Source organism: Eulemur rufifrons, chromosome 8 (genome assembly GCF_041146395.1).
Source record: "Eulemur rufifrons isolate Redbay chromosome 8, OSU_ERuf_1, whole genome shotgun sequence".
Lineage (NCBI taxonomy): Eukaryota > Metazoa > Chordata > Mammalia > Primates > Lemuridae > Eulemur > Eulemur rufifrons.
The window spans coordinates 13,082,157-13,144,537 of record NC_090990.1 but is presented as its reverse complement, the minus strand read 5'-3'; the positions used below and the strand labels follow the sequence as shown (position 1 = coordinate 13,144,537).

Below are 62,381 nucleotides of genomic sequence, written 5' to 3'. Positions count from 1 at the left end.
GGTGAAGGCCCCCAGAGCCACTTCTTTTTTTTTTTTTTTTGAGACAGAGTCTCGCTCTGTTGCCCGGGCTAGAGTGCGGTGGCGTCAGCCTAGCTCACTGCAACCTCAAACTCCTGGACTCAAGCAATCCTCCTGCCTCAGCCTCCCGAGTAGCTGGGACTACAGGCATGTGCCACCATGCCTGGCTAATTTTTTTTTCTATGTATATTTTTAGCTGTCCAAATAATTTCTTTCTATTTTTAGTAGAGACAGGGTCTCGCTCTTGCTCAGGCTAGTCTCAAACTCCTGACCTTGAGCAACCCTCCTGCCTCGGCCTCCCGGAGTGCTAGGATTATAGGCGTGAGCCACCACGCCCGGCCTAGAGCCACTTCTGAAGAAAGGCAGAGTGGAGTTTCGGGCCACACAGCCACGCTGGGACAACTTCATTGTCTCCCAAGATGGCATCAGGGACGTCTGAGTGTGTTGTGGAAAAGCCAGGCTGATTGGGCAGCAGCACCTGCAAATGCCCCGATGTGGGTGGAGATGTGGGTGGAAAGGACCCTGGGGAAGGAGCGATTTACCTGCCCACTTCCTGTGCCCCCAGGTGCTCGCTCGCCTTGGGAAAAGGAAACCTAAGTGCTGTAATTACCCCACCTGCTGAGCTGGCCCTAAGGCCATCCGCTCCTGGAAGGACACCCAGAGCTGTCACCCCTCTCCAGGGCACCTCTTCCTCCTTCCCTTTTTCAATCCTGATCCTCCAAATTGTGTGTGTGTGAGTGTGTGTGTGAGAGAGAGAAAGAGAGAAACAGACAGACAGACAGACAGAACCAATGCACCAGCTAAAGACACTGTCCCCTCCCCGACCCAGAAAGCAGCATGCACTGCACGTGCCCACCTTCCACTGGGTTCTGCCTGGGTCACAGCCTGGGTCACAGCGTGCATTTCTGCGCATTAGACCTATTTACACTTCTCACTCCCTGTCAGACTGGGAGTTAGTTCCTCAAGGACAGAGACTGCTTTTAATACACCTTTCTCTCTGCAGTATTTAGCATACTTGACATATAAAAGATACTCAGTAAATAAAAACATCAGCTGTGGGAGAATGGAAAAATGCTTGGAGTCAGATAGATCTGGCTCAAATTCTAGCTCTGCCACATATTAACTGTGTGACTGTGGGTGAGTGACTTAACCTCTCTGAGCTTGGATTTGGTTATTGGCAAAGTGAGGGCAATAATATTTATTTTTGAGTTTGACCAGTGAAGACTACATGAGTTTATATGTTAAACACTTTAGCATAATTCAAGGCAAAGATCATGCAATATTTCTAGACTGTGGTGGGAGTTAGCGGCCTGGATTCTGTTCTAGGCTTTGCCATAGTCCTAGAGCAAGTTTTTCAACTTCTCTGAAGCCCAGTGTCCTCATTTGTAAGAAGTAGGGGATACCCACCTCACAGAGCCGTTGAGCACTTCAAATAAAAAATAATACACATGATGGCTGGGCGTGGTGGCTCACGCCGGTAATCCCAGCACTTCGAGAGGCCGAGGTGAGAGGATCACTTGAGGCCAGGAGTTTGAGATCTGCCTGGGCAACGTAGTGAGATCCCATCTCTACCATATATAAAAAAAGTAGCCAAGGGTCCCTCTTGAGCCCAGGATTTCAAGATTACAGTGTGCTATGATCACACTACTGCACTCCAGCCTGCCCAACAGAGTGAGACCCGTCTCAAAAATAATAACAATAATCCACACAAAAGGATTTGACACACAGTAGGTCCTGAGGGAAACCTTTGTTTCACTGTCTAGACAAACGCACACTCCCCTTTATACTTTGGGATCTTTCAGCCGAAACCACAAAGGGGGAGGGCGTGTGGCGCCCAGCTCCACCATGGGCCCAGGACAGACTCTAGAAATGGTTGCTGGCAGTTAGGCCCAGCCCAGGGGGCCTCCCAGCTGGAGAACGCAGGGGCAAGAAGCTGGGAAACTCAGCTCTCCACCCTAAAAGCTACACGGTCCCAAGGTGCCCGTTTGCGCTCACAGCAGAAAGGGTCCAGGTCTTCCTATAAAGACACATCCCCCTGTCCCTAAGAGCTGCAAGCAGCGATAGAGACAGAGAATAAGACACGTTCTTCCGAATCAGGACATTCTGTGACAATGTTTATAATTAGAAAAGTGGCTCGGAACAGGACAGAAGCTTGGGAAGGCCATGGCAAAGCCGTCTAGACTTGGCTGGAATTTTAAAGAGGGCCCACGGGAAGGAAGAGAAGGGGTGAAGTGTTGTGAGGCCCAGGGAGGACAAGGTGGGCTGCAAGGAGGGGCCTGACCCAGGCTGCAGGGAAGCTCGTGATCACTTTAGTAGAAGATCACAGTGCTTGAGTGTCATTGGGTTGGGCCCATTCAGCAGGTGTCCCAGGTCTGTGAGAATGTCTTTAGGAAGTTCTCCAGGCGGCTGGCCCTGCAAGCACCTGTGGGCACCCAGGTGTTCTCTGGCCTTCACTTGGGCTTCTGCAGGTCGTCAGGCCCGAAGGAGTCAGGCAGCAGCTCCTGGACTGTCTTGACCATATATGTGCCATCCGGCTTGGTCATGTACACGGGCCAGTTGGTGCCAAACTGGAAAAGAGGCAAAGACAGCATGAGAGAGGCCAGCTGAGCGGTTAGGATGGCCCTGGGTTGGAGTCTGGCTCTACTACGTATTGTCTAATGCTCCCCTCTGTGCCCCCCTTTCTCATCTGTAAAATCAGAATGACAATAACTGCACCTGGCTCATAGAGCTTGAGGGAGGAGCGAATAAAAGGATGGTGTTAAACAGCGTGGTGCTTGGCACATTGTTAACAGGCAATAAATGCTCCATTAAGGACTCACCCGGGGCTTTATAAGAAAGATATCTAACCCCCAGAGCCAGCCCTTCTTCTGCTATGACAAATGACAAATAACACCTGCTTCCCTTACAGTCTTCTTACTCCTCACAGGAGTCGCTGCGTTACACACCAGACGTAGCACCTGCATTATTTCATTGTCTGCCCTTTGAGGTAGGTGCTGTTATGGTGCCCGTTTTGGCGATGGGGAAACTGGGGCTTAGCAGGGTACAGTCGGCAGAGACACGTATGTCTCCGGATCTCTCTCCTACACTATGAGAGCACCACTCCCCTACTGTGTGACCTTGGCCAAAAGGCAAATGACAACTCTTTGGGGCTCAGTGTTCTTGCTCTGTTTTTTGTTTGTTTGTTTTGAGACAGGGTCTCGTTCTGTAGCCCAGGCTGGAGTGCAATGGCACCATCATAGCTCATTGTAATCTCGAACTCCTGGGCTCAAGCGAGCCTTCTGTCTCAGCCTCCCGAGTAGTTGGGACTACTGGTGTGTACCACCATGCCTGGCTAATTTAAAAAACAAAAAAATTTTTTTTTTGGTAGAGATGGGGTCTTGCTATGCTGTGGAGGCTGGTCTCAAACTCCTGGCCTCAAGCAAACCTCCCACCTCAGCCTCCCAAAGTGCTGGGATTACAGATGTGAGCCACCTCACCTAGCCTGAAATTGTTTTAGAGATGGGAGAGTGCAGGAAGGTAGGTATAGAGTTAAATTAGCTGTGGCATCATGGCAAGAGCCCTTCAGTGGGAGTCAGCAGACCCAGGCTCTATCTGGCCAGGTATTGTGAGAGTTAGAGATGATTCGTGGAAAGCATCCTATACAGTGACTGGCACATAGTAGGTGCTCAATTAATAGAAGCCGTTCTTATAGATTATGTTGTTTGCCAGTGATTGCTCCTGTTTGCAGCCTCTTGTTCTTCCACGCTTCTGCCTGAATCACCAGTTATGACCAGGCACCAATTCATCTTCTGGATTTCTTAGAAAAAATGTTTTAAGGAAGGAAATTTTTCTGCTTGGCAGGCTCTGCCTGAGGCTATGGTGAAAGTTGAAGCGGAGGGAGCTTAAGTGCCTGGTCCCTTATTTGCATTTTGGTTTCAGTTCTGCCTCTCCCTCCTTCAGCTTTTTCAGCTGCCTTCTGTCGTTTGCCAACATCTAATCTGTTTGGAGAAAACAGCAATGAGCAATTGGACCATGCGGGGCCTTGGGAGCCAGGGACTTGGCACCCTGCCTCGGTTTCCCCACATGACCTTAGGCGTTGCGGCCGTGCGGGGCAGCTATTTCCGCCCCTCTAAATTGAGATGAGTTCCATTGTGTGAATTCAGTGCTTTTCTGGTGGCATTTTTCATCTGGATTTGGGAGACGTGTCTGGTTTGCAGTCCTGGCAGGAAGCAGAAGGAAGACGGAGGCGTTTGCACCCTCCAGAGGCTGTGAAACCCCACGGCACAAACCAGAGCTGACGCAGCCCCCTGTCCCCGAAACTCGAACCACTCCAGAAGCAGGAGCTCCCATGGAACAAACAGCTTCCATACTGCAAATACCATTATGTTTCCTCCGTGGCTGAAAATAATTTTGCCCAGTGTATAGAGCCATAAAGGCAGAGAGGCCATGAGGAGCGTGGGCTTTGGCGTCGGCCTGAACGAGCCATAGATGCCAGCTGGGTGCCGACTGGCCAGGCCCTTCAGCGGGTCATTGTACTTCTGGGAGCCTCAGAGTACTCGTTTGGAAATGGGAATAATGACACACACTTCCCTCGTGGGCTTGGGTGAGGATTAAGCGAGATGCTGTGTTTAGAGGGATGGGACTCTCCAATGCAGACCTCTGAGAACCTACAAGAGCTACCGACGTTCATCTCCCTCAAACGTACATATAAACATAAAAATCTTCCACAGAGCCCAGATTAAGAACCCATAATCTGGCCAGGCGTGGTGGCTCATGCTTGCAATCCTAGCACTCTGGGAGGCTGAGGTGGATCGCTTGAGGTCAGGAGTTTGAGACCAGCCTGGGCAACAGTAAGACCCCCATCTCTACTAAGAACAGAAAAAATTAGCCGGACATGGAGGCGCATGCCTGTAGTCTCAGCTGCTCTGGAGGCTGAGGCAGGAGGATCACTTGAGCCCAGGAGTTCGAGGCTGCATGAGCTATGATGACGACACTGGACTCTAGTCCGGGCGACAGAGCTAGACTCAGTCTCAAAAAACAAACAAACAAAAAAACTCACCCATAATCCAAATCACTCCTTTGTTTTTAGAGTTGAAGAAATTAAAGCCTTCCATCAAGATGACTTTTGTGAAAAGTACATCAGATCCCTTAAGTCCCATCTCGAAAACATCCAATGGCTTCCCTTTATTCCCTTTTTTTTCCAATTTTTAAAAATGTAGTTAAATATGTATAATATAAAATTCACCATTTTTATCATATTTATGTGTACACTTCCATTCCCTTAATTCTTGGACTATAACAAACCCTCCCTCCCGTGGCCCTCAAGGGCCAGCCCCTGCCACCACTGTCCCCTCCGCTCCCCGGGCCCTCGCTCCTTGGCCTTCTTGCCTCTTCTCAAGCTCACCGAGCGTCTGAGTGTGCGACCTGCTGCTTCCTCCGCCTAGAAATCTCCTTCTCTAGACATTTGTTGCTCTCATCTTTTTTCATTATTTCTATTTCTGCTCAAATGTCATCTTCAAAGAGAGGCCCTTCCTGGCTATCTGATTGGCAGATCAGGGCTTGGCAAACTTTTCTCTGTCAAGGGCCAGAGAGTAAGTATTTTAGGCTTTGCAGGCCATGTGGCCTCGCCACAGCTGCTCGCTTCTGCGGTTGTGAGGCCAGAGCAGCCACAGACAATAGGGGAATGAATGGGCATGGCTGTGTTCCAATAAAACTTTATTTACAAAAACAATCAGCACACTGGATTTGACTCACAGGCCGTAGTTTGCTGACCCCTGATCTGCAGTATCCCCTGTTGCCCCTCTGTCACTCAACACCTTTTCCTGCATTTTTTTTTTTTTTTTTTTTAGTCAGGAGTCCTTTTCACTCTCAGAAATGCCACTGCTTATTTATTTTGCCCCTTGCCTATTGTCTGTCTCTTGCACTAGACTACAAGCTCTGTGAGGGCAGGGCCTGGCCTGTCTTGTCCCTGCCGTCTCCCTGGAGCTTCCCTGGTGCCTGGCATAGAGCAGATGCTCCATCACTACATATTTACTGAATGAAGGAGTCATTTCCAGTGATTCATGCAAGGCCTTAGAAGTCGGCCAACCAAGCAGACAGGACAGTAGCTGTGTCCCCTCACTGGCAGTGTGGCAGTGTCCCCACGGCCTGGGAAAGCACAGAGGCATTGAGTTTACATCCCAGAAAGCAGGAGAAGCTGGTTACCTCTCTCATGACTTGCCTGCAGCCCCCACAAGGTGAGACAAAATCGTCTTGCACGTCACTGGAAAAGCAAAGAATCAAACTCAGATCAGTCTCTCTGGAGGCATGAGGACAATTGCTGGGTCCCAGGCCCTTTCCAGATTAGGCCAAACCCCATCAGGTAGTTCCCGCTTCACACACACGGCGTCCTGGAGGCTGAGAAGGCGACTTGGCAGCTGTCCACACTTCCACGGGGCAAGGCCACAGGCAGGATTCTCATTAGTGCACTTAATAAACGTTTAGTGAGCACTTACTGTCACCCTTCAAGAGATTGTTCAGCCCAGTGGATGACCTAGAGGACTAGGCAAGTTATCGTTTTAAGTAAAATACAGTAAGAAGGAGGCCATCCCCGCCTAGGGAGTGAGAAAGAATATTGTATAGAGGAGGTGACATTTGGCCCCATCCTCGAAAGAAGTGCAGAATTCAGAAGTCACCATTCGGTGAGCACCTGCTATACATCAAACTCTGTACCAAGCACTCAACATATGTTATTTCATTTGATTCTCAGAACAGCCTGGATGTCAGAATGGCCATTTTACAGGTGAGGAAACAGGTTCAGTGAGATGAAATAACGGAGAAGCTATTCTGAAGCCCAGGGTTTTTCTGTATTGTAGGCAAAGGAAATAAACAGTATGCGCAAAGGCCCTGAGGCATGAAAGAATAAGATGCATGTGAATCAAAAAGAAAAATGGGCTCCTTGCATTGGAGAAAGCCTGGAGAAGGCAGGAATACAGCCAGGGGTTGCCTGTGAGAGTTTAGGCACCGACAGGCAGGCTCCAGCTCTGAGCAGGACGAGGGATGGTGCCTAAAGAAGGCAGGTTTAGCTGTAGGAACCTCCAACCCTGCTGGAGCATGAAGGGTTAAGCCAGCAGCCACCCTTGTTCTTGCTCTTCTGGACCCACAGCTCTTCCACATCTCTGGAAGAACAGGGGACTGAAATTTTGATTGTCATTTGGCGCCTCCTTTTGCTATGTATGACTTTGCCTGAATCATTTTAACCCATCCGAGGCTCCTTTCTTTGCCTGTTAAATGTGGATAATAGTGTCATCTCCTCTTTCGGAATGCTAGAACAGAAAATAAGGTGTACGAAAGGCTTTGTGAACGTTAGAATACTATACATACATTACACACATATTGTTCCTGCCTGTACTATTTCCCAGACACTTCTTCCTTTACATATATAAGCTCTGTCATAATTTTAGTGCTTTGGCATATATAGTTTTGTTATATGCCATGTGCTTCATGTATTATTTTATTATTAATCTTATTATATAGTAACAATAATTGTTATATTGTTTAATGTGTACCTGGAATGTGCCAGGCATCCTACAAAGCACTTTATATGCACCATCTCATGTCAACTGACAAATATTAATATTTGTTGAGCACCTACTATGTGCCAGGCACGTCACTGGCGCTGGAGGTACAGCAGTAAACAAAAAAGGCAAAGTTCACTGTGCTCGAGAGTTTATAGACTGAGGAGGGGACCAGACAACCAACCAACCGTTAGTCAAGAGAGGTAGGGACAGATGCTAAGAACAGAATAATAAAGCTGCTCAGTACTATTTTATTTTATTTATTTTTATTTTATTTATTTATTTTTGTTGTTGAGACAGAGTCTCACTTTGTTGCCCAGGCTAGAGTGAGTGCCGTGGCGTCAGCTTAGCTCACAGCAACCTCAGACTCCTCGGCTTAAGCGATCCTATCGCCTCAGCCTCCCGAGTAGCTGGGACTACAGGCATGCGCCACCATGCCCGGCTAATTTTTTCTATATAGATTTTTAGTTGTCCATATAATTTCTTTCTATTTTTAGTAGAGACGGGGTCTCGCTCTTGCTCAGGCTGGTCTCAAACTCCTGACCTCGAGCGATCCACCCGCCTCGGCCTCCCAGAGTGCTAGGATTACAGGCGTGAGCCACCGCGCCCGGCCAGTACTATTTTATTTAATCCTCGTGACAAGTACGTCTGGGGGTCCAGTCAAAGAAAGGTTCTGCTTCATGGAAAGGTGGGGTCCTCTCTGAGCACACTTCCAGCTCCACAAGAAATGCCCATGGGCCCGTGAGAGGACGGGGACCCCTGCCCAGGGTGCCCACGGAGCCAAGATAACCCCTGCAATCACTGGGGGACAGCTGGTGCAGCCCGGGGCCTCTCCTAAGCTCACTGGAGTTGGACTCTGTGCTATTTGTCACTCATGCCACACAGGTTGACAAAAGTCTGCTCCATGGCAGTCAGGCGAGGGAGAGGGGCAAGCAAAGACTGATGGGGGAATCCCTGCCTTCAGGACCTTTCCATCTGGAGGGGGACATAAAATCGTCATGTAACAAAGGCAGACGGTGGTCAGAGCCCTGAGATTCTGCCTCCTTTCCATAGCCTGGGAGGCCTCGGCCGAGCTCGCTGCTTCCTTTCTCAATCTTGTGGCATGTGTGGCCCACTGCCCAGTGGACAGCTCCTGGGACAAGGTGACCCGCATTAGGGTTTTCAAGGTGGACAAACATGTGTTCTACTGGGAAGTTAAAATTGGCCGTGGGTTCCACCACCAAAAGTCACAAGATGGTGCTTCTAGACAGTATCCCTGTGGGACGGGACACAAACGGATTATAACGATGGCTTACAATTCTGTTGTGCTTCTCTGTGCCGGGCACGGTGCCGAGGACCTAATGTATTAGCTCACTGAATCCCCCAACAACCCTGTGCGGGGCAAGGGTGTGCAGGCGCTCTTACTGCCCGCCTGTTATAGATCGTGAAAGGGGAGGGGACTTGCCCACGGTCACAGAGCTAGCAAGGGGCAGAGCCAAGATCGGAACCCAGAATCTATGCACTTTGCTTGTGGTAGTTCTGTGGCTTGCAGAAGTAATAATGATAACTTTAAAACAATGGTTTTAATTTATGACATACTCTGTGCCAAGAACTTTACAGAAAACATGTCATGAGTCCCCACAACAGATCAATCTCCTCCATCTCACAGGCTCAGAGAGTCTAAGCAACATGCCCGAGGTTGATGATGCAGGAACCTGGTCGTCTAACCCAGAGCCTGGGCTTCTAACCATTACTCAATATTCCTGCCAAGAGTGAGCACTAAAAGCCAGAATGTTCTGGCTGCCTCAGGACATTTCTTCACGCTTCCTCTTTCCTGCCTCTCCCCCCACCCCCCTACTTTCATCCTGTCCTGCTTTTTGCTTCTAATTTACTGTTTTCTGTGGTTTGTGCTGACCTTGGTCACACACTGAGGCTGTGCTTATCAGACCTGACAGCTGGAAACCTACTGAGTCTGATAACTACAGCCAGGACACAGTGGGGCAAGCTTATCTCTCTGTTTACAAAGTCCCACCCCGGGCTCTGCAGACACATGGGCCTTTCCTGAGCGCAGTCTCCATCCTTAGAGATCTCAGAGGGGCTCGCTTAGACTCTTCAGGCCGGTCAATAAGGGAGTTCGCACTTCCCATTCATGCTCCGACTCCATGCTCTCAATTTAATAAATCATTAGCGCAATAATGACTGCATTTCTGGCTCGGGGAAGCCAGTGCAGGCTGAGTACCCAGAGCAGAGCAGTTGGATGCCAGAAAAATGCAGGTTTTGTGTAAATAAGGACATTTGCTAATCATTGCTAGTGATATTCAGTCATGTTTAAAGACAGATAATGACCAAGAGAAAAAGCCTTTCATTTGGAAAATTCTAAACAGTGCAAGGCATCGTTATCCTTTGGTTGACTTTGGCCTCTTTTTCCCTAGAATATCATTATTTTCTTGGATCAGCCTTTAAATTGAGTTATTTCCTTCTTTTTTTTTTCATAAAGTGCAAGTCACATCCTGATCTCTGCTCATCTGCACAAGATGTTCCCAGCACAGCCTCGTTTATCCCTCCTGGAGCCAAAGGGAAGCTAGAACAGACCTCGGTCACAGGGAACGCTCTCGGTGCCGGGGCCTTCTCCTTAAGTGCACCCTGGGCTCCACGCACTTAGCAACAAAGCCTGAGCAAGCCGGACCACCTTGGGGCCAGATCAGGGCAAAGCTTGGGGTCTTAGAAAACACACGTGGGCCTGTTTCTGTCGCACGGCCCCATCAGCCTTGTTCTAAGCCCCTGCATTTCCGCTGCTTGCATTTCAGCCAGAAAGGTGCTGTGGCAGTGCCACCAGAAATTATCTCCACTATGAATGAAGGGATAATTCCCTCGTAGGATGTGATCCATGCAGCCAGATGCCCCTAAAGGCCCACACTTGCTCAGCCAGGCAGCCTCTTTCTGAGTGGGTTAAACATTTCCCGTGTCATTTTTCTTGCACCATTACTTATTCACCAAGAAAACTCTGTGTCACAGACAACGCAAAAGTACACACAGGAGCAATTCGCCATTAAATCATTAAATTAATGGGGCCCAAATTAGTAAAAGAGCTCATTTACATGCTTGAATCCTGAAACCACTGAGTCTGGGTTCAGGGCCAAGAAGGATGCATCATGCTCCCTTGGAGGGTAAGCACGTGAGAACTAGGATGTTTACGTTTGAGAATTGAACGTTGCTCCTGTTCCACCAGAACCCGGGCTGGAATCCGGTTAGTTTGAACCATAACCGGTGTTTACCTGGCTGTCACCCCAGGTGTGCAGCTTGTCCTTGCATCCTGGCTCTGGCTCCTAGAGGCGAGTGTTGCTAAATGACGGAGTCAGCGGTGCTGAGTGGCTCGTCCAAGATCCCAGGATCAGCTCAGGAGGGCAGGGAAGAGTGTTTGATCCGGCACAGCACGGTGCAGTGGAACAAACCCTGCAGTGAGGCTCCAAGACCTGAGTTTTGTCCCGGCTCTGCCGCTAACTCCCAGCAAAGTTGTTCACCTTTTCTGGGCCTCAGTTTCTTTAGCTGTTTAATGGGGATGGTGACGAGGGAGTCTATACCAGCTTTAGGTTTCTATCCTGCCTTTGCACTGTATCTTGTAGGGACCCTGCTGTACTTTGTGTTGCAGGAACAGAAATACACCGACCCTTGCATGAGAGTGGCCGTGGTCGTTTACCTGCTCTGCAGGTTCAATGAGGGCAGAATCCATTTCTTATTTATCTCCTTATCCTCAGCACTCAGACCTGGCACATAGAAAGTGCGTGATAAACATACATCAGATGAATGAATGAATAAATGAATAGCAGGTGTATGGGGGATGCTGGGTGAAGAGATGAATGAATATTGCTGTGACCTGGCTTTCCCATTTACCTGGCGACAGCTATTGCCCTGAAATCCTTGTACCCTTCTGAAACGGCCTTGTGGATAGCGGTCCGTTCCGCACAGATGCTCAGCGGGTAGCTGGCGTTTTCGATGTTGCACCCTGAAAAGAGAGGAGAGCCCAGTGGTACGACCAGCAGAATCACTTCCTGTTGCGTGTGTTGAGTAAGGGCTTGCCCCATTCCAGCGCAGGGAGGGACCAGGTGCTCTGGGCAAGGTGGGGAGAAGGAAAGGGCGATTTGACCTGAAGCGCTGGTAGACTCTTTGGCCCAGGGTAGTGGCCCTTGCCGAGAACCTCTCACTGTCTTCACTTACCCAATGCCTCCAGCTTGAAGCACAGCCTGGGAGCAGGGGCAGCACAACAGGGCAGATTAAGCAGCCTCCCCACCCTGCAGAGGTCAAGGCCAAGGGAGATGCTGAGGCATAAGAAAGTAAGCAGAGCCCCCAGGCTCGGACTTAAGAGATGGAAGCCACGGGATGGGGTCCTGCTATGGTCTGAGTGTTTGTATCACCCCATCTCAAATTCATATGTTGAAATCCTGACTCCCAAGGTGATGGTATCAGGAGGTGGGGCCTTTGGGGAGATGATTAGGTCATGAGAACCAAACAAAGGAGACTAATCCTCATGAATGGATCAGTGCCCTTATGAAGCCAGAGAGCTGCCTCGCCCCTTCCACCATGTAAGGACATAGCGAGGAGGTGCCGTCGGTGAGAACTCGGCCTTCACCAGACACCGGATCTGCTGGTGCCTTGATCTTGGACTTCCCAGCCTCCAGGACTGTGGGCAATAAATTTCTGTTGTTTATAAGCTATTTAGCCTATGGTATTTTGTCATAGCAGCCTGAAGGGGCTAAGACAGGTCCGGATTCGAAGTTTGAGCCAGGACAGGATTTTTGGTGCTAGTTACTACCTGTCAGAGTTCAGCCAGGGTTCAGCCAGAGTTGTGTTGCGTAACAAACTGTCCAAACCAACTAACAAACAAAAAACTCCCAAGCTTTGCGGAAAGTGCCTGTGATTGCGTGAGCCTTAAGGCAATTGTCAGGCCTCCAACAGGGAGGTGGCCCAGCCCTCAGTCAGGGGTGTTCCCGGGGGACAACGAGCCAGGGGTGCTGCCAGGAGACACAACGTTGGCATAGACAGATTGGCTGGCTAAGAAATCCCCCATCTCCGGGGAAGAGAGTCCATGAACAAATGGCACGGGATGTGTGCTCTCCCCTAATCAAGATGTGGTGCGTGGTCTGTGTCGCTCCTTGGAGCTCTGTGGCTTGCCTTCCTCCCTGAGGCAGAGATATTGATTGTGCCCTGTATTCACTTCCTGTTTCTCCCTTTAAGTAATACAAGTGACCTGCATTCCAGCAAGGCGACTCAGTGAGAGACTGTAACTCCCTCGCAGCGTGCTGTGGCCACGTGCCTGAGTTTTGGCCAATGGCATGTGGCCCAAAGGGATGTGGGGAACATCTGGATCACATTTTTTTGTAACGAAATCACTTGCCTATTACTTCTTTTCTTTCTCCTCCCACTGGCTGGCCGGAGGAGGTGGCGGAGTGGGGCAGCTTTGAGCATGTGGTTCATGGTCACAGGAATGGAGGAGCAACAAGAGGGAAGGGACTTGGGACCCTGGCCAACTCCTGGAGTAGAGTTGTCTATTTGCCCAGGGCCTAATGCTTCCTCTGGCTGGTCTTGAATTCCTGACCTCAAGCGGTCCTCCCGCCTCGGCCTCCCAGAGTGCTAGGATTACAGGCGTGAGCCACCGCGCCCGGCCTTACTCTGGCATGTAATGTGAGAGAAAACCAGAATTCTATCATGTCTGAGTATTTTGCAATCTTTTGGTCATGGCAGTGTAACCTATATACCTAACTAATACAGAACTTTGTGCTGAAAGTGAGATGCGACTTTAATGAAAGCAATCTAAAACCTGTGACATTGACTTAGCGGTTGGGCAACTTAGCGGTTGGGCTGAGGAAACAGAAAGGAGGCGAGGTGGAAAGCTGACGGCGCTTGTTAGTCGGCCACTCGGCAAAGCTCCACGCCGCGATGACCTGGAGACGCCGGGCCGGGCAGGCAGGGAAGCCGGTTAGCAGGGAAGCCGGTTAGCAGGAAGGGAGAGCTGGCAGCCGCAAGAACTACGCCCAGAGGGATCTCTGGGGGTCCGGGGCACTCCTGTACGGAAGTGACTGGAAGCAGAGAGCTCAGGAAGTTTTTCAGTGTTTGACAGAATCGGATAGCTAAAGAAGCCACCAGGCTGGCCTATAAAAGCCTGCACTTGGTCAATCTCTAGAGAAACCCCTGGGCCCCCCAAACGCCAGCATCCGTGGGCTGAGAGACCGTGTGCCCCCAGGAGGGCATTCTCTCCAGCACCCGCTGTAGATGTGGGGCCGACCGAGGGTGATAAGGGTCAGGGAGAGGATCCCAGAGGGCAGTGGACAGGGGCGGCCGCAGAGCAGAAAGGGGAGGAGAGTCAGCCAGGGCAGGGACCCCTCAGACCTCCGGCCCAGCACGTGGGGACTGCCGAGGACTGAGACTGCTGGGAGTCCCCTGCTCTTCCCTTTCCCTAATGGCAGATTTTACTGTCGCCCCCTTCCTGCTCCACGTTGTCATATCCTGCAGGAGGGGTGTGAAGTGGGGGGTAGATCATTATTTTTACAGGTCACTAGACCAGCACAGCCATGTCTGGACAGGAAGAAGAGGGCTGTGCGGCTCCGTGAGGTCCTGCGCTTAGAGCTGTGTGCCAGCTGGGTGGGACTTTGGGTGGCCTCCCTTAGGCATGAAAGGGGCGGCCTTGCAAAAACAACAGGAAAATACCGAATCCCACCATTTCCCGGTAACAGTTAGAGATCAGTCCTGTGAGTTCCCCCACTCACAGGCACCCTGCAGAAGTTCTGTTTTGCACAACTTCTGAAAAGAGCTGAATGAACAGAAAAGAGATGTAAATCTCTCTCTTTCAAAATTGTTTTGGAAGAATCTGCTTTTTCACGGTCTCAAGAGTTCCTGAGCGAACAGCAGGGTGCGCGCTCCAGGCCTCAGCCGTATCTCACATCCCTTCCCCAAGGAAAGGCAGGAAACCAAGGTGGAGAATGGTAGCTTTTGGTTTGGTTGGTCAAGGGAAACCCAGCGCTGGGTCTACCACTGGGGAGTGTGACATGGGGGGACGCTTCCTAACAGCTCTTTCCCAGGGAGGGCACTGCCCCCATCGGTCTTCACCCAGACCTAGGGACGCCTGGCTATGGGGAAGACTTCAGGGTCACAATCTGAGTCAGAACTCAGGGACACTGGTTTTCTGGCCAGATCACAAGGTTTTCGTCTGACTCTGATTTCCAGGATGCCTGATGTCTGATCAGACCTTCAACAGTCATCTGAGATGGGGACGCCCTCTCAGACTTCTTGCAGCATGTGACTACTCCTAAAAACATCCTTTTCTTTCTCCTAGTTGTCATCATGGGCAACGTCCAATCGGCTCCACCTAAGGACTCTCCACTGGGCTGTCTCCTTAAGAATTTGAAAACTGTGGAACTCGCGGACCGCTGGCCTAAACGCTTAGCCTTCTGTTGCAACACAGCCTGGCCACACTATAAGTTAGGTGCGGGAATGGATCTCTTAATAATAACACCATCCTGCAACGTGATCGCTATTGTTGCCAACTTGGCAAATGGTCTGAAGTTCCCTATGTCCAGGCCTTGTTTGAACTTGCTAAACATCGCCTTCTCCGTTCTACCTGTCACATGTTACTTCTTGCTTCTACTTCTCTACCCTCTTCTTCTTCTGACCTAGGCGACGTTCCTCCCTCAGCTCCCCCTGTTCTCCCTCCCTACGGTGGCGCCACCTCCCCCCTTACCTCCACTGCCTTCACTGCCCCCTGCTTCTGCCCTCCTCCCTCTCCTCCGCCTCCCCCCTCGCTGCCACACCCGCTCTGGCCGTTCCCGAGCCCCTCCCTTCCTGTGCCTCTGCTCCAGCTGCTGGCGGGGAAGGCATTCTCCGAGTCCATGTTCCTTTGTCCCTTTTTCTGTGCCTGATCAATCTCAGACAGGAGTCAAACTGGGCAGCTTCTCAGCTGATCCCTCAAAGTTCTCTAAGAAGTTTGAATGCACCACTGTTTCCTGTGACCTGGGGTGGAGAGAGATGGGCGGAATTTTCTCTGCTTGTGCTACAACCACCCAGCAGAGGGCTGGCATTTTGTCTAAGGGTAGGGAGTTCGCAGATGATCTCAATCACAGGCAGTCTGAGGCTTACGCTGCGGGCTTCACGGCGGTTCCAGAACAAGACCCAAACTGGGATTTACCAACGGGGGTCTCCCCATAGGGAGTGGCGGGACCCTCTGCGAGGCCCTTACCCATGAACAAGCCAGCACCCAGGTTCCCTGCTTTCTCCACCCCCGGCCATCCGCCAGCACAGTGGGTGGAGGGAAGAGAGCAGGGCTTTGGGGCCCCCAGCCCTGGGTTTCACACCGGCGCCTGAGTGTGACCTCGGGCAAGTCATGTCACCTCTGGGCCTCAGTTTTCTTCATCGAAAAAGGAGCTTAACATGCAAGTCAGTGGGTGGGAGGTGAGGAACTACCAGTGAGGAAGCCTTAGCAAGGTGCCAGACACGGGGAGGCTTGGAAAGCATTAACTGCCTCCCTCCCAGCACTCCAGGGCCCTGCGTGTTATTGATTTATGGCTTCCCCTTCAAACTTCCTCATTCCAGTCCTCCCCCGATTTAAGCAGCAGATGAGTTTTCAGAGCACGGGCAGAGTAGGAGCGTCTTAGCCTGGAGAGGCCCGGGGAGGAGGTGACAGAGCAGCTGTCTGTGCCTCTGTGCACTTCCTGCCCGTCCTCCTCTGGTCCCCAGGGCAGGCTGCCGGGGAGCGGGGATGCCAGGGCGCTGCCCTTACCTGAGAAGATCTTGCCATCGCTGGTGAGCAGGGCAGCCCCCACGGGAAAGTGGCTGTAGGGGCAGTAGGCTAACTTCTTGGCCTCCTGGGAGGACAGCAGCAGTTGTTTGATGTCCTTGGCATCCAGGGTGCAGACAGGACGCTTGGGGGCCATGTTGGTACCTGGTGCCTGGGGCAGGCAGGCACGCAGACAACGGAGCAGTGTAAATAGGAGCTCCGAGGCAGCCTGGGCTGGGCCCCTGTGTGACACATCACCAGTTGCTCCTCCCCCAGGGTGTGTCTGTGCAGCCAGACCGCAGGCTCCTCAGTGCACAGTTTTCAGGATGCTGGACAGGGCTGGGCTTGGGCCGGGAGCCTCCCGTGGTTTGGGTTAGACGTGCCAGTGTGTGTGCCAGTGTGGAAGGCTGCGACGTGTGGTCCACACTCTCCCTCAGGGGCCACTCACTGCTGACACGCGAGGGGTGAGTGGGTGAAGGCCTGGTCAGTATGAGTGGGTCAGAGGGTGGGTGCCACTCTGTAGGGGTGGCTGCAGACACATACCCCTCGAGAAAGAAGCTACTGGATGAGTCAGTGTGAGATGTCAGAGGCCCAGGCTCCAAGGGCTGACAGCCCTCAGTTTGGTGAATGGCTTTTTCTCTCCTTCACTGAGGGAAGAGATGAGGCTGAAAGGGCAGGGCTGGTGCAGCCACTTGGCATCCTGAGTCAGGAGGTGTGAACAAGCTGCAATAAGACTGAGGAGCTTCTTTATTTTTCACTCAGTTTCCTTCCAAGTTCCCTTCACCCCAACCTAGAATTAAAAACTATCTTAGCTGGTGGAAACCTTTGAGATTATCTTCTCAGGCCTCCTCATTTTTTTAATTGGCAAAAATGGACATTGGGTTGGTGGTAACAGAAATGGATTTGCATCCTGGCTCCACTTGATCTCCCTGAGCCACAGCTTCCTCATCTCTCCAGTGGGACTAGTGGTAATCCCTGTTCTAGTTCCTCTAGCTTTGGAGCTCTCCTTTGGAGACCCTGGTTTGAATTCCAGTTCTGCCATTTATTAGCCCTATGACATTGGGAAGGTCACACTGTCTCTCTAAGCCTCAGTTTCCTCATCTTTAAAATGGGTGCGCTACAGTATCTCACTTACAGAGTTGTGAGGATTGAATGAGCTAATGTATGTAGAGCAGGGCACTATAACTCTTTTCCCAGTTATAACTATACTTGGCCCCAAACCCTTCAGAATGAGACTTGGTATTTGTCTTTGAGGATCTCACACTCTAGTGAAGGAAACAGACAAGTCAACAGACAAGTATAAAACACAATAAAACATGATCAGGTATTGGGTCCCCTAGCAATAATGAATACCTAATTGTCTGGAGGAAGTGGTGGGGTAGATAGGTTAGGGACATCTTCCCAGATGGCAGGAGGCTAAAAGGCATCTTAAATGATGGGTGAATGTTCATACTGGACCAGGTGGGTATAGCAAATACTGTCCGTGCCTCACCCATATTCCCTTAGCTACTCTAGAGGTCACCTCCAGCTTTAATGGATAGTTCATGGCCTTACAAGCATTCCCTGGGCATAGGAGTCTGCTCAGCCCATGCACAGGGTAGGCCGGAAATGTCAGGGAGTTACCATTCCCTGTATGGATTAGGATCCATAATATATCAAGAACTCCTAAAATCAGTAAGAAAAAGAGAAGCATCCCAATAGAAAAGTAGGCAAAAGACTTGAACAGGTATTTCACAGGAGAGATGAGGGAAGAAAAAACTTCTCTACAAACTTTCAAGTCTTCAAACTTGGCCACATAAAAATTAAGATATTTTGTTCATTAAGGACTTCATAGACAAAGATAGAAGTTTTTTGGTTTTTTTTTTTTTTTTTTTTTGAGACAGAGTCTCACTCTGTTGCCCCATCTAGAGTGCCCTGGGGTCAGCCCAGCTCACAGCAACCTCAAACTCCTGGGCTTAAGCAATCCTACTGCCTCAGCCTCCCGAGTAGCTGGGACTATAGGCATGTGCCACCATGCCCGGTTAACTTTTTCTATATATTTTTAGTTGTCCGGTTAATTTCTTTCGGATTTTTTAGTAGAGACAGAGTCTCGCTCTTGCTCAGGCTGGTCTCGAACTCCTGACCTCAAGCGATCCTCCTACCTCGGCCTCCCAGAGTGCTAGGATTACAGTCGTGAGCCACCGTGCCCGGCCAAAGATAGAAGTTTGAAAAAACTGAAAAAAAAGAAAGAATCTCTTCAGTGGCTGGAATAATTGCAAATAATTAATATGGTGACTATGTAAGGAACTCATAGAAAATTAACAAGAAAAAAACAGGAAACCCTATAGGGAGATGGACAAAGAATATGGACAGGCCGCAGTTTGCAGAAGGGGAAACTAAAATGGCCAGGAAGTATTTGCTCAGTCTCCTTGATATTCACAGCAATGAAATTAAGACAATGAGATAATCGCTTTACACCCATCAGAATGGCAAAGAAAAAAAAACTTGACTGATGATAAGTGTTGGCAAAGATGAGAGGAGACTGGAACCCTCCTGGATTGCTGCTGGGGTTTCATACTGGTACAACCCTCTGGGGAGCAATGTAGCTGGACCCCTGGAAGTTAGCTATGCATTCATCCTGAGATTCAGTGACTCCAGCCCTAGGTAAACAGAGAAACTCTCATATGAATCCATGAGAAGATTCAGATGAAGATGTCTTTTGAAAAGTTTTAAAGTTCTACCTTTTACTTTCAAGGCTTTCTTTTACCTGGAATTAATTTTTATTAATTCTAGTATGAGGCAGGCATCCAATTTAATTGTTTTCCGTATGGATAGCCAATTATCCCAGCACCACTAATTGAACATACACTCCTTTCCCCAGAGTTACACGATGCCAGCTATGATAAATTTCAAATTTCTGTATATGAGTGAGAATGGTTTTGGACTCTCTGTTATGTTCCATTGGTGAATTCGTTCATTCCTATACGTATACAACATCTGTCTTTATTATTACAGTTTAATAATAAGTCTTGATTTCTGGAGACTTTTTCCCCCTTGGGCTTTTGTTCTTCTATATAAATTTTAGAATTAGCTTTTCAATTTTCTCTAAAAACCCTTTTATCTAGCCTCTGGAGGAATTTGTGTAAGGTTGGAATGGCCTATTCCTTGACATTTTGGTAGAATTTTCTTATAAAACCATCCTGATCCTGATGTTTTCTTTTAAGAAAAAAAATCTAAACTGTCAATTTAATTTCTTTAAAAATTGCAAGGCTATTCAGGTTTTCTGTTTTTCTTGATTTCATTTATTAGACCAGTTGTGCTTAATTGTTTAGAATTCATCCATTTCATCTAAATTTTCAAAATTGTTGGCATGAAGTTACATATGATATTCTATTATTATCTTTGAAATCTCTGATATATCGGTCTTTGTCTGTTAGCACAATTTTGATCTTTGTGAATGTTCCATAGGTACAAGAACGTCTGTATGTTTTAGGTTTGCTGGGCATCATAAAGTTATACATGATGTCTGGAACTTATTAATTGTGATCTTCAAAAAACTATATCTTATGTGTGTCTAACTGAGCTATCAGTTTCTGGGAGAGGTTTGTTAAAATCTTTAACTACAACTATTAATTTATATATATTTTCCATGTATTCCTATCAGTTGTTGCTTTATATCTTTTTTTTTTTTTTTTTTTTTTTTTTTGAGACAGAGTCTCGCTCTGTTGCCCAGGCTAGAGTGAGTGCCGTGGCATCAGCCTAGCTCACAGCAACCTCAAACTCCTGGGCTTAAGCGATCCTACTGCCTCAACCTCCTGAGTAGCTGGGACTACAGGCATGCGCCACCATGCCCGGCTAATTTTTTCTGTATATATTTTAGTTGGCCAGATGATTTCTTTCTATTTTTTTTTTTTAGTAGAGACGAGGTCTCACTCTTGTTCAGGCTGGTCTCAAACTCCTGACCTTGAGCGATCCACCCGCCTCGGCCTCCCAGAGTACTAGGATTACAGGCGTGAGCCACTGCACCCGGCCCCAGAGTACTAGGATTTCCTTTTATTTTTCTGATATTAATGTTAATAGTATAGGAATCCCTTTATTTTAGGGGTCCTTAACCTTTATTTTACCATAGAGTCCTTTGGCAGTCTGGTGAGGCCTGTGAACCCCTTTTAAATAATGAAACCCCTTTAAAATAATGTTTTTAAATGTTTAGAATTATAAAGCAAACAAATTATATTGAAATAGTTATCAGAATAGTTAAAGTATTTGTGATATTATATGGTATGTACTTTTTAATTAATGCATTAAACAACACTATTTAACAGTAGGGCTAGTAACTATTGTGATTTTGAAGTAGTAATAGGAGTAAAAGATATTTTGGGGCTAGGTGTGGTGGAGCATGCCTGTAGTCTTGGCTACTTGGGAGGCTGAGGCAGGTGGATCACTTGAGCCTAGGAGTTTGAGACTGCAGTGAGCTATGATGACACCACTGTACTCTAGCCCAGGCAATAAGTGAGACACTGTCTCAAACAACAACAAAGAAGATATTTTGGGATGCTGCAATACAGTAATATGAAAATATTATTTATATTAGTGTCAAAATTACAGATATTGCTAGTATTACTGTGATTTGTTATCTACATTTATAAGTGATAGGAAGGCTAAATTTTGGCTAACACTTAGTAAAAATGAAGACATACTTTTTCCTTCCAAGTTCATGGAAGGAAAAGATAAGAATCCTTGCTTTGTTTTTAATCCTTTGTTGTGAGTCTGTTATAAATGACATATTACTGGCTTTTTAAAAAAATCTCTTCTGAAAGTCTCTGCATTTTGATCAGATACTTCTAATCTGCTTACACTTATTATGATTATTGCTATATTGGGTTTTTTTTCATTTCTTTTTCTTTTTATTTAAATAGATTTGGGGGTATAAGTGGGTTTTTTATTACATGGCTGAATTGCATAGTGGAGAAGCATAGGCCTTTGATGTACCCGTCACCTGAATAGTGTTTGTTATACCCAATAAATCAAATATTGCTAATTTTTGGACTTTTTTCCTGCCATCTTATTTACTCTACGTATCAGTTAGAATTAGGTTTGACTTATAGAAAACTCTAAATAATAGTGGTTTAAATAAGATGTAATTTTATTTCTCTTTTGGTCTAGGGCTGGTATAGTGACTCCACAGTCCCCAGAGACCTGGTTTCCACCTTTTTAACTGTAGCTTCCATCTTCAAGTTCATCTCAAGGTCCAAGGTGGCTACTGGAGCTTTGGCCTTCACAGGCTCATCTCCAGAGGCAGGAGGGGAGAATGGTGGAAGGGCTAAAAGGGGGCCCCTCCACTTACACTTCATTAGCTAGACCTCATTACGCGGACTCAACTAGTAGCAAAGAAGCTGGAAAATGTTTCCTTTTGGCTGAGTATATCGATGACCTGAATAAAATCAGGGTTCTGTTGCTAAGGATGAAGAACACGGAGGCCATTGAGTGTCCATTAGCAGTCTCTGCTTGGGTCTTCCCATCACAGCTGAGTGTGCACCTGCCAACAGCAGTGGCTCTGAGTCTTCAATATGGTACCCGGTCGCGGGAGGACCAGCCGGCCTTCGGGTGGCAGCATGATTACATTGAATTCCTTTCATTATGGAGGCAGCATAGATTTGTCCTCACTGGAACAGGCATTTTTTCTAGCTATGGGTTTGCATTCTCTGCCTGCCGTGCTTCTGCCTGCAACATCCTTGGCGGATTTACTGAATGTCTTATTCACAATCATGGTTGTCTAAACAGCATTGCTTCTGGCCAGACACCTCTTTTGTCAGCAAAAGAAATTGGCAGCGGAGCATGAGATTCACTGGTCTTGCCATGTACTCCGATCCCCAGAATCATCGGGCTTTATAGGTCAGTGACATGGTCCAATGGGACTCATTTGTCTTCATCTAGAACACAACCTCGGTTGAATCTGAAGTGCTGTCCTGAAGGATGTGGCATATGCTCCGAATCAGTGACCAAGGAACAGTGAGGGCTCTGTCTTTTCCAGAGGTCATGGAGCAGGGAGGGAATCTTGGGCTGGATCACTTACTCATAGAATGTTTGCCGCCATTCCCTATGACTTTGGACTCTTCTCGTTTAGAAGTCCCAGTATCCCATAAAAAAATGTTTCCACCAGGGCACACCATAGAGGTTCCATGGATTTGGAAGTTGATAGCAACATCTGGCCATTTTATATTCGTCGTACACTGGATGGACAGAGGGAAAAAGGGGGAGTGGGAGATAAGTTCCATGTTGGCTGCTGTGATTGATTCTGGCTATTAAGGGAGAAAATTGCTGCTACACAATGGGAACAGGAAGAAGTATGTCTCTGCATCCTGTGAAATCCTCTGGGATGCCTTCTAATTCCACAGCTGCTGGTAGAAGTTACTAGAAGATGACAGCAATGCAGTGTGAGCAGGACATCCATGGGCTCAGCTTCCTCCTGAATGAAGTTTAGGTGATCCCCCTAGATAAAAACCTCTGACCATGTGAGCTGCTTGCTGAAGGCCAAGGGCAAATGGGATAGGCAGTAGGGAAGGAGGTTATAAATGCCTCCTGTCCCATGGCGGAATGAGAATTATGAGAATTATATGTATATTCTCCTTTCCATGCTATGTCATGTATATATTTATTGATGGTGCTAATCATCCTTCTTGTGTCCTCTACCATTTTGAATAGGGTGGTTTGTTGGTAAACTTTACAATTTAGTGCATCGATTACAGAGTATCAAGAGGGGATGGTGACTAAACCGGAGAAGGGAACATCACCTGGTTCCCTGGAGAGCTGGATGCGGTAACTGCTGGGGCTTTGGATGTTCCCGTCTAAGGAAAGAATAAGAGTGTTCTTGTTGATTGAGGTACGTTTGCCTTAGGTTGGGCGGTAACTTGTGGTTGTTTTACGGACTTTTAAGAAAGGAAGCAGCATGGAGATGTAGGTTGAGTAATTGTGGCAAATGCAGAAGACCAACTGGCTCTACCCCGCCCCCTGCACACCCCTTTCCATCATGATTCTTTACACTACAGAGGCTGGAAGTCTAGAGAGGACATCTTCAGGCTCCCGCGTAGCTAGGACATCCACATGTCATGTGGCTTCTGCCACAGAGATGCAAACACACCAGAAGTGGAAAGTGGAATTGAGCTCTCGGAGGAGGTGGCCACGTGGCTCTTCTGGGTGCAGCGTGGTGGACGCGTGTTGGTTCTTTGAAGGCAGCTGCAGTGGAGGCCCTGGCGCCAGGTCCCCTCCTTGGTGCTGAGCAGGTGTGTCGCAGCTCCGTGCCTTGGCAGTTCTCCCCGCTGTGATGTGGGGAGCGAGGTCTTGAGTCAGCGGCAGTGGCAGAATCTCCCCTGCTAGTTTCACAGTGAGATTCAGGGGGTATTGCAGGAAGCTCAGCCTACAGTCTGCAGCCCAGGTCTCCTAACAAGTCTGACACCAACCTAATAGCCCAAGTTCAGGTTAAACCTGCTGGGGGGATGCTGTTGTCTGCAATGGAACCCTGGCAAATCACTGGATTTTACTTTTGTTTCTTCCCTCCTTCCGTTTTCGCCTTTTATTAAATTGATCCATTTTCTTCTACGCATTTGAAATTATTCATTTTCTTTTTCTTTCTTCAGTGGTTATCCATAATTACTATGATTCATATTTATGTTAATTTCCCTGGTCAGTTTCTAAAGCTTATTGACATTCAAATTTTCCTTCCCAATAAGACATCGCCTTAGCACATTCTCACTTCCTTTTTTTAGCCACTGCCATTCCACTGCCAGGTTGGTTTTCTGCCGTGCTCCCAGGGCAAGGTCTGAGGGAGGGAGGTAGCAATCTTGTTGGTGTGTGGTGTCATCAGGCACTGGAAGGATATCATTCCTAACACACACTTTTACCTTTTTAAAAAATTGTGCTGAAGAACAATGCATCTCCAAGCGTATCATGTAAGAATGTTAATGCATTTAAGAGCCAATGTTTATTTAACTGGGCACAGTTCACTTGGTTTTCTATAGACCTTAAAATCAAATTCCTACTGCCTTCTTTGCGTATATATTCAATAATTCAATGTGTACTTATTGAGTAACTGCTATGTGCCAAACACTGTTGTATGCTCTTTGGATGCATCAGTGAGCAAAGCAGAAAAAGATTCCTGCCTTCATGGAGTTTGTCTTCTAGCAGGGAAGGAAGGTAATAAAAACGATCAAAATAGATGCATATACTTTATAGTATGTGAGAAGGTGAAAGTCCTATAAAAAAAAGCACAAGTAGACAGGTCAGGGAAAAAAGTAACGCCCGGGGAGAGAAGGGCAAGTCATGGTATTCAATCAATTGGTCAGCGTGGGCCTCATGGAGAAGCAAAGACTTGGAGCACTTGATGGGGTGAGCAGACCAGATATCCAGGAAGGGTGTTCCTGGCAGAAGGAACAGTCACAGCAAGGGCTCTAATGCCTGGAGTAAGCCTGGTGCATTTTAACTTATTTTAAACATGCCATTGAGAAGCGTCATTTTTTTTCTTGAATTCTGGCCCTCAGATTTCTGCTTATGTAAAATTATACAAGCGAGTACATATTATAGCATACACTGCTTTCCATGCTTAATTAAGTATCAGGCAAGTGTTGGCCATTACATTTAAAAAGTGTACCCAGCACCAGTGGGCTAGATATGTCCACTGGCACTTGTCTTTCATTTTGACCCCTCCTGTGGTCTGACCTCTATTGCAGAGGCTAAATGACTCAAAACTACCTTTTCCAGACTCCCTGGTAGCTAGGGTCTGCCTGAGATGTAGTTCCTGCCTCTGAGACTCACTCACGTGAGATATGGAAGCCTCACGTGAGACTAAGGCTATCTCCCATGACAAGAGTAGCTGGTAAACAAGTTCTGACGAGTGACATGGTGTAGCTGGAGTCTACGTTCCACAGTCTGCTCACCAGCTTCATGGGTTTGGGACCGTTGGGCAGCAGCATTGGAGGTAGCAGCTATTGTGGTATGACCTTGAAATCAAGGAGACCACAGACTTCTACTACTCTAGCCCTCCCGATGATTTTATAATCATCAATTCCCGTCATTAAATATCTTTCTGCTTGAAATACCTAGATAGTTATTTACTAAATCTAGAGTAAGAGAGTTTTGCAATAGCTGGTGACCTTTTGTCTAACATGCATTTTACCACTTGTGGTACATTTTGGATACAATTATTATAAACCTTGGTACTTTGGGGACCTGCTTGGCATATTCCTGTCCCCTCTACTCCTTCCTAGCCCAAGGCCCAGTGGCAATAGCCTCCATACTCCAAGCATCCCCAGACTCAAAGCTCCCGGGCCAGGTCTTTCCCATCTCAGAGCCCATGGGCAGAGCAGGGTAGGGCTGGTGCAGGGGTGGGAGGATGTCGTCTGGAGTTCTCTGCAGTGTGGCCTACCCTGGGCAGCACCAAGCACTGGCAAGTTAATTGTTAACGTGGCCCATTTAGTCCAAAGGATCTCACCCCTCAGGTCCTATGAGACCCTGTTCACTCCCAGGGCTCCTTGGGTGGAGTAAAGGCTGGCCTGTGGGGGAGGCAGCAGGGGGCAGGAGCTGAAGGTGCACTCCCTGTGGTTACCCTCTGTGTACCTATCTTCAAGGTGAGCAGGAATTGTGTCTCTGCAGTGCCTCCTCCCTTCGTAGGTGATGGCTGAAATGGGACAGGGGAGGAGGAGGATTCTGTCTGCCTGGGGAGGGGACAGCAGGAAAAGCCCCAGAAAGGAGGTGCCATTTCAGCTGGATCTTGAAGCACGAGTCAGTTCACCAGGAGTTGAGCAGGGAAGGATGCTGAGAACAGGGAACAGCTTGAATGATGGCTCAGAGGTGCTAACAGTCCACCCAGCCTCCTGCCAAAATCCCGTTTTCTTATAGAGATGAACAATAAAGTATTTAAAGTGTCGGGTATGTGGTCTTGTTCTGGGGCCCACAAAGGAGGATGGTAGGGAGTGTCCCAGGCCAGGACCTGTCCCAGGGAAAACATATCCCAAGCGATTGCCTGGATTGGGCAGCTGGGAAAGGGGTGACAACAGAGTTTGATGAGTGCCCACCAAGTACCAGGGCACCACCTGGGCACTGTGATGCCTCTGTCATCCTCCCAGTCACCTCTCAAGGTAGGTGTGCTGCCCATTGCATAGATGAGGAAACTGAGCCTTTGAGAGGTGAAATCTCTTCCACTTGGTCCCTGAGAAGGCAAGAGAGTGGCAAGATTTGACACCAGATTTTTACAATCCTGAATGCCATTAAGGGAGAGAACAGCAGATTCACCAGAGGATTTATTTGGGCCCTTTAGGGACCCCAGAACACATGACAGAAATAGGCACCTGCACTTCCCCCTAGGCATGGGTAACTCAATCAAAACCGGGCCATTTCCATAGCAAGCCCTTGTCCTTTAAAGAGAGGAGTGTCCTGCTCCCCCTGGGGCGGGGCTGTGGGCATGGGTTCCGGGTTGGCACAGGGGGTCCATTTGCCCTACTGGCTGTGGGGTCAGGCACGCAGGCCAGGCCCTGTGGGGCCCAGAACACATTGTGCCCACCTGCCCTGGCCCCATGCTCAGGGAGACCCTGGGGGAGACCAGTGATGGGAGAGAGGGACGTCGAGAGGACCCCTGGGTAGGGACTCACACACGGGCAGGAATGGGGATGCTGTGACAGCCCACACCTGCCAGCAAAGATTCAAAGAGAGGAGTTTACGTGATGCGAGATTTGCCCAGAATGAGGCCCATCCACAGGTGACAATCTCCCCTGGAATGGGGGTTGGGGGTTGAAGAGGGAGGAGAAGGGGGCCCAGAGGGTGCCAGAGGACCAAGACCATATACGGCAGGCCCGAGGTGCCCCTCCTCTCCTCCCTTAGAGAAAGGCCTCTTCCCTTTTCTCTGCTACACACTCCTGCTCACCTTAGCTGGCCATTGTTTGCCACTCTTCTGGGTTGGTCCTTTTAAACCACATTCCACCCAGGCAGGGCAGGTGCGCCCCCTACCGGGCTCCCAGACTGCTCAGGGATGGAGGGCATGGGCGGGGAGGGGAGCCACTCACTTTGGCAAGTGTTGGCTTTGAGGACAGTGCAGACAAGGGGGGATGGGACTCCCACCTCCGGATCCCTGATTGCTCCCCAGGCTTCTTCCCTCCAGTTTCCACACCCCACTTCTTTCAAATGTCCCTTTACAATCTTTGGCTCCCAAACCATCCCTGCACTGGTCACCCTGCTCCAGAGTCCACTTTCTATTCCTCAGGTGCTGAACTCCTCGCTGCCTCAGGGCCTTTGCACTTGCTGTCCCTGGAGCCTTGGATGCTCTTCTCTGAAACACTTTGTTCCTCAGGGCTCACCTCAAATGTCAGCTGCTCGGGAGGCCTTCTCTGATCACCCAGGCCGAGTCAGGCCCCTGAGCACTCAAGTGTTTCTCCTTTAAGGACAAATCACGACTCTAATTACAAATGAAGGAGGTAACGATGGTTGGTGCGGTAGCTCACACCTGTAATCCCAGCGCTTTGGGAGGGCAAGACAAGGCCTCAATCCCAGCGCTTTGGGAGGGCAAGACAAGGCCTCAATCCTCCCTTAAGGCCAGGAGTTTGAAACCAGCCTGGGCAACATAGTGAGACCCCCATCTCTAAAAATAAATAAATAAATAACTAATAGGCGGTAACAAGCCATTCGGTGTCAGTCTTCCCAAAAGGGGCCTCTCCGATTTCATGAATATAAGCTGGATCTGGCACAGAGACTAGCCCAGAGGTCCCACATTAGGCAGGGAGAGTGGAGAAGGCCTCTCAGCCAGACGAGGCGACCGCCCTGTTCCCGCTGTGCTCCAGGTTCCCACACTGTGCCTGCCTCTCCTCGTGCTCAACACACCGTGCGCTGGACCAGGAATCAGGCAACTTGACCTCGATCCCTTCCAGCTTCTTTTAGCTGCTCACAGCAAACTCCTTCTCCCCGTCTCTGTTTCCTATTTCCTTTTCACTCTTTAGTGTGCTCCTGCTGAAGCCCTGATCCCCAGCACGACACCGAGATGGCTTTTACCACAGTCAGATCTGTCTGGCCGAAGCCAATGGTCAGTTCTCCGACATCATATTTGACGTTGCAGGCTGTCTGATGCATCATAGGCTCCCTCTTCCTTGTTCTATTTTCTCTACTGGGCTCCGAGGGCGCCACCTTCTCCTGGTTTTCCTCCTGCCTCTCTGCCTTCCCGTCCCTGGCGCTTTTCTGTTCTGCTCAGCTGCCAAACAGCAGCGCCTCAGGGCTCAGCCCTGGGGCCTCTGGGCTTCTGTCTGCTCTCGCTCCTTCTCTCCCAGGTGATCTTGCCCAGAGTTAGTGTTTGAAATGCCATTTTAGAGTCACGACTGCCAAACTTACATGCCCTGCTCTTGGAAAGGCCTGCACAGCCGGTTGTCTACGCAGCCTCTCCACTTGGACGGCTAGCTAGCATTTTAGTGCAGGAAGGTCTAAAACAGGTCTCTGCTCCTCCCCTCACTGGGCCCCCAACCTGCCCTCACCCCCTCCCGGCCTATGCCTCTGTTAAGGACATGACCAGTCACCTAGTTCCTCAGGCAGGAAACCTAGAGGTGACCCTTGGTGCCTCACTTTCCCTCATCCCCACGTCTGACCTATCGCTATGCCCTGGCTCTACCGTCTTCTCTGCTAGAGCCCTGGTCTCTCACCGGGACCCCTGCAGAGGCCTGCTGAAGGCTCCCCTGCTTCCTCTCCCGTAGCCTCTTCCCCTGTGGCCTCCCCCTCCCGATTCCATCCTTGAAAATGTGGCCAGAGGGAGCTTTCCAAAACATGAACATCCCAGAGGGTCCATGCTACTTAGAAAAGAACCCGAAGCCTCCCCGCTGGCCTCCGTGGCCCTGCGAGGTCTGGCCCTGCCCACTTCTCTGGCCTCATTCCTGCCAGTCTCTCACCACCAACGCTAGCCACATCTATCCCCAAGGAGGTTGCGGGCATACCAGATTGGCTCTCCCACAGGGCCTTTGCACAAGCTGTTCTCACTTCCTGGATGTCTCTTCCCTGGGACTCCCTGGATGTCTCTTCCCTCGGGTCTTCAAATTGACACCTCCTCTGAGACGCCTTCCCTGACTGCACCCCGCCGTCATTCTGTTCTGTTACCCTGCTCGATTTTCTTCAGGGCACTTATTGGTATCTGGTAACGTTAATTATGGGTTTACTGTCTGTCTGTCTGTCTGTAAAACAGACAGATGTCTGTCTTGTATCCTGCTGTGTTTGGGCAGCTAACCCTATGCCTGGCACACAGTAGAGGCTCAAAAAACATAGGCAGAAAGAAGGGAGGGAGGAAGCCCCCGAAGTGTAGTTCAGGGCAAACTCTGGGGCCCCATAAGAGACCAAAGAGTCCATAGTCTAGTTGCCATTCTTGGTTAATCTTAAATAACCCCCTGCTGGGGTCACCCACTCTGTCTGAAATTCCTTTCTTCCCTCACTCAGAAGTAGTCAGACCAAAGTCCACTTGAGGCTACCCTTAGCCTCCCAGACCACAGCCACCACCAGCAGATTTAAGGCGACCTCACAGAACTCTCTAGTATCAATTCATTCACACTTGAGTAACTGAAGAGGCTCACAGGGAGGGTTCCTGGAAATAAAGAGACTTGGCTCCAAATAATGTAATGACAATAATAACTACATTTTTTTTTGAGCTATTATTTTGTGCCAAAGAAGATTTCTGATGTTCTCATGCGATGCTCAGAAACACGCCTAGAAGTTGGGGCACCAGTTACCTCTTGCCGCGTGACAAACCACCTTAAAACCGAGCGGCTTAAAAGAACAACCATTGCATTTGCTCACAGTTCTGCAGGCCAGCAATGTCAGCTGGGTGGTTCTTTTGCTGGTCTTCCCTGGGCTTGCTCAAGTGCGGTGACACACTGGGGCTGAGATGGCCTCGCTCATGTGTCTGGCGCTTGGTGCTGACGCTTGGCTGGGCCACGTGTCTCCAGCGGGCCATCTGGGCCACTCTCACATGACGGCAGAGTTCCAAGGCAGCGAGCCCTGATGCACACCGTGGTTCAAGCCTCTGCTTTAGTCGTGTTTGCTGATGTCCCATTACCAAAGGAAGTCACAGCCAAGCCCAGAGTCAGTGTGAGCGGAGGACACACAGGGAGAATGGTTTATCAGAGGCCATTACCAAGCAATCAACCACAGCGGTCAGCATCTTATTACCTGTGTTTTACAGGTAAGGAAACCGAGGATCAGAAAGGACAAGAAACACGCTCCATGACACAGAGCTGTTATCTCAGAACGCGGAGTGGACACAAATCCTTTTCTGCAGGTCAGTGTCTCCACTGCCTTTCCAAAGGCAATTGAGTCCCCACCTTGCGAAACGGCAAGATGTCAAGTCTGTCTTCACTAATCCCCCAGCTGCACTCTTGGATTACAGTCAGCCAAAATTATGATAGCTTAAGTCACTTAGCCCCTTTGCTCTATGGACTCCTGGTCTGGAAAGTGGGTTTTGTGATAATATTCTTTTCCTATCATTTTGTTTACAGTCTGTTCTTGCCCTACCGGAATAGAGGCTCCTTGAGGGCTGGGATTTTCATCTGCTGTGTTCACTGATGTGTCCCCAGTTCCTAGAACAGTGCCTGGGATGAATTAGGCACTCAGTAATACTTGTTAATAAATAAATGAATGATTGGATGAATGGGGAATTTGGAGTAGCAGGTAGACAAAGGTGAGAAAAAAAATAGAGCTATGGGTTGGAGAAACTTTAAAGAAATCCCTAAAAGTCCCTGGCTTTTCTTTTCTGCCTGAAATGGTTTGCAAACCTTCCCCCTGGTCTTCAAGTCCTGTGGTCTTCAGTCCCCACCCAGGTAAAGGCTAAGAGGTGGGGGCAAGAGGGTCACCTCTCTGTGCAGTCTTCAGGGACTCAGGCCGCTTCCATCTTGTGGCTCTGCCCTCCTCTTGGTCCTCAGTGTCTCCTCCATTCAGCTGGCAGATGGGGACAGAGGGAACAAGGTTTGCTCAGGCCATGAGAGGGACAGGACCAAAGGGAGCATTTATGGGCCAGGTCTGAAAAAGGCTCACATCCTATTGGCTAGAACTTAGTCACATGACGACACCTAGCTGCAAGGGAAGCTGGAAAGAGCTACACTATGGCTCTGGAAGAAGAGGGGATGAGTCTGGTGAACAATTAGCCAGTCTCTGCCATGACTGCCATTTCTAGCCCAGAGATTAGATAATTGAATTTTCCATCTCATGGGACTAGGGGAGGGGGAGGCACCCACTTTCCTTGCACCACTCTACTTTTTCTCCCCCCATAGCATGTGTCACCTCCTAACATAATACACTCACTTATTGAGCCTTTCATTTATTGTTGGTCTCTCCCCTCCCCCCAGGGTGTGCCTCCACGAAGGCAAGGATCTTTATGTGTTTTGTTTACCATGTCTCCTCAGCACCCAAGACACTGCCTAGCATGTAGTAGGCACTCAATAGATATTGATCAAAAGAAAATTGATTCTGTATCTTAGCTATTGTGAATCATGCTGCCATGGACATGGGAGTGCAGACAGCTCTTTTATACATTGATTTCTTTCCTTTTGGATATACACCCAGTGGTGGAATTGCTGGACCATGGGGAAGTTCTATTTTTAGTTTTTGAGGAACCCCCATACTGTTGTCCACAGTGGCCATACTAAGTTGCATTCCCACCAACGGCTCCTCTTTCTCCACATCCCCACCGGCATCCATTACTCCCAGTCTTCTTGATAAAAGCCATTTTAACTGGGGTAAGATGATATCTCATGGTGGTTTTCATTTGCATTTCTCTGATGGTTAGTGATGTTGAGTATTTTTTCATATACCTATTGGCCATTCACATGTCTTCTTTTGAAAAATGTCTATTCAGATCTTTTGCTCATTTTTCAATTGGAATAATTAGTGTATGTGTACTTTTTTTGCTATTAAGATGTTTGAACTTCTTATATATTCTGGTTACTAATCCCTTGTCAGATGTAGAGTTTGCAAAATATTTTCTCCCATGTTGTGGGTTGTCTCTTCACTTCGCTGATTGCATTGTTTGCTGTGCAGGAACTTTTTGGCTTGATGTGATCCATTTGTCTCCTTTTGCTTCTGTGGCCTTGCTTCTGAGGTCTTACACGAAAAACTTTGCCCAGATCAATGTCCTGGAGCATTTCCCCCGTGTTTTCTTCTAGTAGTTTCATAGTTTCAGGTCTTAGAATTATGGCTATAATCAATTTTGATTTGATTTTTATATAAGGTGAGAGATAGGGATCTAGTTTCATTTTTCTGCATATTGTTATTGAGTTTTCCCAGCCCAGCAGTGGATGAATGGATGAAGAAAATGTGGTGTTGGAAAATTATTCAGCCATTGGCCAGGCGAGGTGGCTCACGCCTGTAATCCTAGCACTCTGGGAGGCCGAGGTGGGCGGATCGTTTGACCTCAGGAGTTCCAGACCAGCCTGAGCAAGAGCGAGACCCCATCTCTACTAAAAATAGAAAGAAATTATATGGACAGAAATTATATAGAAAAAAAAAATTAGCCGGGCATGGTGGTGCATGCCTGTAGTCCCAGCTACTCGGGAGGCTGAGACAGGAGGATCGCCTGAGCTCAGGAGTTTGAGGTTGCTGTGAGCTAGGCTGACGCCACGGCACTCACTCTAGCCTGGGCAACAGAGTGAGACTCTGTCTCAAAAAAAAAAAAAAAAAAGAAAATTATTCAGCCATTAAAAAGAATGAAATCTTGTCATTTTCAGCAAAATGAATGGAATCAGAGGTCATTATGTTAAGTAAAATAAGCCAAGCACAGAAAAGACAAATATTGCATGCTCTCTCTTAAATGTGGGAGCTAAAAAAGCAGATCTCATAAGGATAGAGAGCAGATTGGTGGCGAGCAGAGAATAGGAAGAGTAGGAAGGAGGGTGGATGAAGAGAGGTTGATAGGTACAAATATATAGTTAGACTTAGTGTTCAGTAGGTCAGTAGCATGACTATGGTTAACATTAATCTATTGTACCTTTCAAAATAGCTAGAAGAGAATAATTCAAATGTTCCTAGCATAAAGGAAGGATAAATATAAGGTGATGGAAATCCCAATTACCCTGATTTGATCTTTACACATTATATGAATGTATCAAATTATCACACGTACCCTGAAATAATAGGTACACCTATTGCATATCAATAAAAAAAAATCAGTATTAAAAAAAAGAAAGTTGAATGAATGAGAGGTGTGGACCCCTGGCCTGCAGCCCGATCTCCAGAGCACATCAGGCCCCAGAGAGGTGGCCAGTCTCTCCTTTGCCTGCCGGGAAGCTGTGGGGGGCAGAATTCCAAGTGGGGAGGGTGGGAGTGGCCGGGCACGGCTGCGAAGAGACGCTGTGCCTGATCGCTGGCCTTCCCAAGGCCGCACTCAGCCCACCCTACTGGAAACCTGCCCTCTTCCCTGCACCCAGCCCCCCAGGGTGCCCGAGACTTCTGGACTAGGCCCCCGACTCCATTCCAGCCAAGAGGCTTCCGCTGAACGAGAGGCTGCTGCGGCCACGTCACTTACACCCTATGCCACCCTCATGGGCAGGGCAGCCTGTTCTTCCAGCCCTTTCCCACCCAGGGCCTGATTGTTTTTCACCTAAAACACAGAAGGGAGCCTGGTTCTCCTTTTGCAGTTTTGAGGGCAGACATGATTATCAGGTAGCAGCTTCAGAGTGTCCAAGCTTTAGAGCCATCCAAAGGACATGTAGCCTTCCTGTCCCTCATTTTCAAGAGGAGGAGACCAAGCCCAGAGAGGTAAAGGGACTTGGCCAAGGTTGCCCAGTGGACTGGTGACTGAGACCTCCCAGCCAGTGCTCCGCAACACACTCCCAAAGAGGAAGGTCTCCAGGTTCCCCTCCCCACTCATGCCCCTCCTTGGGCCAGGCCCGGTGGGCAGAAGGGGTGGCCGGGCACAAGGGGAGAGGAAGAGGTGGCTTGGGGCAGGAGGGGAGGGGAGGAGAGACCACGCTGAGCCCCAGCTAGAAGCAGTTCTGTGGGGTTGGAGACCGCGGTGGAGCCAGCAGACAGAGGCTGGCCTGACCTTGTCTGGGAGAGGATTCAGAGACGGGCTCTGCTCCTGGCTTGGAGGGTGAAGAAAGAACATCGTCCTGAGGTGTGAATCCTTGTCACACTCGAGGCTTCTGAGTTCTTGCAGGAGCCGGACCCCTTTCCCAGCCTCCAGGGAAGCCAGCAGCCTGTGCCCTCGCCAGCAGCGGGACCCTCCAGCCTCCGTGGCCCTGATGTAGCCAAGACACCGAGGGGTGTGAAGAAGCATACTCGGACTTGCAGTCAGGAGACTCGGACTCCATCAACTCGAATCTTTACTAAGTACCTACTATGTGCCAGGCACTGTCCTCCCAAGGCAGTTGTCTGCCTCATGGAGCTTCTATTCTAACGGGGGAAACTGCTGGTGAGCAAGGAAACTAATGCACGACCAAGGTCATTTCAGATGATGACAGTGCTGTGACGCCATCAAGCAGGGGAATGGGACAGACAGTGGCCGGATGGGTCGGTATTACTTTGAGTTGGGGGGGAGGGTAAAACGCCAGGTGCCTCTCTGAGTAGGGACATGTGAGCTGAGATCTGTGTGTGGGAAAGAGGCAACCATGCAGAAGTCTGAGGGAGGAGGAGTCCTGGCAGAGGAATGGCAAGTGCAAAGGCCCTGGGGCAGAAATGAGCTTGGCATGTTGGGGGAAATATCAGGGAGAGGGCAGCAGAAGGAAGAATATGAAAAGAGGCCCATCTCTTTCCTATTAACTGTCTGTGGGTTTTGAATGCAACCCATCTCCAATTGGGCCCCTACATTCTGGGCATCTGTGAGTTTAAATAAACCTTTCTTTTACCTGTTTCTACTTTTACCTTATTAGTTTTTGTACAGGGCACAAGACATTGGTCAGGGAGTCAGAGAACCTAAATTCTGACTTCAGATTTTCCAGTGGCAGGTTGGGTGACCTTGACCTTGGACAAGGTCCAAGGTCCAAGTCCCTTTTCTCATCAGTAAACCAAGAGATGGGACCACAAATTCAAAAGGCTTCTCCAGCTGAAATATCCTGGCACAGGAATTCATGTAAACTCTTTTTGATTCTATTTATTTTCAGCCCATATGCTGATATTCGCTGCATGTCCGCCCCTTCTTGCAAGAAGTATGCTCTGATTATCTGCATGTAACAGGCACTTAATAGACACTTTTTTTCTTCTGGAGACAGGGTCTCACTCTGTTGCCTGAGCTAGAGGACAGTGACATCATCATAGCTCACTGCAATCTCAAACTCCTGGGCTCAAACAATCCTCCTGCCTCCGTCTTCTGAGTAGCTGGGATTATAGGTGTGCACCACCACACATGGCAAATTTTTCTATTTTTTTTTTTTGTAGAGATGGGGATCTTGCTATATTGCCCAGGCTGGTCTCGAATTCCTGACCTCAAGCAATCCTCCTGCCTTGGCCTCCCAAAGTGCTAGGATTATAGTCATGGGCCACTGGACTCCATCAAATAGACATTTTTTATTTTTTATTTTTTATTTTTTTGAGACATAGTCTCACTCTGTTGCCTGGGCTAGAGTGTGGCATCAGCCTAGCTCACAGCAACGTCAAACTCTGGGCTCAAGTGATCCTCCTGCCACAGCCTCCCGAGTAGCTGGGACTATAGGTGTGTGCCACCACACTTAGCTAATTTTTTCTATTTTTAGCAGGGACAGGGTCTTGCTCTTGCTCAGGCTGGTCTTGAACTCCTGAGCTCAAGCGATCCTCCTGCCTTGGCCTCCCAGAGTGCTAGGGTTATAGGCGTGAGCCACCATGCCCGGCCAGTAGACACTTTTTAAAACAGGAGACAATCTGGACATACATTAACAGGGAGTAGTTGAATACACTGTGCTGCTATTAATAAAACAATGCGTTAGACTTGAATCCACGAGCAAGAGGGACATGGTTGGTGAAAATGAGAATAAGGCCAGTTGCAGAATAACATGTTAGGAGATGACTCCATTTCTGGCTTCATTCATATTCACGAGGATGGGGACAGGTAGGGGAGGATACAGCCCAAGCTGCACCAGGACTTTCTGGGAGTGTGTGTGCGTGCTGAGGGCGTGGGGAATAGGGAGGGGACAGGGGTTAGAGGAAGGTTATTCATTTTTTCTTATATATTTGCTTTTCTATTGGTTTCACATAAACAGGTATTGCTTTTATAATCCTGAGAGAAGGATCCAAGACATCTCTAAGGAGTCAGACTGCTAGGGGATACACCCGTGCAGACACCTACTGGCCACTGGCAGTACCGTCCTCCCTGGGCCCTGCTTCACCCCAGCACAGTCACCCCCATGAGTGCGGGGGACCCCCCCCAGGGAGAGCAGGACACTTCCCCGGGCCCAGCTGCCATCTTGGCCCGTGTGTCAGTGGATCTCGGCAGACGGCTGACGTGACTGATGTGAGAGCTCCAGCTCTTCTGTGCTTTGGGGTCTGAGGGAGGTAGAGGCATGGGAGTGGGCAGTGTCACTTTGAATGTCCCCCTCCCTTCCCTGCATCCCGCCCCCATGTCCAAGGCGCTGGATGACCACATTGGGTATCCCTGTGGGATATGAGGTCACAGCGGTGAGGGGGATGCACCCACCACCCCTCAGGCCCAGGATGAGGGAGGGGGTGAGGGGTTGGGGAGCTTATTGTTAGAGCTCAGCAAGCTGTTTCCTGGTCATGTCATTGTCCCTCCAGGAGGTCCCTGTAGATGTCTGTTTTTAACCTCCCTCGCTGCAGTCTGTGCCCACTGCCTTCGCGGGTCAGCTCCATCCCCCAGAGAGGAGCCCTTCAGCCTGGGACATTACTGGGTCGCCTCACTCCAACCAATAAGGAATTGTCCTACCCCTGACTCTTGCACAGTATTTGCTGCTTTTCAAAGCCCTCTCACCTCCCAGCCCCCTTGAATGGCCCCTCAGAAAAATCCCTGAGGCTGGGGGTGTTACCTCCACCTTACAGAGAAGTGGACACTGGGGCAGTTAGGGAGTTGGTGTTCCTGTCCCGGGATGAGTAAAAGGCAGTCCCGGGCTCTGACCCCAAAAGGGCCTGCTCAGCTCACGCTGCAGCATCAGAAGTGCCCCTCCCCACTGAAAGTCCCCCAGGAGATCGGCTTTATAAGCCAAACCGACGCCCATGAGCTCACTCCCAGCTGCAGCTGAGTGATCAGGGTGGACTCGTGATCTAGTGGCCACGCAGAGGCTGGGCTGTGATCGCTGGGTGACCACCCATGAGCCTCATGCCCCAGCATCGGAACGAAGGCCAGAGGCTGGCAGGGCTGAGCTGAAGAGGTGTGTGGAGCCGGAGTCAGAGCCACGTGCTCAAGGACGGCACGAAGGGACAAGTGCTATGGACAGGGAAGGAAGCCGGTGCACAGAGACCGAAGCCGCCCTCACAGGGTTAACAAGAATTATATGCCGGCTTCCAGACAGAGGTAGTAAGAATGAAGCATTAATCGGGCTGCACCTTGGCCCAACTCCTTGTCACTGAAAGTCAAGCAGCGCTAGATACTGACCATTTGAATCCAGTGGTCCAATTTTTGCCATTAGAATCTAAGGCTTTTGTTTAAGAATTAATTTGCATCCCCATTGTTCTTGTAAATAGGATTTCTGCTGTCAGAATCATAAGGCTTGTTTAAGAATTGCTTAAGGTGTTTTTCAGATCCCGAATCCCAGCAGGGCAGCAGTTTAATGACCCCCACAGAGAAACGGAATCAGCATGAGAATGCAGTTTCTTCACCTCCCCATCCCGTAACCCTGCACTCTTCAACCACCCAATGATCTCCACACTTCGGCCCACTCCACGCGCCTTAAAATCCTTAGCCCCAAACTCCTTGGGGAGGCAGATTTGAGGCTTTCTCCACCTCCTCATTCAGCGGCCTTAAGATTAAACCTCTTTCTCTGGGCAACCTGGTGTCTTGGTGGATTGATTTGCCACGTGCATCAGGCTACGAACCTGTTACAGGTTACAAGAGACTGGGAAGGTGTGCAAGGGGCAGCTAGGATGGAAGACTGGGTGGCCCCAGAAGGAGAAATCGCCTGGGGCTTTCAGACCCCATGAGCTGGCTGGCTGTTTACAATCAGGCAATGTGGTGCACCTTGAAGCCTTTCAACCATCTTCCTTTTCCAGAACTGAGACTGATGAGAACAGTGACGGTGAGGTCAGGGCCCTCCCAGACACAAGGGGCAGAAAGCCCAGCTAATGCTCGCCTAAGCAAAAAGTACAACTTATTGGCTCCCGGAACCGAAAACTCCAGGGGCAGATCTGGGCAGGCTTAGTGAGACCCAGGGGCTCGCTCAAGCAATGTCATGGGACTGGGTCTCACTCTCGGTCTCCCATTCTGCTTTCCACCATGCTGGCCTCCTTCTTGGGCTCTCTCATTGTGGCAGGAAGGCTGCCAGCAACACCAGACATATATCCCACCCTCTCAGCAACCCCAGCAGAAAGTGAGCATCTCTTTTTCCAACAATTTCAACAGAAGTCCCAGAACTAAATCCCACCAGCTGATGGTATCACATGTCCTTCCCTGAACCAATCTCTGCGGCCAAGGAGATGGCATATCCTGACTGGTCAGACCTGGATCATATGTCGCCTGGGTCATGTGTCATCTGGAGTCCACAAAGAATCAGCTCCATTAGACTGCCAGGGACTGAGAGTGGGGAATGGGTGGTTTTACCAGAAACATCAGGGTAGTGGGTTACAAGAGGAGTCTCTTAGTCAAGGTCAGCTACATGCTGCAATAAACAACCCCAACATGTTAGTGAACTGACACCTATAAAATTTATTTCTGCTCCCAGCGGTGGTGGGGCAGGGCTCTGCTTCATGTGGTCAGTCACAGACCCAGGCTGATGGAGCTTCCAAGGACACCCTAGATGATGACATCCAGAGGCAGGCAGGGGGATAAAGGTCATGCTTTTATGATCCAGGCTGAGGGTGGCACGCACCCATCCTATGGGCCAGAACTCAGTCATACAATCACACCCAAGTGCAGGGGAGCCTGGAGATGGTGTTTATGTGTGTGCCTAGGAAGAAGAGGAGCAGTCTCCACTGGAAAGGACGGGACGGACACTAGGCAGGCGAAAACAAGAGTCTACGTGACCCCACCAGGACCACCCAGCTCCTTGGGGACCCACGTGCAGCAGTACTGGCCCAGTCTTCCTGCCAGGGGTCTCCTTTTTGATGGCTTGGACTCCGGCTTCCCCTCCTTTCCCACCCCCAACCTCCTTCTGACCCTTAAGGGGTGATGCAGCTCAGTGACTCTGGATTGTTCGACAAGCCCATGTGCCTGGCCTCGTGTGAGGATAGGCAGGAGTGGGACAAAAGGTGAAAGAAGACATTTCTGGCCCAGAGACTCGCCAGATCCGCACGCCAGCGGCCTCCATCCTTTTCTGCTCACTGTTCCTCACCTCAGCCAGTAGCTTCCTCTTCTCCTTGACCTGGAGTTGGGGCAAACGGGGGCCAGGGAGGAAAGCAGACCCACTGCTCACGAAGGAACGGCATCCCAGCCACCCGAACCTTGGCTGGGAAGGCTGTGTGCCAACCTTCAGTGCCCTGCTGCCAGCGGCTGATCATTCACTCACTCACTCACTCACTCATTCACTCCCCTCTGAATGTTCACAGTGTGCCTGGCTTGGTGCTGGGAGTTAAGGCAAAAGGGATACGCAAGAAGTAAAAGATACTGGATTAATATCTGATCTAGTGTTAAGGCACTCAGGCTTGTGTAGGTTGAACAACAAGACACAAGTTGTTAATGAGGCAAGCTGTAGTCGAATTTTCTGCCACGGTAAGGGATGAGTGGGACTTTAGGTGGGTGACCACCCTGGAGCATGAACAAAACATATTTAGTGAATCAACCACCCACCACCTGGTCTCATCCCAGAGCTGTCAGGAGAGCTCAAGGTAAAATGGGAATCATAAACAGAAGAGCAGCCGCTACTACTCACTACGTGTCTTGGGCACCGCGCTACGTAAATTGTCAAAATGCAATGCCTACATCATTCCTCCGACAACCATGTAAGAGGTGGACTCACCTAGCTCTATTTTCACAGATGGAAAACCCAGGCTCCAAAAGCCTTCAGGAACCTGCCCAGAGTTAGACAGCCATTAGGTGGCAGCGCTGGGGCTAGCATTTGGGTCTGTCTGGCTCCAGAGCCCAGGCTCAACTGCCTGTGTGTTAAATTAGAGACTGCACCTGTAGGAACGGTCCTCCCCCATCCACCCCGAGTCTGCAACTCCCAGCCAGCTTGTCGGGAGGGTGGCTGGTCCCTGCCATGAGCCGCTCTGTGTTTTGAATGTCAGCTCTGTGTTGGGGCTGGGCTAGCCCAGAGAGTGAGAGGGCCCCGTCCTGGGGCTTCGGAACTCAGGGCAGACCCCAGGGATAGAAGCTTCAGTTTCCACCCTGGCCTCAGCTCTTCAGCTGCTGGTCTCCCCAAGAACAGTCACCCGCATAAACAGGGCGTCTGAGGACAGTTCTTCAGCATCTCCAGGCAGAAGCTTGGCAAAGGGAACGCTTCTCCACCCACTTGGTTTCCTGTCCTGTGATGGCTCTTCCATCTGTCTCATTCATTCATGTGTTCATTCAACAAATTATTACTGAGCGCCGACCCTGCCCTGTGTGGACAAGGTACTGAAGGAGGTGGGGAAATGACGATAGATCGATATGAGAGACAGGAAATTTACATAAAGAGTAGTCCAAGGCAGAACACGATGAGGACCGTGAGAAAAGCACAGGCCAAGTCCTGTGTGAGTTTGAGAGATCACCCCCAGATTCGGCAAGGTGAGGTACGCACTATAGAAAGTTTCAGAGAGGTGGAACGTGAGCCAGGCCTTGCAGAAAGGGTAGGATTTGAAAATGTGTAGCCCAAGGGAAGGTCATTCCAGGCAGGGAGAACAGCCTGGGCAAATGCCTGGAGGTGGATATGCATGGCGATGTCTGGGGAACAGGGAGCAGTTCCTGTGAGTTGAAGTCGAGCAGTGGGGGCCAGAGTGGCACTGGCGGGTGGACCAGCTGATGTTATTTTGTGAGCCATGTGCTATCGCGTATATCACATCACAGACCAGCCCCTCTGGAGTGGAATCAGGAGGGATGGAGACAGGCCCCGCAGGGTCCCAGGAAGTCTTTTTTTTTTTCTTTCTTTCTTTTTTTTTTTTTTTTTTTTTTTTTTTTCTTTTTTTTTGTTGAGACAGAGTCTCACTTTGTTGCCCAGGCTAGAGTGAGTGCCGTGGCGTCAGCTTAGCTCACAGCAACCTCAGACTCCTGGGCTTAAGCGATCCTACTGCCTCAGCCTCCCAAGTAGCTGGGACTACAGGCATGCGCCACTATGCCCGGCTAATTTTTTCTATATAGATTTTTAGTTGTCCATATAATGTCTTTCTATTTTTAGTAGAGACGGGGTCTCGCTCAGGCTGGTCTCGAACTCCTGACCTTGAGCAATCCACCCGCCTCGGCCTCCCAGAGTGCTAGGATTACAGGCGTGAGCCACCGCGCCCGGCCTCTTTTTTTTTTTTTTTAAGAGACGGGGTCACACTCTGTTGCCAAGGCTGGAGTGCAGTGGCCTGATCATAGCTCACTGCAACCTTTAACTCCTGGGCTCAAGTGATCCTCCTGCCTCAGCTTCCCGAGTTGCTGGGACTACAGGTGCATGCCACTATGTGCAGCTAATTTTTATTTTTTGTAGAGACAGGGTTTCACTCTGTTGCCCAGGCTGGAGTGCAGTGGCGTCATCATAACTCACTGCACCCTCAAACTCCTGGGCTCAAGTGATCCTCTTGCCTCAGCCTCCTGAATAGATGTGACCACAGGTGTGCACCACCATGTCCGGTTAATTTTTATTTTTTGTAGCGATGGGGTCTTGCTATGTTGCTCAGGCTGGTCTTGAACTCCTGACTTCAAGCAATCCTCCCACCTCGGCCTCCCAAAGTGTTGGGACTACAGGTGCATGCTTCCCGGCCCTGGGAAGAATCTTGAGCCCCGAGTGGCTGGCCTCACTGGGGCACACTTCCACATCATCCTTGGCTGCCTGTTGCTCATGAAAAGCCCCCCATTGCCACGTGTGAGAATCTGATGTGCTCCAACAATACTTCTCTCAACAGGCCAGAGAGCCTCCAGTGATTTTGACTTAATAGAAGAAAAAACTGTAGAATCTGATTATTCAAATGGAATCACAGAACCACCAAACAGAAAACACATGCTGCTCTAGTTAATGCTGGAGTGGGTGAATCTCCCCTTCACTCCCCAGGACAGCTCCTGGGGCACCCCTGGGAAATCTAGGACTTGAAGAATGTGCTTTGAAATCCACTGATCTGCTCCACTCCCATTTTCATTTTAAAGATGAGAGCTCTGAAGCTGGGACAAGAGACACAGTGCCCTAGACCACCTGACCACTGGCTCAGGGCTCTTTCACTATCTTGTGCCTCAGATCAGGGAAGGATGCCAAAGTTAAATGCATGGACGGGGCAGGTGTGGCTTCCCAGGACATGTCCCCTGGGTAGCAATGCCACCAGGGGTCAGGTGGCTGGAGCTGCCCAAAACACCTGACTCTGCAGTCTGGTGGCAGTGGGAGCTGCGTGGGCTCACCTGTGGCTTTTCTGACCCCCAATTCATCGTACACATTGAACATGGAGAGGTGGCCAGTGAGACAACTTACAACAACTGTGACCAGGGAGAGAGGAGTTGGAAATCAGGGGTAGGGGCGCAGGTGCGCTGCAATACTAATCTAAAGAGAAAGACCCTGTGGGTGACATGGCTGCTCCTCACATGTCCCGGGCATTTTATTATTTACCAAAGGGTTTCACAGACATGAGTCTACTTAATTCTTACAACCAGCCTGTGAGGTTTTAAGAGGAGATGTTATCATCATTTTACCTTTGTTAAAGGTGAGGCTCAGAGAGGCTATGTGAGCTGCCCATTGTCACACAGCTGGTAAGGGGGCAGAGAGTCCTCTCACCCAGGCCTTCAGATTCCAGGTCTAGAGAGCATAGTGTGCAGGAGGGAAGGAGGGAGCTGTGTGTGTGTGTGTGTGTGTGTGTGTATGTGTGTGTGTGTAGGCTGCCAGAGAACCACGGAGGAGCAGGCCCGTGAATTATTATATAGTCACTGCTCCTTTAATTATATGCACCTCACTGGGAATGTAAGAGCAAGAGATGGACTCCTGGACGTGCAGTGCCCAACATAGTGCCTGTCACAAGGCAGGCGCTTAGTAAATATCTGCTGCATGAATCTGATGAAAGAGGCCATGCTTGTGACCTTGTTTCTGGGTGAGTTTGTCTCAGCCAACACCAGAGGCAGCCCTGTGGACCCTCGTCCACTCCCGGGTCTGACATCTTCCCGCTTCCTCTCCTTCTGCAAATGGGGAGAAACGCCAAAAAAAGCCCTGGTAATGTGTAAGAGGGAAGCAAGGAACACACAAGGCAGCCTTGCCCGGTGGGTCCTTGTCACCCCCAACATGCAGAGTCAAAATCAGCTTTTCCCTTCAAAATCCAGACCTGACACTGCCTGGGTCCCACCAGGGCGAGGTGGCCATGGTCCTCTCTGTCCTGGCAGATCCAGGAAACAAAACCATTCTGATGGTCGGTGATGGCAGAGGCCACTCGTGTGGGCTCTGGGGAACTCTGGGATCAGTGCCCAGCTCAGCACAGGAATAAAGAAGATATCTGCGCTCAAGACACACTGTCACGGGGTCTGGACAGATTTCTCCAGCTCCTCTGAAAGAAAATTGGGCTGCCCACCCCTTTCCTCTACAACCTGCTCTGCTCTCATTCCTGAGGGGACACACAGTCTGTCCCATGTGCTCTGACATCCACATGCACCTTCTCAAAGACACATGGCTTATGAGAAGTCCCCAGCCCAGTGCCCCCACCCTGCCAAATGTCCTAGACACTTGCCTCAGAGTGCCCAGGCATGCAGACATCCTTGGAGGCTGAGACAGACAGCCAATGTCCCTGCAGGGCTTGGCATATGTGATTTTCATAAGCTACTGCCTCCTCCCCTGACATTAAGGAAATAGGTTCCTGGCAGCAACGCCCATCCCCTCCCAATCCTGGGAGCTACTTCCTGGGGTCTTCTCCTGCCCTTCGGGGTTTGAGGATAATCTTGTCACCCCCAGCAGGCCTGACATCAAACACGACACAGGAGTGGCAACAGGGCTGAAAAAGCAGGTCCACTTTATTTACAACGATCAGTTGGTGACACATACATCTTTGGGCTTTCTGCGGCATTGTGGAGACACCTGGGCAGGGCCCCACTCCCTCTGTCGGGTTAACACACCCTCCTTCCTCATCCTGCTGTGAGAACCCAGATGCTGTCAGGACCCACCAACTCTCACAAGTCTCTACTTGGGGGCATCTCTGGGTAGTCAGTGTCCCCAAGCACCTGCCAAAGGTTCTTACCTCCTTTGGAGGCCCCATCTTGGTCCTGATTGTGGGGCACCTAGTGGGGTGACCACACACATCTGTCTGCAGAGAGATGGGCGGTCAGGAATCCTGTTGGGGGCGCCAGGGCAGAGGCTTGGTCAGCTGCCTGGTGCAGAGCTGTTACCTGGCCCAACCTTTGGTTCGAAGGTTGGGAGGGCCATTCCAGTCTTCTCCACCGGCAGAGCAGGCAAGTCCCAGCAGTCCTCCAAGGGGTAGAGAGGCCGGACGTAAGGCCCGCAATTCTTCCCTGTGTATGGCGGCCAACTCCGTGCCCACCATGGGGCGGGCCTCAATTCTCCCAGACCACTAGGTTCTTGCCCTACAAGAATGTCTCCCAGGGTCATTCCTATCACAGAGAAGGAGGCTAGAGGGACCAAGGACAGGTCCAGGGTCCAAACCCACCCTTCTGGATTTCTGGAAACTTCTCCCTCCTTCTCTTGAGAGGATGCTTTGGAAGGGAGCGGGGTGGTCCGTGGGTGGAGATTTGGTATAAAGCGCAGGGGGCAGTTCCACAATGGAGGGCCCGGGAAAGTCCGGGTGTGGAGAGGGGTGACACCCACCCCCATAACCAAGGGCATATCAGGCATCGCCCTGAGCTAGAATGAGGCGGCTGAGCGGACAACAACAGAGGCCACGAGGGAGGCGAGGGCCGGGGGCCAGGGGGAGCCGAAGCGGGCAGGGCAAGGGTTGGAGGCTGTAAGTCTGCCGGGCCGTGTCTGCGGCCGCGAGTCCTGCCCCCTCGGCTCTCAGCGCGCCTGGCCCGCCCGCTCCCTGGGGCCGGCCTTCCAGCGGCGGGACTGGGCGGGCGGCGGAGGCGCCGGGGTGCCCCGCAGGCTGCACGTCCTCAGCTCCCGGGCCAGGCTGAGCACCTCGGGCCGCTCGCGCTGGGGGGCTCCTCCCTCGCGCTCCTCCGCGGCCTCAGCCTCCTCCTCCTCGTCCTCCTCCTGGATGCTGCTGAGGCGCGGCGCCCCGCGGCCGCGCTCACTCGGCGGCGGCCGGTAGGCGCACTTGGCATTGAGCAGGCGGCGCAGCGGGGCGCGGGGCACCGAGGCCGCTGCGCCCCCGGCGCGGAGGTGCTGCTGGCGCACGTGGCGCGCGTCGCTCTGGCGCTGCAGGCGCTTGAAGTCGCTAAAGGCCGCCAGCGCGGTCTGGCGGAGCAGGCGGGCCAGGGCGCGCGCCTTGTGCGCCCGCGCCAGCAGCACAGCGTGGCAGCGGAGCACCACGGCCTTGTGGCGCGCCTGGTGGCGGTAGACCCAGGCGAAGACGCGCGGGTGGCGCCCGTCTGCCGTGCAGTAGGTGATGCGCGGCAGCAGGTAAGCGTGCGCCGGCCTGCGGCCCCCGGATCCCCCGGCGGCGCCGCGCTCGCACGGCTGCATGCGGATGCCGTGCGGCCCCAGCGTCAGCTTCATCTTGGTGCCCCCACCCGGCCCGCAGCGCGCCCAGATCTTGCCCACGGCGTCGTCGGTGCAGCCGTCGCCCTTGGCGTGCAGGGTGACGGCGTTGCCCAGGTACCACACCGTGTAGGTAGGGTCCTCCTTATTGAGCTCCACTTTCTGGCGCCGGCTGCGGAACACGCGGCCCAGGCGCTCCAGCGGCCAGTCGGGCAGCAGGTCCGGGCAGGAGCGCAGGAAGCTGGAGAGCAGCGACGTGTAGGCGAGCCCCGGACTCAGGCTCTTCGCCTTGCACTTGGCCTCGTCCTCCACCAGCACGAATTTGTTACGTCTCCAGGGCAGCATCGCGGCGGTGGCCAAAGGTGTTGGGGGCGCGGGGGCTCACAGGCTTCCAGTCAGGCAGCCGGGAGAGGGAGGGCGCGCAGAAGCCCACCGCCCTGAGTCGCGAGAAGCCGGGCGGCACCGGAGACAGTCGGTACCCGGAGTGCCAGGGGGGCTCGCTTCGCAGATGCCCGGTGCCCAGCCGGGCCGGCAGCCGAGATGCCCGGGCGGCGGCAGAGCGGCCGGGAACTGCTTCCCCCGGGAGTGGCTTCAGCCGTCTGGGAAGCAAGGAGGGGCAGGGGCTGGGAGTGGTGACGGCCCCCAAGCCCGAACGGGGGGATTCCCGCGGTCCCCGCAATTGGGCGGCAGGGAGGTCGCGGGAGCTGGGGCTGGCGACTGCTCCGGGGGGTAGACGGAGAGCGCGGCTGCAGTGGGGACTCCTTCAGGCGTCGCGGCTCCACCTCCCCGGGCTGCCTACATCACCGGGCGGGACCGCTAGCTCTCTTGTCCCCTCCCCTCGCCCTCCTCTCTCCCCTCCCCCTGCGCAGGCTCGCGCTGCCCGGACTCTGCACAGGCGCGGTGGAACGGGTTTAATCATTATTATTGGAGGGGTGGGGGGTGAGAGTGCTGTGAAAGTAGGAATCTTCTGAAACGTACCGGAGGGCTTTGCCAATGCAAATTTCTCTGGACCCCCTTGTGGTCTCCAAGCTCCCCGTGGCGCATTCGGGGACCCTCCTCCTCTGTAGGATTCCTGCGGCCCCTCACCCACAGCATGTCTTTGCCCCCAACCCTGAGGGTGGGATTTGGGGGTGGGTTCCTGATGGGGCAGGCCTGGAGCACTTTGCCTCCTGTCCGCACAGCACAAAGCCAGCCGAGGTGGCCGAGCAGTGCAGTGGAAAAGTACTGTCGCTTGCTGAAGCTTTCTCCCTCCAAGGTCGTGGGCCAGGCCGCTGCGCCTGAGCTGAGAGACCAGTCGCTGCTACAGCGGCTGGCAGTGCCCCTCGCCTGGACTGACGCAGGGAGGGTACTCCGAGGGTGGGGGAACCTTCCAGAAAGTGTGGGAATTGCAGATGAAAAGCTCCTTCTGGCCAAAGGGCAGCCTCTGGGCTCTGGGAAGATAAAATAGATAAACTCCTACATGTGAACTTATATGAGTTCCCAGGTATTTAGCATTCGTTCTTTCACTTAATCCTCAGGACAGCCCAAGCTCAGTTAAATGGCCCAAGGTCACAAGGCTGGTAGGAGGTGGAACTAGGGTTCCACTCAGGCTTGGGTGACCCATGACCTGCCCCCCACTCTCCATCCTCCCCTGGGACCCGTCAGGAGAAGTGACTAGCTCCCACGAGGCAGGGGTTCTAGTGTACTTAGAGACACCCCCTCTAGTGTCCCTGGGGGTGGGGACACATCTCCCAATTTCAGGATTGGTTATGCCACAGCTCCCTAGAATTCGGGGACTGCTCTGATGTGGGCCTTGGGCTCTCACAGAGCCAACACTCAAGCTCTTTCCTTGGCTCCTGAACAGGTCATCTGGGGTGTTCTCCCTCTCGGAGCAAGCCCAGGTCTGGGCAGGGAGGGTGGGGGCTGAAATCAGAACCCTGAGGCTTGGGCCATGCCAAGCGGAACCATGTGGCCTCCAAGAGTGGGGACAGTGGGAAGATGGGGTGCAGGAGTGGCTGGGGGTTCAGCATCCCTGGGGGGAATAAAAGTAAAATAACAAACCAAGACAAGAAAATAATATGCAAATAAGGGACAGGAAATTACTCCAAATAGCAGAATCTTTGCTTTGAAGGTGCTTCACAGATAATCTGGTCTGCTGTGGCCTTGGTTCATTTTTAATATGCAAATGTCTTTATTGCCTTTAGCAAATTATAAAAGTAATACATGCATGTGGTAAAAGTTCACACAAGAAGTAAGGCTCCCACTGTTCTCACCCAGATGATGTGGTCTCATTTCCCAGGAAGAGGACAGGCTCTGAGAAGCCAGTGGTCATGCGAATGCTTTTCGTGACACCAGGTTTGTCTCGTGGGCCAACAGAGACATTAACCCAACCAAACCCCTTTATGCAGAGGACTTTCATGTGGTTTTGACCTCAAAGCTCCCTGAAAAATTCTGCTGTGCCCGCCCTGGGTCTCCTGAGGGGTTCCCTCCTCCATGGCAGGGAGCTGGTGGGAGTGGCCAGAAGCGAAGTCTCGGCTTGCAAGGAAGGACAGAAAACTGTAAGGTTTTGACGGGAAGGAAGGTGTAGCCAGCTCCTTGGGGTTGCTAGAGTGAACATACGACGGCATCAGACGCCTAATTCAATCTGAATTTCAGATAAACGATATCTTTTTAGTATAAGTATGTCCCAACTATTGCATGTATTTTATCTGGCAACTCTAAGCCTCCTGCTCCCAGAAGACTAGAGATCACCGAGCCATAGGCAGGCCTGGGCTAAACACTGAGAATGCCCCCCACGCCCAGCCTGGCGCAGTTTCCTTAATCCTGGTGGTGTGGCTTCCATTCTTATTGCTGTTTGGAAAAATTCTCAAGGGGGGTAGGGGCCTACCTGGGACTGTGAAATCACAGCAAGTGCTGGAGTCTGCTGTTATCAATTTGACATCCTTAACCCCTTTGTTAATAACTTTGTTAATACAGTACTTGTTAACCCCTTTGTTGTGTTGTTAACTACTCACATGGCCTCCTGGGTCAGGATTCTCCCCTCCCCCTCCTGGGGTCACTGTCTCCTCCTTACAGCCCCAAGCTTGGGCTTGGCCATTCTGCTCTTCCTCCTCTAAACTTGTTCCTGGAGGGCTCCGCTGCCCTCAGAGCTTCCACTCTCCTTTCTATTCAGATGTCTAGAAAAGCTGGCCTGGCTGGTCCAAGTCTTGAGGGCAGAACTTCCAGCTGTCTTCTCTGTTAGCCTTTCTCTTCACTCCCGTCCCAACCTGGCACCAGGTCATCCCTACTTCACAGAGTGGCATGCAGTTGCAATTTTTTTTTCAACTTAATTTTTATTTCTGCAGTATTTATATTAGTTTAAAAAGTCAAATACCTGGCTTATAGTAGGCTTATGATTTTTTACAAAATCAATCCTTTGCCCACCCTTCTCTAGGTCAATTCTTACTTCCAAAGACAACCACTCTGTTACACACTTTAGATGGCATTTCTGTCATATGCCTCCATATCTCCAAATAACACCCCTAATTCAGATATCTCAGTTTTCAAATCCTTGTCTATTGTCTCTCTGTTATGGAAGATGAAGATTGTTCTTTTATTTACCCCCGTCACCCAGTCACCCACATTTTTCTTCCTCCCTCCCTCCCAGTTTAGTTAGAATATTTTGTTGTTTACGTTGCATTGGTATTCAGTGTTTAATTATTGTGACTATGTAAATACTGTTCAAAGCTGAGCCTTAAAGTGTGCCATGATTCCATTTCCCTTATTGGACAACTCTTTTGTTTTTTCAGAAGTTAGTAATTGCCTCACGTTTTTAAAACTTCCTTGTATACCTATCACTAATTCATTCTCTAGCTCTCCAGCAGAACCATAAAACTTCTGTTGACCTGGACTTTGCACTACTACTATTCGAGGAATTTCCTTTGCTTCTTTCCTGTGTTGGATCCTGTTTTCTGGATCCCTTGCCTTTTTAAAATTTTAATTCCTTGTTTTGGCAGAGCATCTACTCCAGTAGCTTTGATTGACAGTTTGCCTTGGTGTCAAATTCTAGACTGGAAATAAATTTCCCTCAGAATTTTGAAGACATGATCCATTGTTGCTGTTGAAAAGTCAAATGACATTCTGAAACTTGATCCTGTGTGCTGATACTTGATCCTGCGTGTACGACTTGGTTTTTCTCTCTGGAAGTTTTTAGGATCTTCAGAGGTCTAAAGGTTCATAGTAATATACATTTACTGTGCATGTTTGCTGGGTCTTTTATTGTGGAAGTTGATTTCTTTTAATCTGGAAATCAATTTTGGGAAAATTTCTTTGTTCCATTTACCTCCATTCCATTTTCTCTGTTTCTGTTTTTTTTTCTTTCCAGATCTATTTTAGTTGGATCTCTTGGATTGATCCTCTAATTTTTCAAAATGTTCTTTCCAATTTTCCATTTTAAAAAATGTTTGTTCTATTTTCTGTGACATTATCTCAACTTTATCTTCCAACTTTTCTGTTAGATTTTTTAAATCTCTCTTCTCATAATTTTTCACATCTAAGGGCAATTTCTTGTTCTTCTTTATAGGATCCTATTCTTATTTCATGGACATAATATTTCTTATGTCGCTAAGAATGCTAATTATAGTTGCTTTTTGATATTTTCATTTTTAATTGTGGTAAAATACACGTAACAAAATTTACCATCCTCACCATGTGTAAGTGTGCAGGTCAGGATTGTTAAGTATAATCACATTATTGTGCAACCAATCTCTGAAACTTTTTCATCTTGTAAAACTGAAACTTTACACCTATTGAACAGCAGCTCCCCATTTCCACCTCTCCCTAGCCCCGGACAACCCCAATTCTATTTCCCATTTCTGTGAATTTGACTACCCTAGATACCTCATTAAGTGGTATCATACCATATTTGTCTTTGTGACTGACTTATTTCACTTAGCATAATGTCCTCAAAATTCATCCATGTTGTAACAGAATTTCACTTCTTCTTTTTTTTTTTTAAGGGACAGAGTGTTACTGTGTCACCCAGGCACAATGCAGTGGCCTGATCATAGCTCCCTGCAACCCCAAACTCCTGGGCTCAAGCCATCCTTCTGCTCCAAGTAGCTGGGACTACGGTTCGTGCTGTTACAGCAAGTGTTACAGCTGGTGATTCCGAGGACAAACCGAGTGGCACACGGAGAGTTGGAGAATCAGTTTATTCGCCGGCGGGCTCAGAGGTGTTTCACCACCAAATTCTGAGCCCCATCTACCGGATTTTTCCCACTTTTATTAGGTTGGGTTGGTCCGAGGGTTAGGGTCTCAGGTGGCTGATGCAATTGCAGAAGCCAAGTAATAGGTTAATATTAGGTTGATGAGGGTCTTCCGAGGGGTGGGGTCTCAGGTGGCTGATGCAATAGGTAATTGTGACTGCAGAAGCAAGGTAATAGGTTGGTATTAGGTTGATGAGGTCTTCCTTATCAGTGCCACCACACCTGGATAATTTAAAAGAGTTTTCTTAGAGACAGTGTCTTTCTATGTTGCCCAGGCTGGTCTCAAACTCCTGGCCTTAAGCAATCCTACTGAAGTGCTGGGATTACAGGCGTGAGCCACTGCACCTGGCCAGAACTTCCTTTCTTTTTAAGGCTGAATAATGTTCCATTGTATGTGTGTATCACATTTTGTTTATCCATTTATCTGTTGGTCCATCAACCGATGTACATCAAAAGATGTACAAATATCTTTTTGAGACCCTGCTTTCAATTGTTTTGTGCATATATTAAGAAGTGGAATTGCTGGATCATATGACAATGATATTTTTAATTTTTTGAGGAACCATATACTGTTTTCCACAGTGGCTGCACCATTTTACATTCCCACCAACAATGGACAAGGGTTCCAGTTTCTCCCTATCCTCACCAACACTTGTTATTTTCTGGTTTTTTTTCTTTAATAGAAGTCATCCCGATGGATGTGAGGTGATATCTCATTGTGGTTTTGATTTGCATTTCCCTAATGATTAGTGATATTGAGCATCTTTTCATATTCTTGTTGGCCATTGTATATCTTCTTAGAGAAGTGTCTGTTCAAGTCCTTTGCCCATTTTTATTTTATTATTTATTTATTTATTTACTTTTTGAGACAGAGTCTCGCTTTGTTGCCCGGGCTAGAGTGAGTGCCGTGGCGTCAGCCTAGCTCACAGCAACCTCAAACTCCTGGGCTCAAGCGATCCTACCGCCTCAGCCTCCCGAGTAGCTGGGACTACAGGCATGCGCCACCATGCCCGGCTAATTTTTTCTATATATATTTTAGTTGGCCAGATAATTTCTTTCTATTTTTAGTAGAGATGGGGTCTTGCTCTTGCTCAGGCTGGTCTCAAACTCCTGACCTTGAGCGATCCACCCGCCTCGGCCTCCCAGAGTGCTAGGATTACAGGTGTGAGCCACCACGCCCGGCCCCTTTGCCCATTTTTAAATTGGGTTGTTTGTTCTTTTTGCTGTTGAGTTCCTTATATTAATATATTCTAGATACTAACCTCTTATCAGATATATGATTTGTAAATATTTTTTCCCATTCCATAGGCTTCCTTTTCACTCAGTTGATTGTGTCCTTTGCTGTACAGAAGATTTTAATTTTGATGTAGCCCAATTTATCTATTTGCTTCTATTGCCTGTGCTTTTGGAGTCGTATCCAAGAAACCATTGCCAAATCCAATGTCATGAAGCTTTTCTTCTTTGTTTTCTTCTAATAATTTAATAGTTTTAGGTCTCACATTAAGGTCTTTGATGCATTTTGAATTCATTTTGGTATGGGGTATAAGGTGATGGTCCAACTTCATTCTTTTGCATGTGGCTAGCCAGTTTTTCCAACAGCATTTATTGAAAAGACTACCCTTTTCCCACTAAATGTTCTTGGCATCCTTGTTGAAAATCATTTGATCACATATGCAAGGTTTTATTTCTGTGCCTTCTATTCTATTCTATTGGTCTATTTGTCTGTTTTTATGTCACTACCACACTGTTTTGATTACTGTAGCTTTGTTTCCTTTTTTTTTTTTTTTTTTTTCTTGTGGAGATAGAGTCTTGCTCTGTCACTCAGGCTAGAGTGCAGTGGCATCATCATATCTCACTGCAACCTCCAACTCCTGGGCTCAAGTGAACCTCCTACCTCAGCCTCCCAAGTAGCTGGGACTATACGTTCACTCCACAACATCTGGCTAATTTTTCTATTTTTAGTAGAGACAAGGTCTTGCTCTTGCTCAGGCTGGTCTCAAGAACTGCTGAACTCAAGCAGTCCTCCCGTCTCGGCCTTCCAGAGTGTTAGGATTGCAGGTGTGAGCCACCTTGCCTGGCCGATTACTGTAGCTTTGCAGTAAGTTTTGAAATCAGGAAATATGAGACCTCTCACTTTGTTCTTCTTTGGCTATTTGGGGTTCCTTGAGATTCTGTATGAATTTTAGGATGGATTTTTCCATGTATGCAAAAAATGCCATTGGCATTTTGATAGGGATTGCATTAAATCTGCAGATCTCTTTGGATAGTATTGACAACAATATTAAGTCTTCCAATCCATGAACACAGGGTGTATTTCCATTTATGTCTGTTTTAATTTCTTTCAGCAATGTTTTATATTTTCCAGTGTGTAAATTTTTTGCTTCCTTGGTGAAGTTTATTCCTAAGTATTTTATTCCTTTAGATGTTACTGTAAATGGAAATTTTTAAAAATTTCCTTTCGGGTTGTTCACTGTTAGTGTATAAAAATGCCAACTGATCTTCACATGTTGATTTTTTATCCTGCAACTTTGCTGAATTAATGTATTCTCAAAGTTTCTTTGGTGGAATCTTCAGGGCTTTCTAATTATAGTTGTTTTTTAAAGTCTTCTTCAGTTTCCCACATTGATCTGTTCTCTGAGTTTTTTTCCTGTTTTGTAAAAAATGAATTTTAAAAATGTAAATCTGTTGACTCTTATGTTTAAAGCTTTTCTCTAATGTCTGGCCTTACTGTTGTCCCATCCTGTCTGAGAGGCAGGAAAGCTGATTGGAGGCTCTTTATGTATAGAGGGCAGGGAGGGGAGGGGAGGACAGGACTTGCCACATGTGGGCATCATTCTCTGATGACATACTCCGCCATTTGTAAGAAAACTCTGAAGTGTTGAGGTCACTGGCCCCAGAAAGCACCCCTATAGTCTCTCTGCCTGCATGGAGGGGGTGTATAAAGCTGGCTGCCGCCATCAGGGAGTGGACTGGAGATAGCCCAGGAGGCCTCACCGGTCGGTCAGTCCTGTGCTCAGTATCACGGCTCCCTCACCCTCGGTGTGCCCGGGACTTCAGTCTAGCGTTCTTTGGTTCAGTCCCCCGGAGGCTAAAGCTCCAGTCTTCTGGTGCACAGGGTGAGGTGTGTGTCTCCCCACCACGCGGGATAGGGGAGGGTATCTAGGGCTCTCACCACAGGCTTTAACTGATCCCACTACACCTCCATCGCCAGACATGCCTGCTGCTTGGAACTCAGGTGTTCAGGGCTGCTCTGGACCGATGTGGCTGATTCTCGTTGGGTTTCCATCTTCTCTACTCTGCTGAGCTTGGTGACCTTTGCCCTTCCAGGCTCCAAAGTGTTGGTAACACCTCTCAGCTGCTGCCATCTTGCTCTTGTTCCTTCCTTGTCAGTTATGCCTTTTTTTTTTTTTTTTTTTTTTTGAGACAAGGTCTTGCTCTGTCGCTTAGGCTAGAGTGCAATTGCATCGTCATAGCTCACTGCAACCTCAAACTCCTGGGCTCAAGCGATCCTCTTGCCTTAGGCTCCCAAGTAGCTTGGACTATAGGCACGCACCACCGTGCCCAGCTAATTTTTCTATTTTGTTTGTTTGTTTGTTTTTGTAGAGACGGGGTCCCACCCTTGCTCAGGCTGGTCTTGAACTCCTGGTCTCATGCGATCCTCCCACCTCAGCCTCCCAAAGTGCTAGGGTTTGGCTCACAAGCGTGAGCCACCATGCCCAGTCAGTTATGCCAATTATATTCCTTTATTGTTTTAGTGAGGCTTGGGGAAGGGATGGGGAATGCCTGTCAATTTGCAGTGTCTGATGGGAAAGCTCTCCTCAGTAGTTTCCTGATGGCTCACTGGACCTGACTGTGCTCTGGACTCGTGTGTCACATTTATTCGGTCCCATTATCATTTGTTCCCGGGAACATAAAAGTACCTCGATGCATATCGATTAATTCATGTTTATTTACACATTCACTCAGCAACTTTTTTTCTGCCAAATGAATGAGAAAGTGGAACTAATTGCCACAGTCCCTCTGGTTTGGAAATACAAGGATCTTAGGAATTATCTTATTAAGTGGGTGCTGAGATCACAGAGATATGGAGACATTCCTGCTGTGGCCAGACCCCGGCATGTGCCCAGTGGTCCTCACTTCCTCGTACTTGTGCCTGTGCGTATCCCCCTCCCACATTGAATGGGGCTGATTAAGTAATGAATACGATTATGGAAGTGACACTGTGTGGTTTCTGAGGCCAGGACATGAATTACAATGTGGCTTCTGCCTGGTTCTCTCTTGGATCACCCACTATGGTGGAAACTGGCTGCCACGCCATGAGGATCCGAAAGCAGCACCGTGGAGAAGTCCAGATAGTAGGGAACTGAGGCCTCCTGCCGACAGCGCCCAGTCACCATCGTGTGAGTGAGCCGTTTGGGAAGTGGACCCTCCAGCCCCAGTCGAGCCTTCAGATGACTATGGCCCTAGCGCACCCCTGGACCACAACCTCATGAGAGACCCTGCGCCACAACCATGCAGCTAAGCTGCTCCCAAATTCCTGACCCACAGAAACTGTGTGATAATAGACACCTGTTGTTAATTTGCTAAGCTTTGGTACAATTTGGCTCTTAGCAAAAGATGACTAACACCAACCTATTCTGTCACACTGGGCCCCCCATCTCTGGATGATCGCCCCCTCCCCAGTTTCCTTGTGAGCCCCGTCCGCCAACATCCTTTGCCCCAGCCATGCTGTGCTAGCCTCCTTCCAGCTCTTCCAACCACTGAGCGCCTTCTTGCCCGGGTCCTTTCCCCATGCTGGTCCCTCTTATCCCCATCCTTCCTTTTCCCCATCTCCTCTTCTAGCCTATTCATCTTTCAAGCCCATGCTTACATGTCACTGCTCTAAGGAAACAGTCCCCTGACCCAGCCTGACTCCCATTAGTCCTGCCTCTCCATGTATGAATACATTCTTCAAAGCATCTATCAGAATTACAAGCAATTAATTATTTGTGTAATCATTTATTTAATGCCGATCTCCCCCTACTCCTAAGACTCTAAACACTCCAAGGGTGGGGGACCCGTACATCTGTCTGAAACACTGCTCACTCCACAGTGCCCTGGGCAGCATCTGGAACAGAGCAGGTACTCAAAAGATATTTGCTGAATAGCTGAACGAGACCTGCTTCTGCCATCTGACTCTGTTTTCATCGTCTCCATTACAAGAAAACAGCTTAGAGCAAATCCTTAATTGATGGCAGGTCAGTATATTATTCTTAAAAGATAGCACATACACTGTTTGTTTTTTTCTTAAAAAAAGTCTTACTTCCAGTAGTGACTCATTTTGTGACCTTAGTCTCTTTGCCTTTCCTCTCTGAAAAGGATAGAGAGCAATTGGTACAATGCTTCTCTTAAAGGCTGGGCACTGTTTCATTTAGAGAGACTTTGGCAGGGGTTTCAGTGCTCTTAAAAGTACAATTTTCTTAATATCCAGGTGGTTGTAAGTGATTATATAAGTGATAAATAGAAATGAACTATGATTTACCTTGTGGATGTATCTCAGTTGTAGGGGTGTGTGTGTGTGTGTGTGTGTGCGCCTTTTGGTGCTAGATTGGTGAACATTTGTGCATGCATTTTTAAAAAATTTTACTCAATCCTGTTCCTTCTTCATGTGCATGCATATTTTTTAAAGTCCATGGTTGCTCTAGAATGCTCGTCAATATCCTAAATTCTGCTGCAGACCTGTTTGGAGATGCAATTGTTTGACTTTGTTTGAAGCTATATTCATTTCTAATAATAACAAACCAGTATTTACTTAACGCTTACTATGTTCTAGGCATTATACAAAACCCTTTTCCTTTATCATAGCCAATGTTCACAATTACTTTTGCAAGGTAGGAACTATTATATCTCCATTTTACAGATGAGGGACCTGAGGCTCAGAAAGATTAAATAACTTGCCAAAAGTCACACAGCTAGTTAGTGGCAGAGCAATAACTAAAATCTGTACGGCATGCTCTTAATCTTTGGCAAAATTGTGCATGTGCATTTTATGACTAAGAAGATAAGGAAAAAGGAATGCGACAAAAATTGCTATTCAATCTGGAGGATTTTAATTGTAAAGGAGCCTTTAGAATAGCATTAGCATACAATCAGATGCTCAGGTGCTGAGTGGCGCAGGGCGCCTGTACTCATGAGATAAGTTCTTGGTCCATCCGTCAAATTACAGTCCAGTTCAAAGCAAAATCATGTTTGCATAACAAAAAACAGAACAGTCTAAACAAAGGCCAGTATTTGTATACAGCTGGATTTGAGGAATGCAGACAAGCGGAGACACCTGCAGTCCACCAGGCCCTGGGGCCAAAGCAGATGGGATGAAACACAGGGCAAGAAGAGGTGAATTTGAGGTTGGCGCCATCTTGTATTGAGACTGACATGAACATGAATCCCTCCCATTGAGTGCTAGATCCCAACTACACGTGGTTGCAGTTCATTCACTCAGTCATTTAACAAATGATTTCTCAACACTTGTTGCGGGTCAGGCATTGTTCAAGGCAGGGGGGTAGAGAGGAGAGCAAGGCGAATGTTCTACCCTCATGGAGCTTGCGGCCTTGACTGGGAGAGGATCTGTATCGGAGAATCTATACATGAAACAAATCATTATGCAAATAATTATTTAATTATGTGGCCAAAGGACAGAGCGCTGTGAGAGGGGCTCCTGATTTAACCAAAGGCAACCTGCCTGAGGAAGTCATTGCATTTGAAACTTAGAGGTGTTGCCAGAGGAGGGACTATTACAAAAACAAACAAACAGAAAACCCCAATGAACTGGTGTATGAATTATGGATGTGAAACAAATCACCCCAAAACTTAGTGGCTTGAAACAGGAATCGTTTAATTACTTCTCATCATTCCTGTGGATCAGACACTCGGGAGCAGCTCAGTGGGGTCGCATTCAAGATGCTGGCCAGGGTCGGGGGTCCGCTGCAGTGTGGTCACTCACGTGCCTGGCAAGTGGTCTGGCTAGCTGTTTTCTGAGCCTCAGTTTCTCTTCTCAGGACTGTTTGAGTGTCCAAGTCACGGTGGCTCATTTCTCCAGAGTGAACAAGCCAAGAGGCCAGAATGGAAGCTGCCAAGCCTTTTATGATTAGTCTGAAAAGTCACACTCTGCTACTCTGCTGTGTTCTGTTGGTGACACAGGCCACCCCTGACCCAGTGTGGGAGGAAACTACCGCAGGGCAGGAGTGCTAGGAGGCTGCTCACTGGGTGGCATTTTGAGGCGTTAAGAAGGGTAGACAACAGGGGTTGCCTTATGGCCCCCCACAACCCCTGTGGCCCTCTGCTGGAGGGCCGGTTCCTGTCCCACCTCCTCGCACCGCTGGCCCTGCAGCCGTCAGGTGTGGTAGCTCCCATTGTTGCTCACAAATCAAAATCCCCTTTTCCTCCCTAAAAACTGCCATGGCATTGGACACGGACCCACCGCTCCCTCTGGCTACAGCCAGTCATCTGCCAGCCCTGGGGCCTCCCTCTGGAAGATTTTATTTTTTTGAGACAGCGTCTCACTCGGTTGCCCAGGCTAGAGTGCAATGGCGTCATTGTAGCTCACAGCAACCTCAAACTCCTGGGCTCAAGTGAGTCTCCTGCCTCAGCCTCCCGAGTAGCTGGGACTACAGGCATGTGCCACCACGCCCGGCTAACTTTTGTAGAGATGGCATCTTGCTCAATCTGGTCTCAAACTCCTAAGCTCAAATGTTCCTCCAGCCTCGGCTTCCCAGAGCGCTAGGATTACAGGCGGGAGCCACTGCGCCCGGCCTATGCCCTGAAGATTTTAATCCCTGCCTAATGCTTGGTGATTTCAACACCCACAAAAGTGATCCTTCCCCATTCTGGCCTCCTTGTTCCTCTAAGGATCCTGTTCTCCACCGGCCGGCAGCACTCATTCCCGCGGTCGCACCCTTGGCCTTGCCATTATCAATACCTACAGTCCCTTCATAACACCATTTAAAGAATCCCCCAATATAAGAATTGACCTGGTAGTGCCCCATCTCCAGCAATTCCTTGGCCCCACCTGGGCCTCTAGGTCACTGACCTTTCTACCTTTTCCCTCCTCATAGTTCACTCCCTCCTTACTCAGTTGAATCCCTGGACTTCCTTTTTGACCCCGTATTTGTTTCCTGTTGCTGCTGTAACAATTTACCACAAACCTAATGGTTTAAAACAACACAAATTTAGGTCAGGTGAGTTTGAGTCGAGCCTGGGCAATATAGTGAGACCCTGGCAAATAAATTAGCCAGGTGTGGTGCACACCTGTAGTCCCAGATACTTGGGAGGCTAAGGCAGGAGGATCGGTTGAGTCTAGGAGTTAAAGGCTGCAGTGAGCTATGATTGTGCCACTACACTCCAGCCTGGATGACAGAGGGAGACCCTGTCTCGATTAAAAAAACCCCACAAATTTATTATCTTATAGTTCTGGAGACCAGAAGTCTGAAGTGGGTCTTGTTGGACTAACATTATGTGTTGGCAGGGCCAGGTTCCTTCTGGAAACTCCAGGGAAGAACCTGTTTCCTTGCCTTTTCCACTTTCTACAGGCCTCCTAGTTCCTGGGCTCTGCTCCTTTTTCCGCCTTCAAAGTCAGCAGCATTGGGGAGACTCTCATGGGGCCATCTTTCTGGTTCTCTCTTCTCTGCCTTCCTCTTCCACTTACAAGGACTCCTGTGATTATATTGGGCCCACCTGGATAATGCAGGATGATCTCCCGTCTGGTGGTCAGCTGATTAGCTACTTTTTTTAAAAGATGAGGTCTCAGCATGTTGCCCAGGGTGGCCTCAAATTCCTGGGCTCAGGGGATCCTCCCCATTCAGCCTCCTGAGTAGCTGGGATTATGGGATGTGCCACTGCACCCTGTTTTATTAGCTATTTTAATTCTATCTGCAACCCTAGTTCTAATTCTATTTTGCCACGTACACTGACATATTCAGAGATTCCAGGGATTGGGAGGTGGACATCTTTGGGGGGCCATTATTCTGCCCCACAAGCTTCTCCAGTGCTTTGCCCCCTCTGTTTATTGTACTAGCCTCAGCAAAATCCCAAATCTTATTGAGCCCAACTATCCACCTACTCCAAGCCTACACCTGAGCAGCTAAACATGGTGGAGAAAGACAGAGACCACAACCTGCTCTAAATTCACCACCACTCATCTCCAATAAACCCCTGATCTGCCAGGCAACTCTACTATCCTTCCCTAGTCCATTCACACTCCCTGGCTCCCAGACACTGACTTCACACCTCCTCCTCTCTCTTCAAACCCCCACACTTCCTTCCTTGTTCTTATTCTCAGCTGACTCTCTCGATTCCTACTTCTCAGAGAAAATTGGAGCAATTGGAAGAGAACTTCCCCAGACTCAGCAGCGCCCACCTGCATCTGTGTTCAGGCGCAGCCTCCCCTCCCGTCCTGTGGGTAAAGCCCCCCAGTGCCTGCCCGAAGCCGGCTCCTGCCCTGGCGCCTGGGCCCATCCCTGCTCTGCCTCCCGGGATCCACTCCAGGGAGCCCCTGTGCTTTCTTGTGTTCTCGGTTTCCCCTGTCCTATCCCTTGAACCATTTTCCCATCAGCATAACAAACATGCTGTAATTTCTTCCACCTTGCAAAACAGAACAGAAAAACCAAAACCAAAATACAGACCTCTCTTGTTCTCACATCCCCTCTCCAGCCAGTGCCCTATTTCTCTGCTTTTCTTTGTAAACAGCAAAACTTGAAAAAAAAATGCTCTCCGTTGGGTCCGATTCCTTCTCTCTCAATCTCTTGGATCTGCTGTTATCTGGCCTTGGCTTCCACTGTGCTTTTCAAGGTCACCGATAACCGCTGCTAAATCCAGCGATGGATTCTCTGTCCTCATCCTGCTGAGCCCTCAGCAGCATCTGACACAGCCGAGGCTCCCTCCTGAACACACTTTCTTTCCCTCCTCGCTCAGTTTCCTTCTTTCGCAGTGGTGGCTCCATCTCAAGCCCCTTTGCTGATTTCTTAACTCTTTGACCTCAAGATGTTGGAGCACCTCATGCGCCTTTGGTGAGCACATCAGGCTCTTCGTGTGAAATACCATTTTATAAGCTGATGACTTCCCAATTATATCCAATTATATCTGTAGTCTGGACTTCACTCAGATTCTTTCCCAGCCTCCACTTGGAAGTCAAATAAACTTAAAATTACAATGACCAAAAGCAGTGGTGGCAATGCCAGCCTCCTCGTTGCTCAGGCCAAGAACTCTAGCCTCCATCTCGATTTCTCTTTCCCTCACACCTCTTAGCTGGTCAGAGCCAATTCATGTCAGCTCTGCCTCCAAGAATCCTGGGGACCTGTCCCCTTCCCCCCATGTCTGGTGCACCTGCCCTGCTCTGCTTGGATTAGTGCAGCGACCTCCTCTCTGCTCTCCCTGTCTCTCCCCAGCCCCCTCCACAGCCTATTCTCAACAGAGGCACCCTTTTAGGACTACAAGGTTCTATCTTACATCAACTGAGTGCTAATCAAACATTTTAATTAAGCAAAATCCTTAGAAGGTAAGTGTGATCATGTCCCTCTACTCCAAATCTTTCAGTGGCTGGCTCCCCGCAGCCTACTGGGTCCTACTCGAACTGCCCACCCCCTTGGCCTCTCTGACCTCACCCCCTAATGTGCCCTTCAGTGTGCTTGCCCCACACACGCTTCCTTGCTGTTAGCTCTAACGGGCCAGGCACACTCCCACCTGGAGTCTTCACACCTGGCTGTTTCCCTGGCAGGAACATTCTTCAGACGCCCCTCGGCTGTCCTCAGCCCTTCCATCACGTCTGAGCCCAAATGCCGCCTTCTCAGAGCAGCATGCAGACTGCCCCATTTCAAATGGCAGCCTCCCCCCTCCTGTACCCGCACCCTCTGCTCTCATCCCTGCTGTCTTTTTCTCCATTAACACTCGTCACCATCTGTGTTCATTTCCTATTGTCCCTGTAACAAATACCACAAACAGCGACTTAAAATAACACAACTTATCATCTGACAATTCTGGAGATCAGAAGTCTAAAATGGGTCCACAGGGCTCTGCTCCTTCTGGAAGCTCCAGAAGAGAATCTGTT

The 62,381-nt window shown here is 49.5% G+C and overlaps 2 protein-coding genes across 2 annotated transcripts; both read right to left on the bottom strand.

The window, feature by feature from the left end:
* Positions 1-2,088: 2,088 nt before the first annotated feature.
* On the bottom strand, positions 2,089-16,512 carry CDA (cytidine deaminase). Its single transcript, XM_069479434.1, has 4 exons — positions 16,300-16,512; positions 11,424-11,535; positions 6,202-6,259; positions 2,089-2,585 (listed from the first exon to the last, which is right to left on the bottom strand). The coding sequence occupies exons 1-4, from the start codon at positions 16,451-16,453 to the stop codon at positions 2,469-2,471; spliced, it is 441 nt and encodes a 146-aa protein (XP_069335535.1). The 5' UTR covers positions 16,454-16,512; the 3' UTR covers positions 2,089-2,468.
* A 27,896-nt stretch (positions 16,513-44,408) lies between these two features.
* On the bottom strand, positions 44,409-46,814 carry FAM43B (family with sequence similarity 43 member B). The gene has a single exon (XM_069477422.1). The coding sequence runs from the start codon at positions 46,422-46,424 to the stop codon at positions 45,435-45,437; it is 990 nt and encodes a 329-aa protein (XP_069333523.1). The 5' UTR covers positions 46,425-46,814; the 3' UTR covers positions 44,409-45,434.
* Between the last annotated feature and the right edge of the window lie 15,567 nt (positions 46,815-62,381).

Coding starts and splice junctions, on each gene's coding strand:
- CDA (XM_069479434.1), bottom strand. CDS start 16,453: ATGGCCCCCAAGCGTCCTGTCTGCACCCTGGATGCCAAGGACATCAAA. Junction 11,536..16,299: donor CGATGGCAAGATCTTCTCAG/GTAAGGGCAGCG, acceptor CTCTCTTTTCAG/GGTGCAACATCGAAAACGCC. Junction 2,586..6,201: donor GCAGGCAAGTCATGAGAGAG/GTAACCAGCTTC, acceptor CCTCTTTTCCAG/TTTGGCACCAACTGGCCCGT.
- FAM43B (XM_069477422.1), bottom strand. CDS start 46,424: ATGCTGCCCTGGAGACGTAACAAATTCGTGCTGGTGGAGGACGAGGCC.